The sequence below is a fragment of the Carcharodon carcharias genome, chromosome 7 (assembly GCF_017639515.1).
Source record: "Carcharodon carcharias isolate sCarCar2 chromosome 7, sCarCar2.pri, whole genome shotgun sequence".
Classification (NCBI taxonomy): domain Eukaryota; kingdom Metazoa; phylum Chordata; class Chondrichthyes; order Lamniformes; family Lamnidae; genus Carcharodon; species Carcharodon carcharias.
Genome location: NC_054473.1, coordinates 160130185 through 160191643, shown reverse-complemented (window position 1 = coordinate 160191643; position 61459 = coordinate 160130185). Strand labels below are relative to the sequence as shown.

Genomic DNA, 61459 nt, shown 5'->3' with positions numbered 1-61459 from the left:
CTTTACATTAAACTTCCCCCATGTCTACATCAAAGCCTTGACCTTGAATCCATTTAAGTCACACACACAACACATTCAGACACAGATACTAGTATTTTACAATAAATTCCAATAACATTGAGAACTATTATATCTTCCTGACAGCTGCAGCCTCTCTTGGAACACCTCCCACCTGACATTAGGCTGGCTTTCAGAAGAGGAATGTGCTTAAATAAAAATAAATGCATGCTCTGGAGTTAAAACTCCAGAATTCTTCACTTGGAAATCCCACCCCAGTAAATCTTGGGTTCTGTGTATTCCTATTATTCTCTCACACCTGTTAATGTGTTACTTTAAGGAATTCTTAAAGGTGAATTCACACAATAGCTGTGGCCTCAGGCGTGGTGGTTCTGCTTCATATTGATGTAAAAGCGGCTGAATTTGGAGCCAAGACGCAGAGATGATTGTTTGGCCCAGAACATCCGATCTCCAGATGGTCGGATCCTGGAGGTACCCCCTAAGATGTGCTGGGGGACCCTTAGAAGCCCTTTGCACTGACTATGCAGGAATGGCCCAGGAAGTTTGGACTTCCAGTGGGCAATTCCTCAGTGTCCGGAACCTTCCGAAACTCTTGAGTTAGGGCCAAAGACTTATGATTTCGGCTTACTTACTGGAATAGTTAGCCAGGAAAAGTTAGAAGGATTAAAACCAGTTCTAACTCCTGGGTAACTATACTACTGAGTCTCCACTGGACTCCTCGACAAAACCATCCTGACCTACCCTACCCCTCACCCACTTACCTACCACCCAACTCCCTCACACTGACCTTTCTCCCCGTAGAATTGAGACATTTAACCTTACAGCTATTGCCGTAAAAGGGACAGAGCTCGGATTGTCTCGAATCCCCTTCACTGCAAAGGGAGCACTCCAGGAGCAAGTACGCTCCACATTTCCCTGGTTCGGAAATCGGGGTGAGAAACGTGCAGCTCCGGTGCAAAGTAAATAAATAGGATGGGCGGCAGGGGGTGGCAACCCGACAGTGATGGCCACTTCACGGCAGCGTCGACTCTGTTTCCTTACCGCTCCTGGTGCGATCCCGATGGAGTTGGTAGCAGCAAGTCGTTCTTGTTTCTTAGCAGCATTCATAAACTAGGGGAAAACCTTTTGGTTGATGCAATCATTTTTAAAACCCTCACAGCTAAGGACATGAGCTGCCGGATTGTTAATAGATCCAGCATTAAAACTGATCCAGTGTTCGCCAGAAATAATAGCAAATTGCAAAGGGCACGTTCGGCAATTTGTAATTTTGATATTTTATTCTTCAGCTTCGGAATCTGAAATTTTCAAAAATGCCATTTCAGCTATTAAATAACAAACTTGTTAAACAATGCAGCATACGTAGTGAAAATACGTACGAGGCATGTTAGGTATATAGTGAGAAATGCGGCAATGTGGATATAAAGTTGGCGAATGAACAAAATAAAGAACATGTTATAAACACCTGCCAGCATCCGGGGAGAAAACAATTAATGCAATATCTCTTTTAAAAACGTATTCCTGTCACGTTATTGTTTTTGAAGAGGCAATAGTCCAGATGCCACCACCAAACACATCTTCCCTTCACCGCCCCCCCCCCCCCGCTTACCCCGGCGGCATTCTGCTGGGATTGTTCCCTCCGGGACACCCTGGTCCACTCCTCAACCCCCTCCCACGGTACCTTCCCATGCAACTACAGAAGGTGCAACACCTGTCCCTTTACGTCCCCTCTCCTCACCGTCCAAGGGCCCAAACACTCCTTTCAAGTGAAGCAGCATTTCACTTGCACTTCCTTCAATTTAGTCTATTGCATTCACTGTTCCCAATGCGGTTTCCTCTTCGTTGGAGAGACCAAAGACAGACTGGGTGACCGCTTTGCAGAACACTTTCGGTCTGTCTGCGAGCATGACCCAGACCTCCCTGTCACTTGCCATTTCAACACACCACCCCGCTCTCATGCCCACATGTCTGTCCTTGGCCTGCTGCAATGTTCCAGTGAAGCTCAACACAAACTGGAGGAACAGCACCTCATCTTCCGCCTAGGCACTCTACAGCCTTCCGGACTTAACATTGTGTTCAACAACTTCAGATCATGAACTCTCTCCTTCATCCCCACCCACTTTCTGATCCCCTTTTTTCTAATTATTTATATTTTTTATACATATTTTTCTTTTCCCACCTATTTCCATTATTTTTAAATGTATTTCCATCCATTGTTTCATCTCCACCTTTTAGCCTATTTCGATCCCTTCCCCCCACCCCACCCCACCCCCACTCCCACTAGGGCGATCTGTCACTTGCTCGTCCTGCTTTCTACCCTTAATGTCACCATTAGTACATTTCTTAGATAATATCACCACCTTCAACACCTCTTTGTCTATGACATCTTTTGGCTATCTCCATCTATCACTGGCCCTCTATCCAGCTCTACCTGTCGCACTCCCCTCAAACAGTTTATATTTCGCCTCATTTCTATTTTTCCTCAGTTCTGATGAAGAGTCATACAGACTCGAAATGTTAACCGTTAACTCCGTAGATGCTGTCAGACCTGCTGAGTTTTTCCAGCTATTTTTATTTTTGTTTCAGATTTCCAGCATCCATAGTATTTTGCTTTTATTATATTATTACAATAGTGCCCTCCTGTGGACAAAGTAAGAAGAATAAAATTATTAGCAATACCCATTGCTTTTTGTGGAATGGAACTGTGACAATACCAACGCCAAGATTTTTATTGTTTTATTAGTTGAACACCTGTTGCAGAGAGCTAAGACCATGTGTAATCTGCAGCTGAGGAAAAAAACCAAAGGACAGGGATGCAGGATGCACAGATAATTGAGTCTTCATTGTGAAAATAAAGTATTCTGTTATTTTTATAATTCTGTTTTTATCTCTAATGAAACCAGTCTAAATAAAATTGTCATGGAGAATTACATTTCCTGTGAGGGGTAGTGCTGCAGTGCCATTGGGGACGGGACACTTAAGCACCTTCCAGTATACATGTGGAAGTAGGAATTTATATTGAAAAAGTTAACAGGAAGTGCACACACAGGTAAGATTTTCCAATATTGATCCATTACAAAAATGAGAGAATAGGCTTTGGTGTTTAATATTATCCTATACATTCAAATTTAGGAGCATTACATCTATGCAAACTTTTTAAATTTCCCATTTTAAAAAAAAATTTGTGGATTTATTTCAAATTTATAAATTCCAACAAATGTTGTAGTTTGACTATATAACCGACATAAAAATAAAGTTTTGCACTAGCAACACCAAACATGTACAATAAGGTTCCCTGATTTTCCAAAAAATATCCAATTTTAATTAATGTAATTCACACAGCAAAGTGGGAATTTACTTGAACAATTGATTAAATTGTTATAGTGACTGAATCAAGAAGAGTTACATTGTACTTTTAAAAAATTCTTCCATGAATGTGGGCATCACTGGCTAGACCAGCATTTATTGCCCATTCCTAATTGTCCTTGAGAAAGTGGTGGTGAGCTGACCCCTTCAACCACTGCAGTCCTCATGGTGCAGGCACAACTACTGTGCTGTTAGGAAGGCAGTTCCAGGATTTTGACCCAGTGAAGGAATGGTGATATAATTCCAAGTCAGGATGATGTGTGGCTTGGAGGAGAACATGCAGGTGGCTGTGTTCCCATGTGTCTGCTGCCCTTGACCTTCTAGGTGGTAGAAGTCACAGGAAGCCTTGCTGTGTGTCAGTGGTGGAGCGAGTGAATATTTAAGGTAATGGATGTGGTACCAATCAAGAGGGCTGCTTTGTCCTGGATCTTGTTGAGTTTATTGTTGGAGCTGCACTCGTCCAAGCAAATGGATTCCAACACACTCCTGACTGGTGCCTTGTTGATGGTGAACAGGCTTTGGGGAGTCAGGTGGTGAGTTATTTGCCACAGAATTCCCAAACCCTGACCTGCTCATGTAGCCACAATATTTATATGGCTGGTCTAGTTCAGTTTCTGGTAAATGGTAACCTTGAGGATGCTCATCGTGGGGGATTCAGCAATGGTAATGCCATTGAACGTCAAGTGGAGACGGTCAGATTCTTGTTTGTTGGAGATGCTCATTGCCTGACAGTTGTGTGGCACATAAGTAACTTGCCAAAAATCAGACTATGCCTGAATGTTGTCCAGGCCTTGCTGCATATGGATACAATCTGCTTCAATATCTGAGGAGTTACAAATTGTGCAATCATCAGTGAACATACCTACTTCTGACCTTATGTTGGAGGGAAAGTTATTGATGAAGCAGCTGAAATGAAGGCAGGTGATGAGTGGCTCTAGCAGAACCCAAACTGAGCATCAGTGAGCAGGTTATCACTGAGTGCCATTTGATCACACTGTCGACGACCCCTTCCATTACTTTTCTGATAATTGAGAGTGTAGTGATATTTTAGTAATTGGAAATGTTGGATTTGAGGGAATTAAATAATAAATCTCTTTTCCAAAAATTGAGTACAACAGAGGTGAATTACAGGTGGCCACAGCTGTTCCTGTTTAAAACAGGCAGTTTAAAAAAAAGTTACCGTAGAGAACTTTGAAAATGCAAGTAGTATAGATTCGCATCGTGTTATTTGCAATTAAACCACAGGTTTCTACATCGCAATGTCAGTGGTTAAAATTTGCTTTTCGTATTTATTACTACAGGTATATTTTCTTTATCATGCTGCTGAGTTTTATTGGCATAAGTATCGTGCTCTTAAGTGATGTACATCAATCAGAATAAATAGAATCATGCAAGGAGGACCAGTGTTGATATTACCATTGAAGCTAATAATTAAAAAACACTGCTCCTTATGATTTGCTTCTGTTTTGACATTTCTGCTGCCCAAACTGTGCCCACTATTAGGATTTCAGTGGCTGGAACTGCAAAGGTTTAGGACCTCATCGTTAAATTCAATTTTTTCTATACTCTAAATACTGTATTTCAGGTTGCAACATTGCACACCATTTACTTTATTTTAAACTTTTAAAAAAAATTTACACATCTCGAAGATGTTACGACCTCCACAGAGACCAGTAATAGCTTAATGAGAAATTCAAATTTCCAGTTGTTAGTTGATAGGAGGACATGCTTATACTGTCTAATGACTAAACAAAAAGAACACTTAATTAAACACTATTTTCTTTTCATAGGCAACTTATACTTTAAAAGCAGAAGGGGGCAAATTCAATTTTAACGACAACTAAAAATCCAATGTCATTACATTACTCAGTTTAAGTAGATATCCAATTCTCCTGGAACCAATCCAAAGTGCTTCGCAGCTCTCAAGGGTTTGTTTCTGTTCTTTTCCTTTCCCAATACTATCTTCCACCATGAGTGTTTTTCTGGGGATTCTCCCTCAAGCTTCAGTTAGGCAAACCCTCCAGCCTCATTTTAACTCCTCTCAAACTTGGTCTTCAAAGTGAGCACAGGTTCCTACCTGCATTCCATGTGGTGAATGATAGGGGCAGCATTTTCTCAACTTAAAGCCAGGTCTGGCTGACTTTTTTTTTTAAAAAAAACACACTCCTCTCCTTTAGCTACAGACCACACCAGATCAAACTGCAACAGTCTATGATATTGTCACATTCACAGGAAAGCCTGTAACCTGATCAAAGTAGCCTCCTCTACCCTGCTCTCCGTGGCAATGGGAAACACATTAGCATTTCTACTCAGAGACAGATAATTAATTAGCCTTGTATCCAAGATGAAAGACAGTTGTGATCAAAGGAATAGGTTCCTGTACAACTGTTTACAGTTTGATATTAACACCACCTTTCTGGGTCTTAAGTGACTAAGGGTCTCCTCAGTGAGGACTTAGAAACAGCTGTAATTGTCAACAAATGTAAAAACATGGCACCTCCCTCTCAATAAAACAAACCAAGTCTCTCCAACAATGTCAGGTAGATGGCAGCACAGGTGATCATGTGATCCCTTTCATCTACCCTACCTTTAAAACTTCAGTCCCAAAATATAGTAATCTTATAAAACCAAAAGATATTATCCTAAAACAATCTTATAAACCCATTTAGTACAAAGATAAATTCAAGTGCTGAAATCTGACAATTCATACCAAATGTTTTTGCAACATTCTTCTTTACTTATGCATTCATGTTTACTTTTCTATCTAGTTATATCAGGCGGGCAGAGTACAGTTCTTTGGAACCCATATTCAGTTTGTGAGGGTGATCATTAACAAAACTAGACAGTGCTATAGCCTGGGATGTGTATTTTGGGACCAACTACATGAAATACAAAAGTCCTCTGATTTTGTATATTTCAACATTGGATATGAACAGGGGTGAGTGGAATTATGTGGAAGATGATATCCAAGAAACCAAATGATTTACACTAAATGTTAGATGCACAGTCATTACAGATTGGTGGCTGAAATAACTGTGATTCATTAGTGTCAATATTCATAATCTTTCCTAGCACACACACTGGCTTAAATGTGTCATAATAGGTTAATCAAAACTTAATAAGCTTGAGGCATGTTTTGTTTGTTGTGGTGTCTTACAACCAGTTTAAAATTGACTATGCTTTCAGAACATATTTGAGAGCTGTGGCAACACACTAAATCTAAATGAATGACACCAGCCATTTGATATTTGCCCAGACTTTTGCACTGGAACCAGCTGCAATTAGAAAGCCATTTTGGCACAATACTTCTATTGGAGAACTGGGACCTGTGCGAAAGGGCAAGCAATTGTTTCTGTTTGACTAGTCAGACTGAAAAATTGTCACTGAGCTGCTTAGAGTCTGAATGCAACAATCAGCAACCTGCTGTGCAGGAAATCAGCGCACGAGCAACATTCCCTTTACGATGCACACAGTACAACAAGCCAGCTACACTCAGCAAACAGAAGTTAAAGTGAATATTGCCAGGGAGGCTTATCACACCATTGAAAACATACTCGCATTGGAATGGATGAACCCAACTTTCTCTGGCAAGGTTAGTAGATATCTATCATGCAAGTACAGCAACTTCACACCATGCAATTTGTTTCATTGCTGAGCTTCTTGGCAAGATACCAGCAAAGTGCAGCTTCTGGAAGAGTAGGACAACTTGGTTGGCAACTTCCTGATCAAGTTTCACTGCATGAGTGGTCACTGAACGTTGCTGTCATTTACACTTTGCACCGATAACCTCAACATTATTTCTACTGCAAAATTCAGCTCAGTGGTCAGCTCAGTTGTGCATTCCAGAGACAAGACTATCTCCAATATAACATTGTATTCATTCAATTAAACATAGCTGCCTTGGTGGTATGTTTTACAGCTGTGTACTTTTATTAGAAGTAGATTATATTAGTAGTTTAATTTATTACCATCTCTTCAATATCCTAACTTTGAGTTATATTTTTCGAAAACGCCAGTAGTTATTTAACAGGTTAGGCCCAATAAATAAATAAAATTGGATCAGCACTCCCTAATTTTCCCATGTTTAATTTGAAAGAACAACCATTTAGAACCTGTTGAAAACCTACCTTTTTGTCTTAGTTTTTAGCCAACTCCTAAACACCAGGGAACAGATTTTTGCTACTGAGGCAGGTATCTCCAATCAGGAAATCTCTCAACTCTGCAGACCCACCTCGGTTTAAAGGGACCTGTTCAACCCTCTGCAGGGGTTGGGGTGGGATCGGGTCAAGCCCACTGACCGCAGACAACCACAGGGCAGGCGAGTGACAGGATGAGCTGGTTAGAAGGCCCATCTCGGCTCTATGGAACTTTGCCTCAGTTTTTGATGCTGTTTTTCAAAACCTTTAAATCTCAAGTGGTTAATTTCTTACAAAAAGAAACTTTTCTATTCAGACCCCACAAAGATTCTTTAATAGCCTCTTTAAACTGTCAAACTGTGAATGCTCAACCCCGAGATAATTGTAGGTTTTGAAACTCAGCCAAGCATTCATAATGACATAATAGCTTTTGGGGAAATGTCAAAGACCTCTATTGAATCTGTACGACCAGATGCTATTTTGTTCTTAGCCCATGGTATCAAGGTCAATTATACAATTTATATCACCTTTAATGTTAAAAAATATTTTCAGTGCTTCGCAGGAGCATCATAAAGCAAAATTAGTCACCGAGCCAAAAGGCAATATTTGGACAGATGGCCAAAAGCTTGACCAAAGAGGTAGATTTTAAGAAGTGTCAAAGGAAGAAATGAGGTAGCAAGCTAGCAAGGTTTAGAGAGGAATTCCAGAATGCAGGGCCCAGGCAGCTGAAGATACTGTCACTAGCGGTGAAGCAATTAAAATTAGGGAAGCTGAAAAGGCCAGAATTAGACAAGTGCAAATATCAGAGGGTTTTGGGGCTGTAAAGTAGAGAGATAGGGTGGGGGGAGTCTATGGAGGGATTTGAAAACAAGTATGAGAACTCTAATATCAAGTTGTTGCTTGACCAGGATCCAATGTAGGTCAGCGAGCACAATGGTGATGTGTTCAGAACTTGGTATGAATAAGAACATGGGAAGAGCTCTGGGTAACCTCGCGTTTATGGAGGATAGAATGTGGGAGGCCAGCCATGAGTCCACTGGAATAGTCCAGGTTTCAGCAGCAGATGAGCTGAGGCAGGGGTGAATTCAGACAATGTTATAGAGATGGAAATAGGTGGTCATAGACATGGTGCTTATATATGAGAAGCTCACCTTGCAGTCAACTAGGACACCGAGGTTGTGAACAGCCTGGTTTGGTGTCAGGTAGTGGCAGAGAGTGATGGGATCAGTAGTTAGGGAATGGAGTTTGGAGCAGGGACCAAAGACAATAATTTCATTCTTTCCAATATTATAGTATCTCAACTGCTCCCCTAGCTGAGCTAAGCCAGCACAACTCATGCATTAAACATTAAAGCTGTATAACTCTGAAAAACTCAGCCAGTCTAAAACAGGATTAATACCAAAACAATTGCAACAAGAATTCATTGAACATTTAGAATCAAATGAAAGAAGTTTCCCCATTGATTTGTAATATAAACATAACTTTATATTCCTAGTTCCACCAGAAGTTAGGCAAAATTAAATTGCTATGGCAGATATTGTTATGCTCATTTCCATAAGGAGCAAAGGTGATTATTTGCACGTTTTTTCTTCCTTCCGTGCCAGAAGATAAAAATTAGAGATCAGATTATCAAAGCAAAAAATGTACTAGTTTCAGAAATCTTCAAAATCAAAATTTATTGAACTTCAGCATACATACAAGGACAGCACACAGTGTATGGTCTTAAAAATTTGAAATTCCAGACTTTTTTAAAAAAGGAAACATGCAAAAGAAAAAACAACACTTTTGTGCCAATAAGTTCTGTAGAGTAGTTACAACTAAAAATGTTCGACATAAACAATTTACTGACAGGAAGTAGAATAATTTTTGCATACACACGAAGGACAATAAATGTTGGCCTTGCCAGCGATGCTCACAACCCATAAATAAGCCAATCAGCTGCTGTGAGAGACAGTTCATCAGCACCATATTAAAAACTGCCCTGATAAATACCCACAGATTCCCATTTTCAAAATTCCACAAATCATTCCTTCAGTGAAATATTTGCTGATTATCTCCATTCCAAAGAAAAAAGACGACATTAGTCCATGCTTCAAACTGATCTAACTACACTTGTAGTTAGCACCTTTTGAAGAAATTGGTTACAACGAGCAATTTGAACATAATCCAATTAAGTTTTCAAAATTCATAAGGAAATAAATACTAACGGAGCAGTGCAATGAAATCACGTAATGACTTCAAAGGTATTATGATCTGGCATGCACTGCATGAAAGGGCAATGGAAGCATATTTAACAGTAGTTCTCAAAAGAAAATTGGCTATATACTTGAGAATGGAAAATTTGCAGGGCTATGGGGAAAGAGTAAGGGGGTAAGACAAATTGTACAACTCCTTCAAAGAGGGCCTCCACTTATGCTGAATGGTTCAATGAATTCTGTAACTGGCATAGAAGCAAAATAATTTGTATAGTTATTCAGAGCATGATGTACTTGTGAAAGATTTGGTACAACTCATTTTATGACAAAAAAGAAAAAGCCTGCAATTCTGGGTACTAACTTCATACCAGCATAAGAAGTTTGATGTACAGTAAAGATAAATCAGTATTTAATAGATGTTTAAAAAGCAAATCCAATGATTAAATTGGTTCATCAACTTCCAACTACTGTGGTTGAGATTTAAGCCAAGTGGCATGGCAGAAATTTCACTTTTTCTTTTACACTGCAATTTTCTAAATGTGTTCGAATTAACTAGGTTTTCCACTTTGCTGAAACAGATTTACTGTTGTTATTATTTTAAGATTAATCAAATGGAGTCTGAGGTGAGGAACACAAGAGACACTGTCTCAATAAAATCATATTCAAAAAAGGAAATACTTATATACCTTGCTGAAAAAAGAGAGACATGTCTAAGCTTTTCATCTTGCACTTGCCAGGGCACTCTCAAGAATACAAGAGGAAGACAATAATTTGGGCTGTGAGGAGAGTGCTGATTGGTTGGCAATTGGCGCTGCCAAGGAAAATACACAAGTAATGGTGACTGACAATTAATTACCAAGCATTGTTTGAAATTTAAACCAGGCAGCCTGATTGATCAAGCCATTGCCCAGAGGAATGAGTCAGCGAATGGTCGTCACTTATTTTGTTTAACGGAAACAAGCATAATGTACACGTTCTATCTGCAAAGAACAGGGTCCTGTGTATTAAATATGTAGTTTCCAGTACACTCAAACGCGCCACACTGTGAGCCCGACTGATGATCTTAAATCGGTTGTCAGCGTAATTTTTAACACATTGAGGATTATTCAGCAAATGTTGGCCAATCGCAGATTCACATCTAATGTTGGATACTGTTTTTTTGAGGCTTGCAAGCACAGGCCGGTTGGGTACAGTCTATACCCTGTCCATTGCCAAGTGTTTAACACGAGCCGCCAGTCTTTAGGATGTACAGCCTACATACCTTCTAGGCCCAGTTTGCGCAAAAACGTCTGTCTTCGATGGAATGACACCTAACCATCTACCCCTCTCATATTTCCGATATGTGGATAGTACGTTTGCTATATTTAAATCCGCAGCTACATGTAACAATTTCCTTACATGTCTTTATGGGCTCCATCCTGTGCTCATATTCACCTATGAAATGGAGCAGTCAAATGAACTCCCCTTCCTTGACGTACTAGTTGAGAAATTTGCCAGGGGATTCTCTACCACGGTCTACTGCAAGCCTACCTTCACTAGTCAATATACGCGTTGGGATTCTTACACTTCTGCACTATAAGATTGGTCTTATCAGCAATCTTGTAAATAGGGCCCCGGGCCATTTGTTCACCATGCAATCTCGATGCTGAAATAGGACGCATCAAAGGCATCCTGCAGGAGGAATTGAAGGAAATTAATACTACTAAAAACAACAGTGCTGGAGAAATTAATGGGACTGAAAACCAATAATTCCCCAGAGCCTGATAATCTACATCCAAAGGAAGTGACCATGGAAATAGTGGATACGTTGGTTGTCATCTTCCAAAATTCTGTAGATTCTGGAACAGTCCTGGCAGATTGCAAATGTAACCCTACTATTTAAGAAAGGAGGGAGGGAGGGGGGAAAATGCTATTGGCCGACTAGGCCTATAAAGGATGCGATAACAGGACATTTAGAAAATATCAACGGGATTAGACAAAGTCAACATGGATTTATGAAAGGGAAATCATGTTTGACAAACCTACTGAAGTTTTTTTGAGGATGTAACTAGCAGAATAAATAAGGGAGACCCAGTGGATATAGTGTACATGGATTTTCAGAAAGCTTCTGATAAAGTCCCACACAAGAGGTTATCCACTTCAGTAAGAAAACAGAATGGCAGAGTATTATTTAAATGGTGATAGATTGAGAAATGTTGATGTACAAAGGGACCTGGGTGTCTTTGTACACCAATCACTGAAAGCAAGCATGCAGGTCCAGCAAGCAGTTAAGAAGGCAAATGGTATGTTGGCCTTCATTGCGAGAGGACTTGTATACAGAGTGTTGTGTACAGTTCTGGTCTCCTTGCCCAAGAAAAGATATACTTGCCATAGAGGGAGTACAGCAAAGGTTCACCAGACTCATTCCTGGGATGGCAGGATTGTCATATGAGGAGAGATTGGGCCCACTAGGCCTGTATTCACTGGAGTTTAGAGGAGTGAGAAGGGATTTCTTTGAAACATATATAATTCTGACAGGGATGGACAGACTGAATGCAGGGATGATATTTCCTCTGACTGAGGGGTCTAGAACAAGGGGTCACAGGCTCAGGATGCGGGGTTGACCATTTAGGACTGAGAAAAGGAGAAACATCTTCACTCAGAGGGTGGTGAACTCGTGGAATTCTCTAACATAGAAGGCTGTGGAGGCCAAGTCACTGAATATATTTAGGGAGGAAATAGATAGATTTCTAGAATCCAAAGGCTTCAAAGGGTATGAGGAGAGAGTGGGAAATAGAGTTGAGATAGAGGATCAGCCATGATCATACTGAATGGTGGAACAGGCTTGAAGGGCCAAATGACCTACTCCTGCTCCTATTTTCTATGTTTCTATGATAATGGCTACCCTGATCAGATCATTTCACGCTGTGTATCACAAGCTCACAAACTGACCGAAGGCCATCACTTGCAGCCCTGAAAAGTGCCCAGTCTACCTCAGGTTACCCTGGAAGGGCAAGGTATCTCCAAACTTTGTGAAACAGCTGGCTTCACCTGTTGCTCACTGCTACTGTGCAGTAGCAAAACGAGTGGTATTCGCCATTTAACAGGATGCTGCCGTCAAGCCAAAAAGATGTTCTCCCTATCACACAAATGAGTAGTGTGGTAGATGAATTTCAGTGCCAGTGTGATGCTAGATATGTAAGCCGTACGTCCCAAAGACTGACGGGTCATATCAAACAGTGTGTCCCAGCCACTGTTTGCAACGTGCCGGGTATGGACCATACCGAACCAACCCGTGTTGCAATGTAAACCAGGCAGCTTGACCCAGATTGGTCAAGGTACTTCCCTGAGGACTGAGTCAGTGAATGGTTGTCATTTGTTTTGTTTAGCTGAAACAGGTGCAATGTGTGTACATGTTCTTTCTATCTGCAAAGATCAGGGCCCTGTGTATTAATATATGTAGTTTCCAGAATGCAAATGTGCCACGCTACGAGCCCAACTGACAATCTTAAATTGACTGTCAGCATAATTCTTATCACAATGTTAATGCACAGGGCCCTGTTCTTTGCAGACGGAGAGAACGTGTACGTACACCTGTTTCAACTAAACAAAATAAGTGACAGCCATTCGGTGACTCATTCCTCAGGGCAATGGCTTGACTAATAAGCTGCTTGGTAGTTAACTGTCAGTCACTAATGGTGCATTCTCCATGGCAATGCCACTTGCCAACCAATCAGCACACTCTTCACATACAGTATAAATTGTTGTCCTCCCCTTACATTGGTATTCTTGAGTGTCCTGATGAGTGCAAGACGAAAAGTTTAGATATGTCTTTCTTTTCAGCAAGAGTCGAAGTTCCGTACTACCAAACAACTAAACGGTGTAGGTTAAACCATTTCAGTGGTGTAAGAAGAAAAGGTGGTACAGCAAGAGATGAGTAATCAAGCATTCAGAACTGGTTAGTCAATAAGCAATCATAAATAGATCAACATTGTTATTCGAGTTTCTTATTCTGAAATATTAATGTATTCAAAGATATAGAATCAATAGATGAAATTCTCTGCATGCAAAACATTTCAAATATTTAAGTTTTTCTAACTAATTTTAGCACCATATCTTACATTTGCATTAGACAGTGCAAGAGAAAGGAAAGCTATTTTTGAACTCGATTCAGTTCTTGTTCTTTACATTATAGTCTAGGCAGCCATAAAATACAAATCGTAGAATAGTACAGCATAAGAGACCATCATTTGGCCCATCAAGTCTGTGCGAGAACAATCCAGTTAATTCCATTCCCCATATCCCTACAATTCTATCTCCTTCAAGTATACACCAGATTCCTTTTTGAAGAACAGTGGTTACAGATTCAATTGTAGCCTACTAGGCAGTGCATTCCAAATCTTAACCACTCATTGCGCAAAAAAAGTTTTTCTCATGTTGCCTCTGGTTCTTGTTAATCATCTTCAATCTGTGCCTTCTGGTTCTCAATTCTTCTGCTAGAGAAAATAATTTCTCTTTATTTACTTTGTCTAAACCTTGATGATTTTAAGCAACTCTCTCGGCTGAGAACGCCAGCTTCTCCAGTTGATCTACGTAACTGAAATCCTTCATCCCTGAAACCCATCCTAGTAAATCTCTTCTTTACCTTCCCCAAAGCCTTCATGTCCTTCCTAAAGTGTGGTGCCCAGAATTGAAGGTGAACTAGTTTATCAGGCTAGCTTAACTTCCTGGTTTTTGTACTCTATGTCTCAATAAAGTGCAAGGTCCCATATGTTTCATTATTTGTTAATCTGTCCTGCCACCTTCAAAGATTTGTGCACGAACGCTCCTAGGTCTCATTTTTCCCACCAAAATGTATCACCTCGCATGTCTCTGCGTTGAATTGCATCTGCCTTGTGTCTGCTCATTCCACCAGCCTATGTCCTCTTGAAGTCTATTACTATCTTCCTCACTGTTTGCAAGACTTCCAAGTTTCGTGTCACCTGCAAATTTCAAAATTATACATATTAATGTAAAATGTTAATGTAAAATTAGTCAAAGCAAATGGTAAAGTATCATCTGATTTTCCACTTAAGTATAACAGAAACTAGCACTTGCTTTCTGGAGGATGGGATCACTGGGATTTTGGTCTATTTAGAACTTATATAGCACCTTCAATATCATGAAACATCCCAAGGTGCTTCACAGGAGCATTATACAACAGTGTATGACACTAAGCCACAAAATGAGATTAGGTCAGATGACCAAAAAGATAGATTTTGAGTGTGTCAAAGGAGAAAAATGAAGTTGGGCAACGGAGAAGTGCACGGAGGGTATTCCAGATATTAGGGCCTAGGAAACTGAAGGCATGGCCATCAATGGTGGAGCACTTAAAATTGGGGATGCACAAGAGGCCAGATTTAGGTTTGTGGGGCTGGAGATTACAGGTTTTTTTGAGGGGGGGTGGTGGCATTGGACCGAAGTCAAGGGAAGTATTTGAAAACAAGGATGAGAATTTTAATATCAAAATGTTGCTTGCACAGGAGCCAATGTTGGTCAATGAGTACAGTGGTGATAGGGGGGGAAAAAGCTTGCTGCGAGTTAAGGCATGGACAGCAGAGTTTTGGATGACCTCAAGTTTACGGAGGGTAGAATATTGGAGTCCAGCCTGGTGTATGTTGAATAGTTGAGTCTAGCAGAAACAAAGGCAAGAATGAGGGTTTCAGGCAGATGAGCTGAAATGGGGCCATGTTGGCCAAGGTGAAAATACACTGTCTTAGCAATGACACGAATTGGAGGTCGGAAGCTCATCTCATCTCTCGATCAAATGGGATACCAGGGCTGTGAACAGACTGGTTTAATCCCAGACTATTGCCAAAGCGAGAGATGGAGTCAGTAGTGAGGGAGGAGAGTTTAGAATGGGACTGAAAACTATGGCTTCAGTCTTCCCAATATTTAATTGGAGGACATTTCTGCTCATCCAGTACTGGATGTCGGATAAGCAGTCTGATAATTTAGCAGTGGAGGAGTCTTCTCTAAAGTTAAAAGCCACATTCTATCTTAGCTCACTTTTCTCACCAGCAATAAATACTAAAATTCAGATTTTACAAAACATAGTGAGGGAAGGATTAAACCAATTAGAAAGTCCACTTCATTGGTAAGCAGGTATCATTTGCCTCAATGTTCACCCTTTTTTTTGCAGAAGGCAGTTCACTACACAGGGTTACAATCGCACTGAGTTAACACTGGGCTCAACCAAAATACTGTTGCATAATCTGGTCCTTTCCCAGCCTCCAAAGGCGCATTAACAAGGGTCAGTCTTCCCTACTAAGATTTCCCTTTTCTAGTCAGAAACATGGCAGTCAACTGCTATTAGTTCAGACTAGCAGAGGTCAGCTTTCTTAGTGCAAGCCAGAGAAAGGCCTACCTGTCTTTATTTTAAGATTTCCAGCAGTATGTTATCTTTTGACCTAGGATATTCCTGATCTATACAGCTCAGTACACCACCACAGTATGTACCTACCCATTGTCCACTGCAAACATTTGACAACAATTTTTAAATTTTAAAAAGCTAACAAAGTTAATTCTTATATTGGAGTTACCAGTGGCTTACAAATTTATGAAACTATTTCCACTTACAAATTTATGAAACTATTTCCCTAAAGAGGTGGGCAACTTTCATCTCAAGGGCTAAGATGCAACATTTAGGAAATCAAAGGAATCTTCCAGTGATCAAAATTCTGTTTTGGATCCTAATAAATGCAAACTAAAACATGAAAATCCCATCCTTACAGATAAACTTCCAGCATATCCTTATGCTAAGATACAGAAACAATTTTTACATTTAAATAGTTACATTTAAAAAGTACAAATTCATTAACAAGTCTATTCAAGATTTTCTGCAGACCAGCATCACTAAATAAAAAATGGTCCATTGTTAACAGGATGAAACAGTTGCAAAGGCCTGTGACCATTACATCACATTTATTTTTGTCCATTGAAATTGTATTTCATTGAGATAAATGTAAATGCATCAAGACAAACTGCCATCTCATCAGTCTGGTATGGATATGGATTTAGGGCCTTGGCGTTCAATAGGTCACATAAATCAGAGAGAGGTAATCACTGGAGAGTCTCCCAGCTACATGAACTGTCACTATCAACAGTGTTGGAGATCAGTGTCGCTATGTTGATAATTTTTAAAAAAATTGTAGAATGCTAATAAAATTTTAAATAGAACTCCACTCAAAGCACTCTATAGACAGTACCTTCAAGTACATGGGCTTTGATGACAAAATTATATGGCTGTATTCTTTTGCATGACATATTTTAATATTCATTTTTTAACTCTATTAATAGGACTGCCTTCTTAATGCATCGATCCAACCAAGGAATGTCCTCGGTCAACTTTGATCAGCATCCGTTTCCCTAAATTGTCTAAGTTAAATTAACATTACGTGCATTAAAAGCCAGGTTAATACCACAATTGTAGAACTTAACTTTGAGAATCGCTCCTTAGAGATTATATGCACAATTATTTTACGAGAGTGCAAAATACGTCTGGAATACATCTGAAATGAAAAAGTCACTGAAGCTCCCTTTAAACTTAAGTCCAAAAGAGCAAAGTTTTTCAAAGTTTTTTGGTGCATTATCTGGAGAAACTTTGTTAAAACATACACATATATACGAGAGATATACTTTTTAAAACATTTTTGTCCACAGATAGAGGATACTGGACCAATCTAGGGACAGTGCAGAGCATTTAGCTAGGTAAAGTAATTTCATTTTTGTTCATGTAGTTAGTTGGAGGTGGTGGGTGAAAGGTAGTAGTATGCAGGGGCAGAATTGGACTGTTATTGGAACATTTGTCCACATATTGTGACAGCATTGTTATACATTATACTACTGAATAAACTATAATGAAACAACCATTCTCAATAAAAGAAAAACTTGTATCCTTGAAGGCCATTGTAACTTTTTGAAGACGTAATCCTTGGATTGAGAGACTGATTGTAATTTTACACTTATCTACACAGAAGCCAACTTCCATCTACTTATTATCCTGATTGGCACAAGCAACTTTCATCTTGAATCAACGTTCCTCAACTAAGTAGTATATTTTGGTAAAAGAAAAGTATGGCCCAAAAAGTAGCAATGCCAGAGTAGTGAAATAAGTTCAAAATAAAGATTTAAGTTATTGTCTATGGAGGAAGTAATTTCCTTAACTGTAACATGCACTTCCTGGCCATGACAACAAGAAAGGTTATTTATTTAGAAGCACAATTTCTAAAACTGTATTCAAACTAACAACATAACATACTGCACAGTAAACTTTTTGGGTACAGGTACGAAGACAATTATAAGTTAGATGGAAAAGACATTCCACTCTTCTCTCATAGTAGTAGTAATTCAGGAAACTATAAAGGATGTGGGTATTAATGAGGCAAATCATCTGTCATTTCATAATAATAACCAAAAATATTGGAAGGTGAAACCAATATATTGGATTTTAAAGTAAACATTTCTTTAGCACTACAAAAACAATTTTACTCTATGGATCAAATTAAGTCCAGTACTTGGAAAAAAAAATCAGCATTTATAAGAAGTGTTCAAGGATAAAGTGATAACATATGCAAATTCATCTAATTTACTGATGGAGTATATCATCGCTGAATTACTTTTAAATCAAGAGACTGACCTGCTACTGCCTTTAATTAGCATCAAGATGCCAAAATACTTTCAAGTCACAATTCTTTAGGCTATGAAACAAGATTCATGCATAGGATCAAGAAACTTGTGAAAAAAAAATTCATGTGAGTATGCATATGATTAAAATATTGTAAAGATACAATCCAATCAAGCTGGTGATTCCAACTATAGTATATGTTGCTACCATGATTATAGTTTGGTAATCAAGGATTTCAATGTTACTACCAACACTTACCACAACTCTACCGATATTTTGATTTGTCAATAAATTACAGTAATTCATTACACCAGACTAATATAAAATCTTTTGTTCCTTTTGAATCTCCCACTGTTCCAAATGAATATGCATAACAAAATGTTACCTATTGGCTAAGATCATGTCCATCAAGCTCATCTTAAGACTGAAATCTCATTTGCCTTCTGTGATCTTACTGTGAAATATCCCTGTCAAAGTCTTTGAGTAATGTAGTAAAGGAAGAAATCAGCATGAGATCTGTAGCATGTAATACTTGTTTAAAGTGCAGTCAAATAATTTAACATAATTCCAGTCAGTAGAATTACACAAAGTACCAGAGATCAACTGAGGTTTGAACATAAGACATAGGAGCAGGAATAGGCCATTCAGCCCTCCAAGCCTGCTCTGCCATTCAATAAGATCATGGCTGATCTGGTTGTGGTCTAAACTCCACTTTTCAATCTGCCCTCCATAAGATTTGAGATCACTAGCTCATCAAAAGTATGACTTTTACAGTTTCATACGAGTTCCTGCAGATTATGTGAATTCACAGCTATAGCAATTATATTACTTTGTATCTTTTACTCTGCACTATTACCATATTTCCGATGCAAATCATAGAATCATATCTCATGATATTTCTGGCTTTTGTTGTCTCCTGGAGCTTGAACCAAAAGAATGAATTCTAGATGGAACTCAAGGACTGTTTTCACTTCAGAGCAAAAATAAAGTCAAATTTTTCATAACCATATGCTCATTTTACAGATTGGGACAAGCCACATGAAGCTGGAATGAGTTCATCTCTGGTGTCGATTTCTGCGAAATATGAACCGACAGACTTGGGTTTAACTTTTGTAAACGTCTTTTTATCCGTTTTGCTTCTCTCTCTCGTATGAGTCTTGCCTGTCGTTTTTCTGGCGTCTCATTAGCCCTTTTCAATCTCATAGCTTCCCGGTCACGTTGTAACCTTCGTGCCCTCTGGTCTTCCGATTCCTGCATTCTCTGAAGACGTTTGGCCTCACGGTCTCTCAGCCTCCGCATCTCCCTTTCATCAGCTGATTCATTGGCACGTTTAAGTCTTTTTGCAGTCCGTTCACGCTCTAGTCTTTGCAAACGAACATGAAGGGGCTCATTCTGTCTACGGACCATCCATTTATGGACTGAAGTCTCTTGGGCCTCAATAAGATTTCTGTAAGCTATACATGTTTCGCAGACAAACAGCATCCCTGCAGCTACCACTGTATTCCAGAACGGTCCTGCTTCTTCAGATACGGAGGTTCTCTCAGTGTTATCATTGATATCAGATTTTCCATCTGGCAACGTCACGCTGTAAATTCAACATTTTAAGCAAAAATCAGGTCGAATATAGTGACTCTCATATTTAATGAGAAAGTACCCACACTTTGAAACAGTAAATCTAAAAATAAGTCCTTATATAGCTTACATAATTGTCTATGTCCTGAAATAGAATTTTAAAAGTGTACTGATTAATTTTTCACTTCAGTTCTCTTAATATTCTGTACTAAATAGATCAGACTCAAGATCAGGAAGTAATAAAGATAGGTTTAAAAAACTTCAGAACTTCTAAAATAATTTGCATTTATATAACATCTTTAATGAAATCCCTAAGTTCTCTACATCTGCCATTAGCTAGACTTGCTCCTGGACTCTTCCGCTCAAAAAAACCTTTGCCCATAAAGTTGCAAAAAGTGAAAACAGATAACGGCATATGAGGGAAACAAGGCATATGGAACCCGAATGAACAGGGCACCCCCTTAACTAATGAGATTTAGGGATTTGGGAAATGAATAGACGGAGAGGGAATTAATAAGGTGAATTCAATGCCAAATCAGGTGCACAAGAGAAATTAAAGCTAGTACAGATTGAGTGTTGCTGAAAAAAAAAGACATGTCGAAGCTTTTCATCTTGCACTCATTAGGACACTTCACAAGAGTATCAATAAGAGGAAAGCTGGCTGGTTGCCAAATGGACACTGATTGGTAGAGGTGTTGCCATGGAGAATGCACCCAGTGATGATGACTGACAGTTAACTGCCAAGCATTGTTGAAATTTAAACTAGGAAGCTTGGCCCAGATTGTCCTCAGGGAAATGCCTTGGCTAGAGTCAGTGAATGATTGTCATTTGTTTTGTTTAGTTGAAACAGGTGCAATGTGTGTACATGTACTTTTTGCCTGCAAAGAACAGGTCCCTTGTGTTTTAATATTGTGCTAACAATTATGCTGATAACCAATTTAAGATTGTCAGCTAGGCTCACCGTGTGGCACAATTGTGTGTACTGGAAGCTACATATTTTGTTTGCAGACAGAAAGAACACATGCACACATTGCTCCTGTTTCAGCTAAACAAAATAAGTGACAGCTATTTGCTGACTCATTCCTCTGGTCATGGCATTGCCCCATCAAGGTCAAGCTGCCTGGTTTACATTTCAACAATGCTTGGTAGTTAACAGTCAGTCACCATCACTGGTGCATTCTCCATGGCAATGCCTCTACCAGAGCCAACCTGGCAGTCAATCAGTACTCTCTTCTCATAGTATTAATGCAGTTTTCCCCTTGTATTGATATTCTTGAAGTGTCCTGATTAGTGCAAGACAAAAAGCTTCAACGTGTCTTTTTACAGCAATACTCAAGAAATTAAAAGGGAAGAAAAAAAATTGGATTGACAGGAGGTAAAAAAAAAGGAAAATATTAAAATTTGCCTTTTCTTTTAAAAAAAACTTGTGAAAAATTCACACTTAATTGTTAACTTTCTGGGAAGCGTTATTAATGACAGTCGGTCATTAATAAGCATCACATATTTAAAAAAGATACTTATGCTGATCATTACTAGATTTTTTACATGGAGTTTAATTGGCAATTAATGTGTTAATGCAGCAATTTCATGAAGATCACACGGAGGTTAAGCATTAAATGCTGTCTGAGAAACTAATAGTGGAACAGCACAAATTGACCAGCAACCAGTGGCAATTCACAGGGTATGTTTTCCTCACTGCAACTTGCTGGTGATTTGCACATTAATAATAACATGCATCATTCAGACACGATTATTTTTCAGCAAAATCTAGCTCATTGTGAAACTGTAGTGTCCCTATCATAGTTTAGTTGATGACTGTGGCTATCCCAACATACACAAAACTATATTACAGGATAATACATCACGTTCATGATATTGTTTGATAAATGTAAATATTATTTGTAAGACTCTGTATCCCCAAAGCGTCAAATTGAAAAGACGAATTTCCCTTGAGGGCATATGGCATGCTTGTCTTTATTAGCCAAGGCATAGTATATAAGAGCAGGGAGGTTATGCTGGAACTGTAAAAAACGTTGGTTAGGCCACAGCTAGAGTATTGCATGCAGTTCTGGAATCCCATTATAAGAAGGATGTGATTGCACTAGAGAAAGTGCAGAGGAGATTTACCAGAGCTGGAGTTTTATAGTTATAAGGAGAGATTGGATAGACTGAGGTTATTTTCTCTGGAGCAGAGGAGATTGAAGGGGGACATGATTGAGGTGTATAAAGTTATGAGGGGCATAGATAGGGTAGACAGGAAGGAACTTTTCCCCTTGGCAGAGGGATTAATAACCAGGGGGCATGGATTTAAGGTAAGGGACAGGAAGTTTAGAGGGGATCTGAGGAAGAATTTTTTCACCCAGAGGATGGTGGGAATCTGGAACTCAAAGCCTGAAAGGGTGGTAGAGACAGAAACCCTCATAACATTTAAGTAGTAGTTGGATGTGCACTTGTGATGCCATGGCATATAAGGCTATGGGCCTAGTGCTGGAAAATGGGATTAGAATAGTTAGGTACTTGTTTGACTGGCACAGACTCAATGGGCCTTTTTCTGTGCTGTAGACCTCTATGACTCTTTGACTATACATTTTCTCTAATCTTTATACTCTACAACAGTGGCTATTTGAAAAGTATTTCATAGGTTGTAAAGAGCTTTGGAACAGTCTGGCGTTGTGAAAGGCAGTATTTCCCTCTTGCCAAGCACGACTTTAAAATTTTGACATTTAAAATCTCCAAAATTCAAAAACTTTAAAGGATTGAGAATGTAATAATTAACTTTACAGTGTTGATGAGGTTGATTAGCAGTCATTAACATTTAATGTTGTTAAAAGGTTTGTTACGCTTGTAAAGATAATACGTAAATGTTCTGTGTCAAGTTTAATGGGCCACTCTAGCATGTCCCTAAAAATTGGGGAGACCAAAAGTGAGATGCTGTTCTCATGAAGTTTATAACAACATGGACAGCAACTTTTGGGATATTCACATTTAATTGTGCATCAGCTCCTTGCCTGAAGTTGCTGTACTATTTATTCACAAATAATGTTGAGCGCTAGTAACCTCATCATTTTTAATACAGCAGATTCTGACCTAATATACATGCCTCAGTTCCCAAAGAAACTAATATGCATACAAGTGACCAACCATTATTTCATTGAGAGACATGAACTATATAGTTTTTGCTCCATTTTTACATTGACTAGCATTAAGTGTAGGTTACTGACCTCTGCGTGTGGTCCCTTGCTGTGAGTGACTGCCCACACACGGCACAGTGATATGGTTTCTCGCTGGAATGGATCAACATGTGCTTATCCAGTGAACTTCTACAGCTTAATGTACTCCCACAAATGCTACAAATGAGCCCCTTGGTACCTCCAATGTCTGCATGGTGCTAGAATTACAATTATTAAAATGTGAGTTCACAAATACAGCCTTGTGTCAACCATTAGCAATCATGTTACACATTTTAAATCTTTCAGAGCAATTTATATGTAGAACTAAGGAAGTAATATTTGCAACAAAAGTAGAAAATTCTGGAAACAAAAACCTAGCAAGTTAGTTAGCTAGCAACAGTGGGGAGAACAGATGAGATAGAAATTAAAGTTCAGACTCTTAATCAAACTGGGAAAAATTACAGAACATTATAAACAAGGAAAAAAACAAAGGGAAAGGGGAAGAAACACACACACACGGCAGAATTTTATGCTGGCGGGCTATTACGGTCCCGAAGTCAACTTTTGAATTGTTTGCTACATTTTACGGCCCCGCCCCCACTGGGACAGGGCCATAAAATTCCACCCATAGGTTAAATTTGCATCGTTACAATTATCTATTCAAGTCAATCAATTTCAACTAAAATTAATTAGGATCCAGATTTTGATATATGTATTGCAGCACATTGACCCGCACAAAAAAAGTTACCTTTTTGGTTCTAGCTATTCCTTATTTTTAAAATATTGCTACTCATCCTGATGCTAAAGGGCAAATGAGAGCTTCCCTAGAATATTTCAAATTGATACATCTTCAGGAACAAAAATTGTAAGCCTATCATTAGAAAATGCTTCTTTGGTTTATAAAGATGCATCCAATAACTTTGTAATTCCATCCCTAGACATAAATGACACTATATTTCTTACAATTTTACTGAAGTTCAAAATTTAAGTGAATCCCCACAATGAGCTTAATTGTTATGTGGTCATTTTAAATAAACTTGCATTTATATAGTGCATTTAACATAGTTAAACATCCTAAAGCGCTTTACTGGACTAATTATCAAACAGTATTTGACATCGAGCCACTCAAGGAGATATTAGGACAGGTAATCAAAAGCAAAAGGCCAAAGAGGTAGATTTTAAGGAGTGCCTTAAGGAGGAGAGCACGCAAGGCAAGGTTTAGGGACAGAATTCCTGAGCTCAGGACCTAACCATTTGAAGCATGGCTGCCGATAGTGGAACAATGAAAATGGGGATTCACAAGAGACCAGAACAAGACACGTGTTAGAGACTTTGGAAGGTTGTGGGGCTGGAGGAGGTTACAACAAATAGGGAGGGGCAAGGTCATGGTGATTTGAAAACAAGGGTGAGAGTTTTAAACAAACAGGAAGCCAACGTAGGTGAGTGTGCACATGGATTATGGGTGAATGGGATTTAGTGCAAACTACGGTAGAAACAGAGTTTTGGACGTGATTAAGTTTATGGAGGGTGTAAGGTTAAAGACAGCCAAGAGTATTTGGAATAGTTGAGTTTAAAGCAGGGAATTCCAAAACTGTGACGCACATACCCCTGAGGTATAGGAGATGTCATCATTGCAGAGTTCCTCAGGGTAGTGTCCTAAGCCCAACCATCTTCAGCTACTTTATCAATGACCTTCCTTCCATAATAGGGTCAGAAGCACAAATGTTTGCTGATAATTGCACGAAGTTCAGCACCATTTGCGACTCTTCAGATACTGAAGCAGTCGGTGCCCATATACAGCAAGACCTGCACAACATTCAAGCTTGGGCTGATAAGTGGCAAGTAACATTCGCGCCACACAATTGCCAGGCCATGACCATCTCCAACAAGAGAAAACCCATCCCCCCATGACATTCAAAGACATTACCATTGCTGAATTCCCCACTATCATCATCCTGGGGGTTACCATTTACCAGAAACGGAACTGTTATGTTTGTACTTATTATTTTCAGGTTTGTAGAAAGAAACACATTAGGATGTGTTCCCAGTGGATATTTTCTCTGCCTGTTTTGCTTTTCCCCAAATGCAAGGGTGTTTTCTGGCCTGGGATAGAGTGGTAGGTTTGTTCGGGGGGGGGGGGGGGGGTCGTCAGATCTCTGTGCCATTCTGTCATCAGCAATACCTCAGCTCACTGTGTTTCCTAGTGCAGGCTAGAAGTCTCTTCTTCTTCCAAACTACTTGGGAGCCAACAGGATCACTTAGAGCAATGCACCACCAGGGGTAGGAGACTATCATCTGCACTTACCTGGCCTTTCAGTTGGAAAAGTGAGATAAGCTGCTGGTTGTTCCCAGAAAGGGCAAGACTCCCTAGGACTTGCAAGGTCTGGTTGAGAAGGGATCAGCTGCTTGAGACTACAGTGCTAAATCACTGACCTATGTCACCAGACTAGCTCCTTCAGGGAAGCAGCAGTGCATGGTTTGCCCCCGCAAGGATTCTCTCCACTGAGAGGAACCTGGTTCATATAGAATCCTGCTGCTGCTGATGGGCACAAAAGGAGTCAGGAGGAGCCTGCGGTTGGACAGTTCCTGGTATGGTATGAAAGGTGAGAGATTCTGCTGAAATTTTTCCCACAACGTAAGCAGGAAATTCAGAGTTTTAATAGGTTTTTTTTTTAAAAATGTAACTATCACAGAATCAGAAAATCTATACATCATTTAACACTCCATTAATGAAATACATCATTTACGGTTCATGTAAATGTCCATGATTGTATAGATAAAGGGGTATTGTCTTGATGAAAAATGTTCAGTTGATTTGTTTGCAGATACATAATAGCAAATTCAAATAAAAGCTGGCAATCACATAGCACTTTAACATAAAAAAAGATGTCCCAAGGAATTCACAATGAAAGTTGGCAGGGAAAGGAATGAGAGCCATGAAGGAAGATTGGTAAGGGATGATCAAAAAGATGGATTTTGAGAAGACTTTTAAAGGTGGACATGTAGGGGATGTTAGGGAAAGAGTAGAGCCAATGTGTGGAAAACAATATACAACTTAATCACCTAGCAATTCAAACATTAAGTGCCTGAGGCTAAACCTAAGTTGGAGCAGGGGATAATTATTTCCTCGGAGAATAGTGGAACTGGGTGCTTCTGACTGGGGCATAGGTTACCTGGTTCAAGTGGTAGTTACCTGGTATCAATTCTCAGGGCCAGGGTGATCTCCTGGACTAGTTTTAATCACCAGGGGAGTCACGTTAAGAAGGCAGTTAATGGTGTCAGAGTAATTTCTCAGATTTCTTTCCCCTCAAGCGAATATTTATAAAACAATAATTTGGCCTCAATTGGAATAGTGTGTCTGATTCTGGGCACCACACCTTAGAAAGGATGTGTAGGCTTTGGAGAGGCTGCAGAAAAGATTTATGGGAATGCCAGGGATGACGGATTTCAGTTATGTGGATAGATTGGAGAAGCTGGGGCTGTTCTCCTTGGAGAAGAGAAGGTTGAGAGGAGACTTGATAGAGGTGTTCAAAATCATAAGGAGTCTGGACAGAGTAGATATGGAGAAACTGTTCCCAGTGGTGGAAGGATTGTGAACCAGAGAACCAGACAATTTAAGGTAATTGGCAAAAAAACAAGAGGCGGCAAGAGGAATAACTTTTTTTTTACAAAACGAGTGGTTAGAATCTGGAACGTTATAACACAGTGGATGATAAATGCTCAGCTGTTCAAATCCCAACTGCCACAACTATTTTGCAATTTGTATTTATTTCGAAATTGAATTCTTGAATTCAGTAGTAATAAGATCGAGTCTTATAGGTTTCTTACAAAACTAAATTAAACCTTTATTAATAAAATTAATTTAAGCCCACATGTATGTTTACAAATTACTATGATAACTCCTAGCTCCTCTAGTTAATCTAACTCCCAGTTACACCTCCATTAAAGCAACAGTAAAACAGATTTTAAAAAGACCCAGGCAAAGTAACACATTAACATGAAGTAAGTTTTCTTCACTTCGGTTTCTGTAGACTGCAACTTGAGGCTTAAAGGCTGGAGGCTTTTTACACTTGTTAGATCTCAGAATGCCTTCCCTTGCACACAGCCTTCTCTCCTTTATACATATTTTCCCCTTTGAATGTAAATTCCCATTGTTTCACTATGTCTTTGGGCTTTGCCTTTCTAATAATAAAAATCTATCATAGTACCAATTTTACCAGTAAACTTTGAGAAGAATAAACACTTTATCAACTTCTTCTGGCTAGGTGAAACATTTCACCCCCTCTTTTGAATTCAAGCTACTGTGGTTTATTTAAAAATGCAAATGTTCCCTTTACACCTCAAATTCTAAAACTTCACTCATGTCTACCTATTTAGCATTTCAAACCTAGCTTCTCTTCTTACATCAAAGCCTTCAGACCAGTTGTCTCTAATTCAATTAAGTTCCAAACACATACATAGACACAGACTACACTATTACTCTACAATACATTCCAAATAACATTATGAAAATTATTATATCTTCCTGACAAATGCACTGCCTGACAGTGTGGTGGAGGCAGATTCAATCATGGCTTTTAAAAGAGAATTGGACGAGCACCTAAAGAGAAAAGAAATTAGCAGGGCTACAGGGAACAGGCTGGGGAGTGGGACTAGCTAAACTGCTCTTGCAGAGAACCAGCATGGGCTCAGTGGGCCGAATGGCCTCCTTCTGATTGTAATCAATGCTCAAACAAAAAACCTTATGTGTAACATGAATGGCAAGTAATACAATTATACATTAAGTTGCATATATGTATTATAATTTATATATTTTGTACACAACTTGGCCATTAAAGCGGTTAAAATATTGAACTGGTACGTTAGCAGGGATGCATTGGCAGCTGGAGATCTGGAAGAGTATATGTAATAAGTAGGCTTTGGGAACCTTTGGTCCAGAGATAACAAAAGGCATAGATGAAGGTTCCAACTGCAGATGAGCCGATACAAGGGTGAAGATGGGAGATGTTATGGAGGTTGAAGCAAGCAGTTTTGGTGATGGAGAGGATATGGATTCAGTACATAAGCTCAGGGTCAAGTAGAATGTCATGGTTGCAAACAGTTTAGTTCAGCCTGAGATTTGGACAGGGAGATGAATGGAATCAATAGTTTATAGTATAGACTCCATCTATCTAATTTAAAAAAAAGACTGTTAATGACAAGTAGGTAAATGGTATGGCCCTAAAGGATCAATGGTTCCAGGTTTCATTTCTGCCTTACGCTAAATTAACAAAAATGTGCCAGCTTGGCGGTGAGAGCATTGCAATTAGGTTTCAACCTTCCAGAGAGGAAAGAAAAACACACACAAAGTTATTGGTCTGGATCATCGTCCAACTACCTCTCGTGGAAGTATACAGGAATAGGATTCAGCTAAAATAGAACAGCTCTGCTCAAAAAGCTTACTGATATCTGCTTTTCAGGCTAATAAGAACGACCACTTAATTCAGTTAACTAAAGACCGCCATTGCCCATGGAAGCATATGTAACCATGAACCGATTATGTCACAAGAGAGATATGTGTTAAAACGTAAAATAAAAAGCCACTAAACCACGAAGGTCCTGGTCCTTGGATTTCTTTTGCATGCCTTGCATTTATTTCCGAAGTAAAATAAAGGCCCTAACTTTCTCTTTTAGACATTGTAGATTACATAGCGATTTACCTCAATGTCCACAGACTGTGAAAAATTGGTCATCTCTGGTCCCTTCATGTTATTTTCAGTTTTATCTTTATTTATGGCTGTCACCAACCTACTGGTAGGTAAAAGATGATCCTCAGAATCTTTAAGGAGTATGTTGTCTTCTGAATATTGTGTTGATCCATCACAATTCTCTTTAAAAAAAAAAGTGCACAGAGAAATCAGAAACTGATACAATACTCAGAAAATATTTTAGCAAGATATTGGAAAAATGTTTCCTAATTACATTATTGATATTCTTTGGAAAATGTCAAAATCCAACAGAAGAATGAAAATATGAAAGTGTAGAATTAATTTCTTCCCATTCCCTTGAAGGCACATGATTCCTAGTGATGTCTCCAAATCTGTTGTCTGGTATTCAGAGATCCTAGAGAACATACATGCGCACACAAACTCCAGCAGGGACCATGAGATAAAAACTAGGAGCAAGAAACTATTTACTTTCCTCTCTAATGGCACCAAGGCTGATTCTAACACCACAACTGCTGCTGTTAGATAATTTCCACAGACCAGCAATCAAAGTTTAGTTAGCGTAGTGGTATAGTCACTGGACTAGTAATCTAGAGACCCAGGAGTAATTGTCTAGGGGCCCAGGTTCAAATCCTGCCACAGCAGATGGTGGAATTTGAATTCAATAAAAAAACCATTGTTGTAAAAACCCACCTAGTTCACTAATGTCCTTTAGGGAACGAAATCTGCCGGCCTTATCTGGTCTGGCCTACATGTGACTTCAGACCCACAACAATGTGGTTGACTCTTAAATGCCCTCAATTGGCCAAGCAAGCCACTCAGTTGCATCAAAATAGGAATGAAGCTGGACATGCCATCCAGCATTGACCTAGGTATCAGAAACGACAAACTCCACCCTGTCGACCCTACAGCTAGTGCCAAAATTGGGACAATGGTCTCACAGACTAGTGAAGCAACATTCTGAGTCATCCTTACGGAATCATATCTTACAGATAACGTCCAAGACACCATCACCATGCCTGGGTATGTCCTGTCCCATTGGTAGGACAAACCCAGCAGAGGTGGCAGCACAGTGGTATACAGTCTGGAGGGAGTTACCCTGGGAGTCCTCAACATCGACTCCAGACCCCATGAGGTCTCATGGCATCAGGTCAAACATGGGCAAGGAAACCTCCTGCTGATTACCATGTACCGCCCTCTCTCAGCTGATGAAACAGTGCTCCTCCATGTTGAACACCACTTGGAGGAAGCATTGAGGGTGGCAAGGGCGCAGAATGTACTCTGGGTGGAGGACTTCAATATCCATCACCAAGAGTGGTTCGGTAGCACCACTACTGACTGAGCTGGCCGAGTCCTAAAGGGCATGGCTGCTAGACTGTGTCTGTGGCAGGTGGTGAGGGAAGCCACAAAAGGGAAAAACATACCTGACCTCATCCTCACCAACCTGCCTGCCGCAAGTGCATCTGAAAATGACAGTATCGGTAGGAGTGACCCCTGCACAGTCCTTGTGGAGACGAAGTCCAGCCTTCACATTGAGGATACCCTCCATTGTGTTGGATGGCACTATCACCGTGCTAAGCGGGATAGATTTTGAACAGATCTAGCAACTCAAGACCGGGCATCCATGAGGCACTGTGGGCCATCAGCAGCAGAATTGTACTCAAACACAATCTGTAACCTCATGGCTTGGCCTATCCACCACTCTACCATTATCAAGTCAGGGGATCAACCCTGGTTCAATGAAGAGTGCAAGTGGGTAAGCTTAAAAATGAGGTGTCAACTTGGAGCTATAACAGAACTACTTGCATGCCAAACAGATAGTGATAGACAGAGCTAAGCGATCCCACAACCAACAGATCAGATTTAAGCTCTGCAGTCCTGCCACATCCAGTCGTGAATGGTGGTGGACAATTAAACAACTCACTGAAGGAAGAGGCTCCACAAATATCCCCATCCTCAATGACAGGAGAGCCCAACACATAAGTGCAAAAGATAAGGCTGAAGCATTTGCTACAATCTTCAGCCAGAAGTGCCGAGTGGATGATCCATCTCAGCTTCTTCCGTCAGTCTCCAGCATCACAAATGCCAGTCTTCAGCCAATTTGATTCACTTCATGTGATATCAAGAAACGGCTGAAGGCATTGCATACTGCAAAGGCCATGGGCCCTGACAATATTCCAGCAATAGTACTGAAGACTTGTGCTCCAGAACTTGCCTCACCCCTAGCCAAGCTGTTCCAGTATAGCTACAACACTGGCATCTACCTGGCTATGTGGAAAATTGCCCCCAAGTATGTGCTGTACACAAAAAGGACAACAAATCCAACCCGGCCAATTACCTTCCCATCAGTCTACTCTCGATCATCAGTAAAGTATTGGAAGGGGTCATCAACAATGTTATCAAGCAGCACTTGCTTAGCAATAACCTGCTCACTGATGCCCAGTTTGGGTTCCGCCAGGGCCACTCAGCTCCTGACCTCATTACAGCCTTGGCTCAACATGAACAAAGGAGCTGAACTCCTGAGGTGAGAGTGACTGCCTTTGACATCAAGGCAGCATTTGACCAAGTGTGGCATCAGGGAGTCCTAGCAAAACTGGAGTCAATGGGAATCGGGGGAAAACTCTCCACTGGTTGGAGTCATACCTAGCACAAAGAAAGATGGTTGTGGCTGTTGGAGGTCAGTCACCTCAGCTCCAGGACATCACTGCAGGAGTTCCTCAGGATAGTGTCCTCAGCCCAACTATCTTCAGCTGCTTCAATGACCTTCCTTCCAACATAAGATCAAAAGTGGGGGTGTTCGCTGATGATTGCACAATGTTCAGCACCATTCGCGACTCTTCAGATACTGAAGCAGTCCACTTGATCGGCACCACAAACATCCACTCCCTCCACCACTGATGCACAGTAGTAGCAGTGTACACCATCTACAAGATGCACTGCAGGAATTCACCAAGGCTTCTTAGACAGCACCCACCAAACCCACGACCACTGCCATCTAGAAGGACAAGGGCAGCAAATAGATGGGAACACCACTACCTGGAAGTTCCCCTCCAAGTCACATACCATCATGACTTGGAAATGTATTGCCATTCCTTCACCATTACTGGATCAAAACCTGGAACTCCCTTCCTAACAGCACTGTTGATGTACTTACACCACATGGACTGCAGTGGTTCAAGAAGGCAGCTCAGCACCACCTTCTCAAAGGGCAACTAGGGATGGACAATAAACGCTGGCCCAGCCAGCGAAGCCCACATCCCATGAATGAATTTAAAAAAGGATCAGTTTCGCATTGCTATCAGTTATTATGAAGTGTTTTCATGATTTAAGTTCTACATGCTGTACAAACATTCTCTTACCTCCACTCCCTTCACTGGCCCTCTGAATTAACAGAGCAACTTATTTCAGCACCTCAGGTGATATGCTATGACTCCAGCGAATGTCTTCTGGATCTATCCTCCCTCTACAACCGAAACTGGACATTAATCGATGGGCGCTCTAAGCTGACTGATTGCAGCCTTAAAGTTGACTTGATTGTACCATAGGGACTTGAGACATCAATTTTAGACTATTTCAGCTTCTCGCTGTCCCCATTTAGATAAGACTTGTCACGATCATAATCTCATCATGCCTACATAACTTGAATTCTCTTTGCGTCCAATAACATGTCAATTTTGGATGCTGCTCCTGACCAGAGGTTACTGCCATCTCCCTTCCTCCCCGGCTCTTTCTTCCCCTTGCTTGCATCACCAGGCTATACTACTATTCATTTGACCCCCTCTCCAAGTACTTTGTGCTCCCTCCCCACAATCCCTATCCCACTGATATTCTTCAGCCTTCTTACTCTCCTGTCATTGTTGCAAGCTCGAATAATCCCTCGAATGAACCTTGGCTGTCCCCTGTTCTTTTCTTAGCATTCCCTAAAGGGCCAGTTTGGGCCCTTTGCTGCTCATTTCAGCAATGATCCTAATTGCCCCATCCTTCACTCTCTCTGACTATTCCACTAAATGCACATATTGGGCTGATGTCATTAACCTCATACCCATTCTGCTCACCCCACTACTTTTAACTCTGCCAGAAGATCACTCTCCGTATTTCCTGTCCGAACTCCCATTAATCTGCTTTTGGGGAAGAAGACTTCCCCCAGGTTGCTTACAACTATGCTTTCAAACTCCCAGCTGCCTAAACTTGGGCTCTTCCCATCCACCCTGATACCTCCATTGCTATTACTTTGCTCCCATATTCATTCTGTGAAATCCAAAGGGCATATCTGGTGCCATCCACTACAGATCTGCCTGGACTATATCAAGCTGAAACAAACTTTTTTTCTTCTCCTCTTAAAATAACCACAAAATATACTAGGATCATCCTGGAGAAGGGAATAGGAGTTGGCCATTCAGCCCCTCAAGCTTGGTCTACCATTCAATTAAATCATGTGGGATTTGCAAATCAACTCCGTTGATCCACTTTTGCCCCATATCCTTTAATATCTTTGGATAAGAAGTCAACCTCAGATTTAAAATTTACAATTGATATAGCATCAATTGTTGTTTGCAGAACAAAGATCCAAACTTCTATCACCCTTTGAGAGTAAAGTTTTACCCAGCTACACTCCTAAGACTCATCAGTCAGCAGAAACAGTTTCTCTCTACCTACCCCATCTGTTCCCTTAATATTTCTTTCAATATCTTGAAAGCTTCGATCAAACCATCCCATAACTGTCAAAATTCCAGAGAATACAATTGTAGTTTATGTAAGCTCTCCCCTGTAATTTAATCCTTGGAGTCAAGGTATTTTTCTGATAAACTGATTCTGCACTCCCTCCAGGGCCAACATACCAGTGGTGCCTGGACCTGGTCACAGATAAGGTCTAAATCAGGGCCTTGTGTAGAAATATCTTAATGCTGACAACTGAAACATGGGCTAAATAGAATAGGAATGCAAAATACCCCACTTGGTGTAAACGTAAGCTCAAACGAGGTCAGGTAAGGAAGGTGAAGAAATTTCCATTTATTTAGTGCATTCCACATCCTCAGGACATCTCAAAGTGCTTCACAGAAAATTGCTTTTAAAATATAATCACTATTGTATAGAAAACACAGCATTTGATTTGTGATCAGGAAGATCCCATGAAGAACAGAGATAAGTATCTGTTTCTTTAGTGGTGTTCATTGAGGAATAATGTAGAACACAACTGAGACAAGGGCACTACCACTGAGGTAACTTAGCTACAAAATTTTGCATTATTCTGCTGTGTCAGTCCTCAGCACAGGTGTCAGTGAAGCATCTGTGGAAGATATTCCAATCTAGATGGGTGTTCAGAAGAAAATACCAAGTAATTTAGGGCCTATGCTAGGAAGCTCATTCAGCATACCAATCCTGTATAAATATCCAAACCACCTTAAAAGACTGCAGACCAACAGTGACCTACATACCAATTGATGGACAAGGACAGCTAACCAAGCAGGATCCTTCACTTGGAAAAAAAACTGCACATGCAGACTAAATACAAACTATTTCAATCCTTAAATTCACATTCAGGCAAACTATGTCAAGCTACCTTAAATGCAACAATATACAGACACACCGTAATCAAAATGTACAGTGATTTCCATAAAATGTGAATGTGTCTATAAACTCATATTCAATAAAAATTGTGGGGCGAAAGAAAAAACAATTTTGTTTAAGATGACCACAAATTTTACACAATGATAGGGGTATGGTTACATTATCCAGAGGACTGGGCTAATGAGATATGATTTTAAATCATGGCAGCTGGGTAAATTTAAAATCAGTTAATTAAATCAATCTGGAATTTAAAAAAAAAACTAGTATTAGTAATGGTGACAACGTAAGTATTAGTGTTGCAAAAATCCAACCAGTTTATTATGTCCCTCAGGGATGGAAACCTGCAGTCCTTGCCCAGTCTGGCCTACATAGGATTCCAGTCCCAAAGTAATGCGGCTGATTCCTACTTTTCCTCTGGAATAGCCTAGCAAGCCACTCAACTGTATCAAATCGCTATGAAAAAGTAACAAACTGCAGTGGTTCAAAAAAAGGGGCTCACATCCCCACGAGCACATTAAAACACAAAATATAAATTAAAAAAATTTGAAAATGTGTGTAGCTCAGTCAAGCAAACACTACTCCAGGACCATATTTTTTTTTGCCGAAAAGAGTTTTTATATTGACGTATTATTCCAATAGAAGGAACTAAGGTATGCTTTATAGGATCAAAGCACCCTGGAACAAAGAAGCTCAAAACGTTTAAAATTTACAATATTTTAAGTCATGGGATCAAAATTTCAATACAGCAGTCCATCACTTCATAACTATGATCTAAAGCTAAGGTAGTTAATAACAGATGTTATTTCTACCCTTGAGTATAGCAGATATAGCAAGTCAATTCCCAATGTTACAATTCTAAGGAGGGGGTTATTAGACATAAAAAAAATTAAAAACTCAAGCAGTTTGCTATTGCCATCTGAAATAATAAATGGACTTGCAGCCTTTTCACTTAGCCTTAAAAAAAACTTCAGAGACTAATCGCTAGTTCTTGCAGTGTGCACCAATTCATTGGATTTCTTCAAACAGGAGCTGGACCTGGTTCTGCCTGGATCACCTCCTACAAAAAGATAGAATTACCAGGCAACCGCTTGGACCAGTTTGAATTGCCGGGGGGGGGTGTGTGTGTGTGTGTGTGTGTGTGTCGGGGGAGGGGGGGGAGTTGAAGGGGAATTTCCCAGATATTTTCCCCCAAATTGACTTCAATTTAGTTTTTTTTGTCTCTCTTCAGGCGAACACATGGTTTCAAGGTAGCGTGAAGAATTCATTTGGCATATTGTGATGCCTTATATATCACAATTGTGTGGAGCAAGCTGGATGGAACTCTGAAACCTATAAGGAAAAATTATATTGGAAACACCATGGTGTATGAAGGTACATATATTGAAAATGTGAAAACACATTTATTTCAATGTTAATGTGAAAAATCATTGAAAAACATCAAAATGTACATGTCAAATTAGTCAGTCAATGTTTGTTCTCAGCCTGTAGAAAATACCCTGATATGACTACTGGTAGGGTTCACCTGGGACTCATTGGCCCATTATTCCTACATTTTAAAATAAACTTACCACTTATGTTAACAAAGTCCTCTTCTTGGTTTCCATGGTCACTAATGGACTCTGTCATATCAACTTCAGCTTTATCTGTGTGCACACATTCCTCCATCCCTAAAGAATGCTGCACCACTGTACAAACACAGAACACTTCTCAATTTATGGCATCTTCTGAAGAACTGAAAATGTCAACTGTTGCATTTTTGATGGCGTATTCTAAACTGTTGAGTTAAATAATTAGGCAATATTCCTCTTAAGTATAAAAGTCAAAAACTCCAAACAATCATCACAAAATGGCTGCTCTGTACCAATCCTTCATTTTCACTGCACCACCTGTGGTAGAAAACAGAAAAAGAATCTATGGAAAGCACATGCTTTTTTGTTTTCTGTCAAACCAAAGTATGAATATTCTAAGTCACACTTTGACAAAGAAAAATATTTCAGTTGCAAAAGTTATACAAGAGACGCAAACGGTCAAACTATAAAAAAAATGGCTCACCAGGCAAAAGCTTTCACTTTGTTTGAATCATTGTCAAGTTAATACCATGCACTGTGAAACTTTGGTAACCAATACTCAGAGCTGTCAACACTAGGCAAATGCTTGGTGTAAGATTTTTAATCACAGACAACGCACCCAAGGCCTTAATTCTCCACAGTTGATAAAATGCATCCATCACTTCAGCTGCAAAGAAATGGAGAAGCGGCACCAAGATGATAATCTTCAACCACATGTTTTTCCTCCTCCTCACCCAATGAATGAGTTTTGATTTGTTAGTATTTTCTCTTGCTTTCACTGAATCAAAGGAAACATTTTCTTAGCACTTACTGCTAACAGATGTTGAGAAATTGTTTTACTTCCATAGTACCCTTACTGGCTTGTCAGAAAAAAAGCCATGTATACACATAGGAAATGGTTGGGAGCATATACTGTCCTGCCTGACAATCACACATAAAGCTTCTGAACATAGACTTATTTAGACTCCTGCTGAAAATTGCTCAAAATCATGTTTTGATTACTGCTCGAGTAAATGGTTCAGGTAAGCATATCACTTTGTACAGTGGTACAGATGCAAAAAATGAGGAAAACTGCAGGTCAAACCTCCAGCAAGTGTACAGATAAGGCACTTTTATATTAGAAGGGGTGTGGTACTTCAGCTGTGAATGCCACTGTCCAATATAAAAGAATCTGACCACCATGATGGCAACATTGGAAACCAACATTTTTGTGGGTCCCATGAGCTTCTGGCAGGTAATGTTCCTCCTCCACATACATTCTAAACATACAGCAACTTCAAGTGCAAGTATTGTTACACACACCAACGCATGCTCCACAATTAGTACGTTTGCAGTTATGGAAATTGCCTTTTTGTGCATATCCAATTTCCCTTTACTAACTGGTCTCAAAACGAGAACAAGATCAGAAGGTAAACAGGAGGAAAGCTCAAAGAAGCTTTGAGTTCCTGCTCAACTGCTTTCTTTCAAAAGATTCTAACTAATTTTAACAGAACCTTTCTTGGGCATTAATGATGGCATGACAAATGCCCTCAGCACCCTCTGGCTAACAAGGCGTGGGAAGAAAATGATCAAATTAGTCAGTTTTCATCTTAGTAGAAATATGCATGCAGATCTCAGGCAAGGACAGGATTATCCTCAGCTGGGACAGGCCTCCCCTCCTCTGGGTTAAACAGACCACCCAGTCCTAAAGGAAAAGGGATAAAAGGAAAAGTGGGATGAAAATAAATCATACGAACCTACAAAATAGGAGTAGGCCACTCGGCCCCTCAAGCCATTTAAGACCATGGTTGATCTGAATGTAACCTCAACTCCACATTCCCACTACCTCCAATAACCTTTCACCCCCTTGCTTATCAAGAATTTATCTAGCTCCACCTTACAAATATTCAAAGACTCTGCTTCCACCACCTTTTGAGGAAGACTCACTACCCTCAAAAAAAAATTCTCCTCATCCCTGTAATCAAAGCACTGTTCTCAGAATGCAGAAACATCCTGAAAAACGGATTAAAGGCAGTTTAAACCTTTTCTTTAAAATTCAAAGTACAATCCTGCCAGCCTAAGTTTTGTCTAACACTAAACTCTAATTTCCAATTGCAGCAACAGCAGAACATCAACTATATCTAAAATGGCAGCATATATTTAAGTCTGATTATTGGTTATTATTCTCTGCCTTGTGGAGCAGGGTGTAATGTTACCCAGCTGATGCCAGATATTCAACACTACAATATTAAGTACTGTACTACATGTACAAAATAAAGTTTGTTCTCAAAGTTGACCTACAAAATCTCAGTTTTCTGCATACGTAAGAATTTACACCAATAAAAGCAAAACAGATGTATAGGGAGGGAGTATGACACTAGAGCTCTTTAATGGAATTTCTCACTTGAAGATACTGACTTCAAAATAAAATTGTGCTTTTCTAAAGATGCAAGCATTTGCTTAAATTATGGAAGTTTTAAACAAAACATTTTATTTGGAATTGGTCATTGTAATTACCAGCACATATTGCTACAATCATCCTTAATCCCTCAGAAGGACTATAAATCATTCCTATCCCTACCTAGGCAAGATTTGCGCCTGTCTAGTGATCTCGGAGGTATTATAAGTCAGTTTGGATGTTGCCATATCTGTCTTGTAGTATAGGTGAAGAATCACACCCATTGAGACCAGAACAGAAATGTTTTATTCCGTCATCAGAAAACATAATCAAATAAGTTGAAGTAGGTCTATTTAGTAGCAATGCCTGTCTATACGCACTCCATTTACTTTAGTGACAGTAAATGTTCATTTCTACTTAAAAATAAGTTCTTCAGCTTTTCTTCCATTAAATTTTCATCTTCGTTTTCTCTGCTATATCTATCTCCATTACTGTTCATCCAAATTCCTCTTTTCTCATTATCAGTTTCATCACTTCTTCCATTGTCTCTGTAGAATTTGTGCTGCATCTTTTTCTCTACATCCCCAGCTCCTCCATCCTACAAGAATGCTGCTATTGAGATATTTATACCAGCTGCTGCCCCCTTTACATTGACTATTTTAACCAAATTACATGTTCACAATCTGAAATCATTGTTATTGTACATAGTTTAAGACAATTTGTTGCTTTTCTCCCTTGTTTCTCCTGAAGGTGGTGACACCCAGCTGATGTACAGTTTGATAAGCACATTTTAGTACCTCATCTAAAATTATGTGGAAGCTTCACCTAAATGTGGGGTCTTCTTGCTCTGAATGGCTCCACTTATTGCTAGAAAAACTTACTGAGCTATCAAAGATAGTCTTCTCATTCTGTCACCCTTCATTAAAAAATCAGTAAACATCCAATGGCTAACAGTTTTAGCTCTTGTGACAAGCTTGTAACAATGACACCTTCCCCATACTCAAATCTGTACAAGAGCCTTAACCTAGATTTATTTCTTTTGGCTACCAGGCAAAAAATTCTTCAAGTCTTTTAGTTTAACGAATTTGCTTGCAATTCAAACTATACAGTCTTGTTTTCTGTGCGCACAAGTCTCTCAGATTCAGTACCAGTCTTTTTTAAATACCACTTTCCCCCAGAAAGGTTGATAAGATAAAAATCCATTCTGTGCATCCAGCATTTTTAAATAAGTCAAGAAAGGATTCTTCACTGCCTTCCCAGGAGGCACAAATTTAAATAATGAGAGAGCCCATTTCAATTGCAAAATATATACAGGTCAGGAAAGTAATCATACCATGAAATTCTGTACCACTGGGTTTTCACTCCAAATCTAATGAGAATTATTTCAAGGTAGAGACACAATCATTCAGGCACAGGGCGACACTGATCAGTCATCAAGACAATTACTTGTTAAAACTCGGATCTATTAGCGCAGAAGGGGCTCCAAAAACCTTTGATACAAAAGAAAATACTTCAAAGTGCTCCAAAGAAATAGCCATTAACCCAGTTGCGTTAAAAACAAAATCCCCACCAATATTCAAGTCTGCTGACATCAGAACTTCAGATCCTGGTAATTCTTAACCAAATTTCTTGTATTAATCAGAGTTTCAAATCAACACATTGTCCAGATACATTTTAAAGAAATCAACCTCCATCACCATGAAGGGCCCAGATGAAAATGAAGCCCAGATATTCTGCATAACTAGATTTAGCGCAACACAGATCATGTCTCCCAAAAGAAAAAAATCTTCTTTAAGGAAAATTTTACCTCAGTTCTTAATGCCCATTGTGATGCAGATAATTTAAACTTTAACTTCAGATAGTATCCAAGTTAAGATTTTATGTATGGCTTTGACACAGATGTTACATAATGATAGTGCCCATTAAAATCTAGTTATAAATTTAACAACTTTTATTTTTATAACGTCTTTAACATAATGAAACATCCCAAGGCGCTGCACAGGAGCATTATAAAAAATGGTAATAACACCAAGCCACATAAGATATTAGGTCAAATGACCAAAAGCTTGATCAAAGAGATGGGTTTTGAAGAGAATCTTAAAAAAGGAAAGAGAGTTAGGGAAGCAGAGAAGTGTAGGGAAGGTATTTGAGAGCTTGGGGTCTGGGCAACTGAGCTAAAGTTAAAGTTCCCATCCCCTGTTTTACCTCAATACTTTTGGAGTCACTTAACAGTATTATAATCCATTTAAAGTATCTGAAATTTCAGGACAATACAAATGCACTGTCACAAGTGTATAGTATTAAACAAAAAATACATTCAAAATCCTAGGGAAATTTTCAAAATGTAATTTTATGCTACTGCCTTAGATTAAAATTCACACGTGTATTTAGTTACTATTGAATGGCTTTGATGTGTTCATTTCAGTAAATTATGGCATTATCTTAATCCCACTTGGTCCTAACTTGATATTAATTGCTTTATATGGGCTGGAGGTGCTATTACTACTACTCTCTCTGTATTACGTGATGGGAAATAAACCATAAACTAGGATATCATTAATTTGAGCTAAATGGCACTGAAGTCCTCCAGCTCATGGCTGAAATGCAGACATTAGAAAAAATAAAACAGTCCACAAACTTTTTTCATGAATCTATTACAAGTTGGTGTGGCTAAATGGAAAACTGACATAAGCAGTTACAGGACAGAAATAGGAACATAGAAGTAGGAACAAGAATAGGTCATTTGGTCCTTTGAGCCCGTTCCACCTTTCAACTAGATCATGGTTGATCTTCTACCTCAATGCCATTTTCCCACACACTCCTCATATTCCTTGATATCTTTAATATTTGGAAATCTATTGATCTCTGTCTTGAATATACTCAATGGCTGAACCTCCACAGGCAGCTCAGGTAAAGAATTCCAAGGATTTACCGACCTCTGAGTGAAGAAATTCCTCCTAAGTAGCATACCACTTATTCTGAGACCGTGTCCCCTGATTCTAGACTCCTCAGCCAGGAGAAACATCCTTCCTGCATCTACCCTGTCAAGCCTTGTATGCTTCAATGATATCCCCTCTCCCTCTTCTAAACTCTAGAAAATACAGGCCCAATATCCTCAATCTCTACTCAGGGGGCAATCCTCCCATCCCAGGAAAGAGTCTGATGAACATTTGTTGCTCTATACAATTGCAGCAAGATATATTCAAATCCTCTTACAATAAAGGCCAACATCCTACTTCCCTTACTTGCTGCACTTGCATGTTAACTTTCACTGACTTATGAACAAGGGCACCCAGGTCCCTTTAGACATCAACACTTCCCAATCTCTCACCATTTAAAAAATACTATTCATTTCTGTTTTCCTGCTAAGTGGTTAACTACACATTCCCCCACATTATATCCTATCAGGCATGTTTATGCCCACTCACTTAGCCTGGCTAAACCTCAAAACCTCTGCATCCTCCTCACACCTAGATTCCCACTTAGCTTTCTCTCATCAGCAGACTTGAAAACACTATATTGGTCCCCTTATCCAAATCATTGATATAGATTGTGAACAGCTGGAGCCCAAACACTGATCCTTGTGGCTCCCCACTGGTCACATCTGCTAACCTGAAAATGACCCATTTATTCTTACTGTTTTATGTCCATTAACCAATTCTTTATCCATGCTAGTATATTACCCCCAATCTCATGTGATCTAATTTTGCTTGCTAACCTCCTGTGTGGGATTTTATCAAAAGCCTTCTGAAAATTCAAATACACCACAGCCACTGGTTCTCCTTCATCTATTGTTATGATCCTGGACCAGACCACCAAGTTTTTATTGAGATAAAAACAAAAAAACTGCGGATGCTGGAAATCCAAAACAAAAACAGAATTACCTGGAAAAACTCAGCAGGTCTGGCAGCATCGGCGGAGAAGAAAAGAGTTGACGTTTCGAGTCCTCATGACCCTTCGACAGTTCTGTCGAAGGGTCATGAGGACTCGAAACGTCAACTCTTTTCTTCTCCGCCGATGCTGCCAGACCTGCTGAGTTTTTCCAGGTAATTCTGTTTTTGTTTTAAGTTTTTATTGATTTGGTTAGGGACCAGTAACTTTTTCTATAAAGTAAAAAAGTTTGAGATTCAAGACACTTGATAAGAGGATAAAGCCACACAATTCCACAGGTTTTGAACAAAAAAAAACTTTACGATACAAGACCTGAAAGATAAAGCAATTTACATCTATCATATAATCTAACTTTCAGGGTTAATGAGATACATGTGAATTAACAGGCAAACTGTGATTGAACACCATACTGCACAGGAAATCGCAAGTGCAACCAAAACAGAATCCACAGATTTTTTTTAACAACCCACCTAGACATCAGTGAATACTGAGAGTCAACCAATCTCATTGAAACTCCATCTCTAACGAGGGACTCCAATCTTCACCTTCGAAGATCTTGCTTTGCAATTCTCTCCAAAAGTCACTCCAACTAGGACGGCCTCAACTAAGGCCCACTTCACAGGGTTTCAAACTCACCTCCCGAGATTTCGTTCCCCTGGATTCCTATGCTAACTCAAATGTAACTTCAGCTCTTCGGTCACACCAAACAGAATACTACTACTGCAAAGGGGTACCTTCATCTCAAAGGTCCGCTGCACGAAGTACCAACCTGCTGCTGCCTTCTTAAATCATCGGGGCTTCTCCTGAACCTCACAACTTAAGTCTGCTTTTTCTGCTTGAAGCCTCTTTATCTGCTTCTCTCTTTCTTAACTGGGACCTCTCCCGTCCCCTCTGCCCATTCCCCATCTGGGATGCTTCTCTGCTATGGTGCTCCACTCCCAGTCATATGACTCAGTTTTCATGCCTTTTCTTTTTACGCAGGTGCATCGTTGTCAGAATGGCCAAGCCCATTAACTGCCAAACTGTGCTGCACCACCTGCTTCAAGCCCGTGCAAACGCGAAACTCCCAAGGCCTACCAGGACTTAGAATTCCGTCTCCGCTCTTGACACCAAGGTAAGTTTGGATCTCATAACATCATTCTGCTAACATCCTCAAAAAAAACTCCCAACAACTTTGTCAAACATACTTCCCTTTCATAAATTCAAGCTGACTCTGCCCAACCCAACCATTATTTTCTAAGTGAGCAGTTAACACATCCTTTAGTTTCTAGATTTTCCCTATTATTGATGTCTGGCTAGCAGATTTATAGTACCCCATTTTCCTTTCTTAAACAGTGGAGTTACGTTTGCTATCTTCCAAGCTGGAGGAACCATTCCAGAATCTATAGAACTTTGGAAAATGACTACCAATGCATCCAGTATCTCTGCAACCATCTTTCAACATCTGGGGTGTAGATTAACAGGTCCAGGGGTTTATCAACTTTCAGTCCCTTTAATTTTTTTAAAAACTAAGACCAATTTCTTTCAGTTCCTCATTCGCACTTGTCCCTTGGTTCTCTAGTATGCATGGGGAGGTTATTTGTATCTTCCTCTGAACACTGAAAATGTATTTGCTTAGTTTCTATGCCTTTTCCTTATTCCTCATTATAAATTCTCTTGGTCTCTGCCTGGAGTGGGCCCACATTTGTCTTTGCTAATCTTATCCATTTTACATTCCTATAGAAGCTCTTACAGTCAGTGTTTATGTTTCTCATTAGTTTACTTTCATATTCTATTTTCTCTTTATTAGTTTCTTGGTCCTCTTTTGCTGAATTCTAAAAGCTCCCAAACCTCAGGCTTGCTAATTTTTGGCAACTTTATTGCCCTCTTCCTTTGCTCCAATACAATCACAGAATCACAGAGCAGTAGAGGTTTTTCGGCCCATCGAGTTTGCACATACACGTGAGAAACACATGACCTACCAACCTAATCCCATTTACCAGCACTTGGCCTGTAGCCTTGAATGTTATGACGTGCCAAGTGCTCACCCAGGTATTTTTTAAAGGATGTGAGGCAACCCGCCTCCACCACCCTTCCGGGCAGTGCATTCCCGACCGTCACCACCCTATGGGTAAAATAGTTTTTCCTCACATCCCCCCTAAACCTCTTGCCCCTCACCTTGAACTTATGACCCCTTGTGACTGATCCTTCAACCAAGGGGAACAGCTGCTCCCTATCCACCCTGTCAATGCCCCTCATAATCTTGTACACCTCGATCAGGTCGCCCCTCAGTCTTCTCTGCTCCAACGAAAACAACTCAAGTCTATCCAACCTCTCTTCGTAACTTAAATGTTTCATCCCAGGCAACAACCTGGTGAATCTCCTCTGCACCCCCTCCAGTACAATCTTTCACTTCTCTTGTTAACCATGGTTGGATCACCTTTCCTTCTGGGTTTTTGTGCCTCAAAAGGAACGTACATTTGTTGTAAACCATGTATTGATTCTTTAAATGCTAGCCATTGCCTATCTACCATCACACCTTTTAACGTAGTTTCTCAATCTACCACAGCCAATTTTCCCCTCATACCTTCAAGGTTTATTTTGTTTAGATTCAAGACCCCTGTTTCAGATTGAACTACATCACTTTCATACCTAATCATGGCTACTCTTCCCTAGATGGCTCCTTTATAATGAGATTAATTAACCCTTTCTCATTGCATAATATTAGATCTAAAATATCCAGTTGGCTAGTTGGTCCCTCAACATACTGTTCTAGAAAACCATCTCGGATACATTCCAGGTATTTGTCCTCCACAACATTAGTACTAATTAGGCTTACCCATTCTATATGCAGATTGAAGTCCCCCTTGATTACTATATTACTCTTGTTACATGCACCTCTAATTTCCTGAAAAGCCATGCCCTACATTACCACTAATGTTTGGCAGCCTATAAGCAACTCCTACCAATGTTGGCTGCCCCTTGCTGTTTCCTAGCACAACCCAAACTCATTCTACGTCTTGATCTTCCGATCTAAAATCTTCTCTCACTAATGTACTGATCTCATCCTTTATTAACAGCACTACCCCACCTCCTTTTTGCCTAACATTCCTAATTGTCTAATGCCCTTGAACATTCAGTTCCCACCCTTGGTCAGACTGCAGCCATGTCTCCATAATGGAAATTAGATCATACCTATTTACTTCCATTCGTGCCATCAATTCACCTACTTTGTTGCAAATGCTGTGTGCATTCAAATAGAGAATTAAAGCCTTTTTATTTTAACTATTTTTGCAACTTCTAGTCTTTTCTGCTAGCGCACTCTTATGTTTGTACGCTCTGAACTTTCCAACCACATTCAGCTATAAATTCCCTTATTGCTGCCTGGCTCTCTTGCCCTTCCCTTTAATTTTACCATATCTTCCCACTATTTAGTTAAAGATCTCTCCATGTCAAGAGGACATAATGTCTATAATGTTATCGGAAATTATTTTAAAATAGAGTTCTAGTGGTGTCTGTGCATGTGTGTGTCTTAATTGGATTAAATCAAGCTGGTCTAGAGGCTTTGATGTATACAGAGAGAAGCAGGCCTGAAATGGTTATTAGGTAAACACAGGGAAGTTACAAGGTGAAGTGTAAAGGGGGAAATTAGCATTTTTAAATAAACCATTCAAAAGAATGGTGAAATATTACAGCTAGCCAGAAGTCAAACAATTTGTTTACTTTTTCCAAAGCTTACTAATAAAATTGGCAGTATGAAAGGGCTTTATTGTTAGAAGAGGTAAAGTTCAAAAAACCTAGTGATACAATGAGAATTTGCATTCAAAGAGGAAAATATGTATAAAGGAAGAGAAGGCTATTGGTAAAAGAGAAGGGATTCTAAGATCTAAAGTCCAGCCAGTAAGCCTCAAGCCGCTGTCTGCTAGGGCCCAGAGCTGAAATAAACTCATTTTGAAGGTGACTGTCCAGAGTGTGCTTTGCCAGGGGTCAGTTTAAATCTGTGTTTTACTGTTGCCTTAACAGAGCTGTAATTAGGAGTCAGATTAATTAGGAGATTTTTGTAGTTATGATTGTTATGACCGATGCAGTTGGTAAAGCGGAGTTATTTTAAAAATCCCAGAGGGAAACTTTAAACAACTGTCATAACCAATAATTTAAATGTTATGTTTGAGATGCGACACTAAATTTAGGAATCAGACCACTAGTTTGAGGTTTTACATTAAACTAAATGAAACATTTTATTAATTTACACAGATTAAAAATATATGCGTATGGCTACAAATTACTATCATAATTTTTAACAAATACATAAACCAATCTCCATTAAGGCAACAGCAATCCATTGACTTAACCAAACACCAGGCAAAGCATTTACCATACCAATTCAAAATGGGATTCTTCTCACTGTGGAGCCAGTTGGAGGCTTGCAGCTGCCTTTTGATCTTACATTGCCTTTGCCAGCATACCTGGAAACTACTGAAATTTTACCTACCAGCCACATTGAATGTTAATTTTCCTTGTATCAACTACCTCTTGGAACATCACCTTTTAACAATGAAAGCCCTTTCATAATACCCATTTTATTAGTAATGAAACATATTGCTTGGTAGCTGCTAGAAAGGTGTCAATTTTCACCTCACTTCTTCAATGCTCTATTCAAAAAAATGCAAATGCACGCTATCTCTTCTTACATATCAAAACTAGTGCATATCAAAGCACCCAGACTAGCTGGCTTTAATCCAATTAAGTCGTACCCACAGACTAAAACTCTATTTTAAAATAAAAATATTTTCCAAAATATTATATAGATTAATAGCTTCATGACATTATAGCAGTAATAGACATATGTATGTGCTTATAATCTTTGTATTAATAAACGTTTAATTTAATAAAAACCCCATGAGACTTGGTGGTCTTATTACTACTGAATTCAAAGCATGCATCTCGAAACATACAAATTATAAAAATTGTTTATGACAGTTGTTTCAAGTTTCCCTCTGGGATTTGAACAACTCAGCATTTACCACCAGTTGTGTCATAATACTCCACCAACCTTGTTACAAGCCTCGCCAGAACACTGGTTCCAGCATGGTTCAGGTGAAGACTGTCCCGAACGATATAGCTCCCACTTTCCCCTGTACAGGCACCAGTGCCCAATGAATTGAAACCCGTTTCTCTCAGTAATCTTTGAGCTACACATTTAACTCTAACCTTATTTACCCTACTCCAATTTGCATGTGGCTCAGGTAACAATCCCGAGATTATTACCTTTGAGGTCTTGCTTTTTAATTTAGCCCCTAGCTGCTCATACTCTCTAAGCAGAGCCACTTTCCAAGTCCTACCTACATCGTTGGTGCCTACATGGGCCACCACAACTGGGTCCTCGCCCTCACTCTGCATGTTCCTCTCCAGTCCAGAGCAGATATCTTGAATCCTGGCACCAGGCAGGCAACACAGCCTTCTGGACACTTGTTCTCGGCTGTAGAGAATAGTGTCCATCTCCCTGACCATACTGTCCCCTATTACCACTACATTTCTATTAACTCCCCCACTTGAATGGCTTCCTGTATCATGGTCAGGTCACTCATCCAGCCTGCAGTACCCGCTTTCGTTCATACAGGCTGCAAGAACCTCAAACTTGTTGGACAATTGCAAGGGCTGAGGCTCCCCCACTTTTATCTTCTTGATTCCCATACTTTCATCACTCGCAGTAACACCCTTCTGTCCCTGACATGGACCAAATCAGATGATCCTACCTAAGGGGTGCAAGCACCTCCTGGAACAAAGCACCCAGGTAACATTCCCCTCCTTGACATTACACACTGTCCACTGAGCCTCCAGCGGAATGATTCCGAGCCGAAGCTCATCAAGTCTCAGTGTCTTGCTGCAGGTGTGTTTGCCTTGGATTACACAGGTGCAGCAAGAGCTCCCATATTCTGCAGCCACCACACATCACCTGTCCTTCCTTCTTTATGCTGTTTAATTAAAATTTAATCAGTAAAATAATTAACGCTTCTAGTCCTTCATGTGCTTATATTCTTATTATTTCAACAAGTATTCTAGGACCCTGATTGAAATTCCCTAGATAAAATATATAGGGCTCACCAGACAAATAATCTTTACCATTAATAAACTTTACTAATATAACATCACAATTGCTAAAATTACCTGAGTTTTGAAAGATAAGTCAGAAAAATACACACCAACCAATCAACTACCTGTTATCCTGCTATGTCACACTCTGACTTCTCTCAGAATGGAGTCGGTTCACTCTAGAGCCACGAACTGAATAGCTCTTTCAGGTGCTGTTTTCTGTCTCCGGGTCCTCCTCTCTCCTGCTCTGTCAGGTGTTGCTATCCGTCTCTGGGTCCTCCTCTTTCCCACCCTTTCACAATGCACAAATACACATGCACAAACAGAAAAAAATCTTTGAAAAGTACTACCTATTTCAGCATCTAGGATCAAGGTTTAAGAAGGTATGTGTAACTAGAAATTCAAGTTCTGTAAAAATGTCAGAATTTATTCTTTAAAATGTAGAAATAGTTTCCCTACATGAGCATGAGGTAAGAATGACCATTTTGTATTTTCTTACCTCTTTTAACCATCCTTTTCCAAAGTCAACCACCCATGCTGCAATGTGGCTCCCAGGACATTGTCTCTTCCTTATCTCACCTGAAAAGCCATTCTTTGAGGGCCTTAACAGCGAGTTATAATTGCTTATTCAATCATGGAGGATCAGCCAAAATCTGTTCTCACTCAGCATGCATGCAGGTCCACCAAAAATTGCTAGATAACTATATACAGCAGACACCAGGGTTAGGTTTCTCTTCTCTGGATTAAGAATACAGTTGTAACTACTTAGTGGTTACCCCTATTGTGAGTGGCTGCCTAAATACTGATATTGACTGCCGAGTTAGTGACTCATTTCTACATTATCCAGTGAATTTCTCCACTGAACCGTAGGGAGGTGAAGAGAAGGGATGTTGTGTTAACCTCACATACTATTTCAATTGTCAAAAAGGTTAGACAGAGACACATTAATTTTAAAATTGATCTTCTTTGAAGATTTTATTTGCATAAAAGTTAACATTGTGATATATACCATAAACAAAACACTATCCTATCCTCTTTGTCTAAAAGCAGACTGAAGTCATTTTTCCATTCTGACTCACCCAGTTATTTTTGTCCTAAATATTTCAGCTGACACTAAAAGCTTATAATTTTAACTGTAATGTTCAGAAAGCACGTCCGAACTAGAAGAGCTTGGTTTAAAAAAGGGAGCCAGGCCCATATTTTAAAAATCACATTCCTTTGATTTTACATAAACAGTTGGTTATTAATCAAAACTTGTATTTATACAGCACTAACACAGAAACACCCCAAAACAGAGCAAAATTAGGTCCTGTTAGTAAGTAAAATAACACCACAAAAATCCAGCTTAACTTAGCTAACATCATTCACCCCAGAGTTGGAAAGCTGTGAATTCAAGACCCGCGCTAGGACTGATTGGAGGGAGTACTACATTATTGGAGTCTTTCAGGTAAGATATAAACCGTGGTCCTGCTTGCTGTTCTAGATGTCAAGATCACATGGCACTATTCAAAGCAGAGCAAGGAACTATCCTCATAACTGAACTAGCATCCCTTCCACAGTAAGAAAAAGGTCAACTAGTCATTAATTTCAGTGTAGTTTGTGGGATCTTGCTTTGCGCAAAAATGACTTCCATTTGCCAATATAACTAAAGTCACTGCACTTCATGTCACTTTGTGATATGCTTTGAGACATTTTTTCCGAGACACTATTTTCTAAGTGCAAGCCTTTTTCTGTCGGCCTTTACAAAAGCGCAAATGGTCAGATAACTTTAAGCAGATGTGTTTCTAACATACATCAATATTTCCTCAAAAATTTGTATTTTCCCTGCTTAGAAAGCACAAGACTATTTCAAACAGTTCCCCGAACAACAGACAATTACAGATACCAACCCATGGCATAAATAATAGAATATCATAGTACAGTGTGCTACTCAAATCTCTCAATTTTCAGCTTCATTAAAAGCACTTATCTGGGGTCACCAGATAGAGTAAAGAATCAATTGATCAATTTCAAACAATTACCTGGCAGCATCTCGTTTGAGCACACTATTACCTTAGCAGACAGCAGGAACTGAGCAGTGCAGGGTTTACACAAAATACGTACAACATAAAATGAAATTTAGAGCATTCCAATTTTGCAATGCCAATTTCAGTTTACTGCAAATATGACTGGACTACAGTGTGACAGATAAACGAACAGCTAATACTATCATTCACAATTAGAAAGTTGCAAGTAAGCATTATTTGCATTAAATAAAGCCACACTGTCCCCGATCAATTAAATGAGCTTCAGTAGAAGTTAAACAACATTTGGCATTTACTTAGCATATAAACTTAATGAAAAAAAAGAGTATCTTAATCACGGAGAGTAAAAGTTTCAAAAAGAGCTCCAAGCTTATATCTTCAGGTACCCATAACAACTGAAATATTTTGGTTGCCAGGCTGAAACTTAACTATCAAATCAGATATATTTCTTAAAAAGTTAACATTTTAAAAAGATGTTGCCATTTTGAGCGTACATTTTTAACACATCATACCTGATCAAAAATTGCAACTCCTGATAAGCGAATAGTATTCCCTTGCTTCATCTCTGGTTTAAATATACAATATTCACTCTACAAGGCACACCTTAAGTCATGGAATGTGGGTTCAATCCCAGTAATGAATTGGAGTTCATAAACTAGATTGACACTTCAGTGCAAACCAAGGTAGTGCTGTATTGTCAGTGGTGTTATCTTTCAGATACTCCACTCTGTAATTTCCGGGTACTTTGGCACCAATCAGTTTCTCTCACCTAAACAAGTGAACAGTTAATTATCATAGCCGCAACCATGTAGTGAGAAACAGTTTGTTGAATTAAAGCTATTGTGATCATTTCTGCCACTTAGATTGTTGCAGAATGGCACTGTTGGGCTGAGTGTAGAGAGATAATAACATGGGACACATTTAAAAGAGGCAACAGCATCTTCTGGGCATTTTAATACAGTTTCTACCCAAATTCTACATTTCCACCAAATCGATCAAAGCAGAGCCCACATTTATGACGGTTTAATGTATTGCAGGTGTTATTTATGCTTAATTCTCACACAGCTAGATACTGCAAATAAAAAAAAACCTACAGTAATACAAGGGTAATAAGCACTGTGAAAATGCCTCTCAGGCTGACTTTTTACATTGCTTTTGATGACAAGCTGGGGTCAAGTGGAGCACTCATCTTAGAGTCTACTCCCCCCACAGACTGTGATACAATAAGTTAAGAACTGTTGTTATCCTCATATTTTGCTTTTTTGCCAATATATTTTTCCTACTTATATCTTCTAGTAATTTACTGCCCAATAAAAACTAACAAATTAGGTTGAAGTTTCTATAGAAATCAACAAGCAAAATGAGTGCATAGCTATCCATTGATTTGCAATCTTCCAATGTGCTTGACGCGGCACATTCTAATAATTTTTTTCAGCACATTTTGACTTAAATTTGCCAATGGAGGATTGCGAAGCAATACAGTATACTTATGACACTCATCACAATATCTCTTTTGTACAAGGAACAAAGAAAAGTACAGCACAGGAACAGGCCCTTCGGCCCTCCAAGCCTGCGCCGATCATATAGCCCGTCAACTAAAACATTTTGCACTTCCAGGGTCCGTATCCCTCTATTCCCATCCTATTCATGTATTTGTCAAGCTGCCTCTTAAACACCATTATCGTACCTGCTTCCACCACCTCCTCTGGCAGTGAATTCCAGACACTCACTACCCTCTGCGTAAAAAACTTGCTCCGCACATCTCCTCTATAGTTTTCTCCTCTCACCTTAAATCTATGTCCCCTAGTAATTGACTTTTCCACCCAGGGAAAAAGCTTCTGACTATCTTTTCTCGTGTGTCACCATGTCCTGGGTAGCATCTACCTCCTTGGAAAAGATGAATGCAAAGTATTCATTTAATACCTCAGCCATGGCCCTTTCGTCCATGTGCAAATTCCCTTTTAGATCCCTACTTGGTCCTACTCCTCCTTTTCCACCCTTTTACTATTTATATGCCTATAGAAGACTTTGGGATTCCCCTTTATGTTGGCTGCCAATCTTTTCTCATAATTGCTCTTCACTTCTCTAATATGCTTTTTCACCTCCCCTCTGAACATTCACTTTTTCTTCTATATCTTAGTTTCAATCTCCTTTCTCATCCAGGGAGCTCTGGATTCATTTTCCTACCTTTCCCTTTCAATGGTAAATACCTTGACTGTGCCTGAACCAATTCTTTTTTGAAGGTAGCCCATTGTTCAGCTACAGTTTTTCCTGCCAATCTTTCGTTCCAGTCTATCTGGCCCAGCTCCGTTCTTGCCCCATCGAAGTCAGCTCTTGTCCAGTTAATTATTCTTACTCTGGATTGCCCATCATCATCCTAAAATACAATGATCACTATCTCCTAAATGTTCTCCCACTGACACTTGATCTACTTGGCCCACCTCATTTCCAAGAACCAGGTCCAACAGTGCATCTTTTGTTATTGGATTGGACACACACTGCTGTAGAAAATTCTCCTGAACACAATCTTGGAACTTTCGTCCCTCTCCGCCCTTTACACTACCACTGTCCCAGGCTACATTCAGGTAATTAAACCCATTACAGCTACTCTATAATGCTTGCTTCTCTCTGTAACTTCCCTGCAAATTTCTTCTTCTACTCCTTCTCACTAGTTGGCAGCCTAAAGACCACACTGAGCAATGTAATTGCCCCCTTTTTGTTCCTTACCTCTAGCCAAATTGATTCTGTCCTTGACCCTCCGGGACATCCTCTTTCTCCAGCACTGCAATGCTCTCCTTAACTAATACCGCTTGGATGAGGGAAGTGAATGTACTATCACCAAGTTTGTGGATGACACAAAAATAGGTGTGAAGGCAAGCAGCGAGGATGACTCAAGGAGTCCACAGAGGGACGTAGACAAGCCAAGTGAGTGGGCAAAAACCCGGCAAATGGAATACAATGTGGGAAAGCGCGAGGATATGCACCTTGGCAGGAAGAACAGAGGAGCTGAACACTACCCAAATGGAGAAAGACTGAAGGCTGCAGCACAGAGAGATTTGGGGGTCCTCAGGCATGAATCCCAAAAAGCTAACATACAAGTTCAGGTAATATGGAAGGCAAATAGAATTTTGGCCTTTATTTCAAAGGGAATAGTATATAAAAATAGGGAAGTCTTGCCAAAACTATACAAGGCACTAACTAGACCACACCTAGGATACTGTAAACAGTTTTGGTCCCCTTATCCAAGGAAAGATGGAGGCAGTCCAGAGAAGGTTCACTAGGCTGATCACGGGTGTGGAGGAATTTTCTTAAAAGGAGGTTTAGTAGGCCGGTAGCTGATGTCTTCGCCGGTGAAGAGGTAGGGAGGAAATTTGGGGCAAAACAAAGTTGTATGTACAAAACTAGTTGTTGCTGTAGCGCTAGGAAATTGGTTCCATTAATCAGACATGTTACAAAGCATCAGGAGCTTCAGCATATTATAGAACTGCTTCTTCTAAAAGTTCTGTAACTACTTTTATGAATTAACTTACCAATAGTTAGTGGCGTCCTCAAAGTAAACTTGCTGGACTACCTAAAACTTGTGACTGGGAATATCTGTTTCTTTCCTAGGTCTTCCAATTGCATCGCAAGGATCTGGCCTTTGAGAATTCAGAAAGTTATTCTAGGGTTGCCATCTGCTGCACAGGACCTACACATCAAGAGCTGTTGGCACTAGCATGGGCTCCTATAACATAAAATTAGCTTTAAAGAATGCTGAAGTAGAAAGATCTTTTCAGTACAACCTCAGCCTGAGGCTTAGGAATGCTGATCTCATCATTTCTATCTATCCTATTGTTTCTCCACAGTCATGATTATTATCCTGTTTTACCTTCATTTTCTTTTCTTGCAATGCAGTCTTAGGCCACACAAAAGTATGTAGGCTTTCATAAATTACAATTGTCGATACAAGGAACACTGAAAATATCATTCCAACATACCTCACAGGAGAAAATGCAGAAGAAATGGGGATAATCGAAAGCTTTTATGAACAGATATTTTAGAAGGCTTTTACAGGGTGTTAGAGGAGTGAGAGGTTAGGGAAAGGAGTTGCAAAGTAGATCTGCGACAACTGAAAACTGCTGAGGAAAATGAAGTGAAGATATACGCAGGAGGCCAGTGTCTCAGAACAAGAGGTTGCAGGTGATACACTGTTGGGCAAGGTTGCAGAGACACTGTACTTGGTTATTTAGAAAAGTTGGCCCATTAGAGTAACCAGGAGCCAATGTAGATTAGCAAAGATGAGCTCAGGAACAATGGGTAAATGGGGCAAGACAGGAAGGTGACAACAGATGTAGACTAAAGTTAAGAAAGGGTGGCAATCAGGATGCAAGTTATGTGATGCAGGGAGAGTCTAGAGAAGATGAAGATATGGAAAAATGTTTTGGTGGCAAATAGGGGTAATGTGGGGTAAAGGCAGGTCATTAGCAGAGGTGAATGCAAGTAGTCTTAACACAAAACCAACTGGCCAATTACAGCCTAATTTCCAAATTGTTTTCCTGACTATGGCCCCTACTTTCAGCTTCATGAAAGCAAATGAATAAGATGCTTTGATACATGCTTCTAAACTATACGCAAGACTATTGAATTTTTTTTCCCCCTTCAACACATTAGTTGATGGTACGAGGCCTAGGGGACACAGATTTAAGGTTTTGGGCAAGAGATGCAGGGGTATGTGTGGAAAAACTTTACACAATGAATGGTAATAACCTGGAACACACTGCCTACAAGGGCGCTGGAAGTAGAAACAATAAATGCCCAATGAAATTGGATAGGTGCTTGAGGTTAATAAACTTGCAGGGTTATATGGAACTAATTGGATTGCTCAGAGAGCCAGCATAGACTCGATGGGCTGAATGATCATTTTCTGTGTCATAGTAACTAGGACTTTAGAAGGAAATAAACCTCTGATCCCATATTAGATGAACCTAGTTCACACTGAAACTCTGCCATCTGTTAAATCATGTGGACATTACCAAATTCTGACCACATTGCTCAACATAAATGGAGTTCTCACTATACTGTTTTATCCATGCAAATAAGGTTTATAAATTTCCAATACTGACTAAACAATGGTTCTGATATTATAATCTTAAACACACTAGTCTTCATAATATAGTTCACCCACTGAGTTTTCCAGTTTGTTTATTTCTTGTTACTGTCACTATTACAGCCAAGTTCGCACTGCATGTGCATATCACATATCACACAACAGCAAAAGCTGTTACACAAAATACACTTAGAGTTAACCTACAATCAGGATTTGCTGACAATTAATTTTTGAGATCTGTGCTTTGCTTAGTGATAACCGCTACACAACACTACTTTGGACTAAAATCAAACATATTTAAACTTCAATACCAAGAGAGGAATTGATTAATTTTACAGGCTCTCAAACACTTCAGCTTTAAATAAACAAAACAAATAAATCTGTCTAACCTTACTCTCATTTCCTTCATTCTGATTCTTTGCACCTTCTGTTTTTTGCTCTATTTTCTTCTTCTCCCAGTTTGGCCTCTATCACTCCTTATCTATCTGGTCATCTGATAATGTCCCTTTAGCATCTCCATTTGCAAGGGAAAAGAATGTAGCACAAAATTAATTTTGATTGATACACAATGCAGCAGTATTGTACACAATTCTGTGGAAAGTCTACAATTTAGAGAAAGTAGCATGTTCAAACCTCACTAATGTTTGGGTGCTCCTGCTGTGTATAATTTTGATGCATATTTCCAAAATTGCTAAAATAGGGTTGCAGTATGTTTAACTGTGTTTTTTTCAAATCAGAAATGTCATTCCCAACATTTATCTGCTGCTGACAGCTCTGATTAAGAAAAGCTCAGAAACACAAATTTTACATTAGTCACTGAAGTGTCATCCCATACCCTGCACATTTCCCACCTCAGTTCGGTCCCGGTTCTGAATGCCTTATTTCCTTTTACCTCCTCCCTCACCGCCCGTCTTTACTTTTAAACCCACAGGCCATTCGCCTACCATTTGCCTCTTGCATTTCGCTACCTCTAACACAAGGAATTTTGCTGCTCCCCTCGCTTTGTACCACTGCCGTCGCAAATACCGCTCTCCCACTTTGGCTGCGCCCCCCGCTAAAATGAGTCGATGCGGAGGGGGTGGGGGGTGTTAGAAAGGGCCAGGCCCCGCTTCCCGGCACCAAGAGAAAGGCAGAAGCCCCAGTATCCCCGCCCGGACATACTCACACTGTACTCGGTAAGGAGTAGCCTGTTTCCGCCTCGACATCACCCGCACCCTCCGGTCCATCCTCCCACTCCGGCTGTAAGATGGCGCGGCCACGTGACAACCAACCCCGCGCGCGCTCCCGGTCTCCTAGTGACGTGTTCACTAGGCAACGCTCCTTAGCAACCTCCCCGCATCCTGGCGTTGCATCATTAGACAACCCTGAGGGTGGAGGGAGCGACCGTTCGAACGCCCGCCCATCGGTCCTCTGGTGCACATGAGCGCAAAAGATGTAAAGGATAACGCGGGTGTCACGACCCAAAGTGGCACAATGCATTAAACCCAAGAAGTGGTGAGGTCCGTTTGAAGGGGTAATTTTACACCACTATAAATTTGCATCAGCAGCATTATAGTTCTAGTCCTGTGTAACCCCATATTTTATGGTATATTTTCAATGCTATGACAAAATAGTTTTTTCGTATACACACAGGTGACCATTGAATATATTAGTATTCACGCTTTGCAGAATGACGACATGGAACCCAACTAGTCCATTTTAGTCCCTCCTCTATCCCCACCCCCTTTCCATTTCTTCCCCCTCCCTTTTGTTTTTTTTCCAATAATTTATATAGATTTTTCTTTTCCCACCTATTTCCATTATTTTTAAATCTGTACCTCTTATGCCCTGTTAGTCTCATTTCACCCCAACCCCACTGGAGCTGGACCTTGTGTGTCCTGCCATCCATTCTTAATTAGCACATTCTCTTAGATAACATCACCACCTTCAACACCTCTTTGTTCTTTTGTCTGTGACATCTTTTGATTATCTGCTCCTATCACTGCTTACTTGTCCCTACAACCTATTTGCAGGGTCAGCCCTAGGTCAGTTGGTAATACTCTCCCCTCTGAGTCAGACGGTTGTGGGTTCAATTCCCACTCCAGCATCTGAGCATACCAATCTAGGCTGACACTCCAGTGCAGGACTGATGGAGTGCTACATTGTCAGAGGTACTGTCCTTGGAATGAGATGTTAAACTGAGGTACCATTTGCCCTCTCAGGTGGATTTAAAAGATCCCATGACATTATTTTTGAAGAAGAGCAGTAGAGTTATCGCTGGTGTCTTGGCCAATATTTACACCCTAATCAACATCTGGTCATTAGCATATTGTGGTTTGTGGGGGCTTGCTCTGCACAAATTGGCCACTGTGTTTCCTACAATGCTAGTGACTACACTTCAAAAGCATCTCATTGGCTATAAAGCACTTTGGGATATCCGGTGGTCATGGAAGGCACTATATAAATGCAAGTCTTCCATTTTTTTTCCTTTTTTTAGATTTCCCATGGCATGGCCAATGGAAAGCCAGGACAAAGTGAATTTTCCTGAATGTATCAGTGATAGTGATGTAGAGTTGGGAGGTCTTGTAGTGCTATGCCTCTGATTCAGAAGTTCCAGACTCAAGTCCCAATCTAGGATTTGAGACCATGGAAAGTGCATTCATAATGTGGCCAGAAGGTTTTGTTATCAACCCGTAAATCCTTCCAATACACGTATGGCAGTTGGTAAGAGCAGGAGAGTCTCCTGCTCAGCCATGCTTAATGTGGAGTGGTGCCTCTCATGCTGTAGCCTCTGGTGACAGGCTAGCGACCTGTTCCAGAAAAAACTAGTAATGGAAACACATGTAAACATGTGCTTCTTCTGCCTTTTGCATCTCTAGGTGGAGGAAGAGAATCAAGAAGATGTAGAGTTAAGAATGGAGGTCTGTAGTAGCTGGAGTTTGACACTCTATAGTGGTAGAAGTCTGAAGCTGCAGACATGATTGTGAAAGTAGTTCTATAATAGGAAAATCCTATTGAGACACCACCTAGAAACATGACAGCAAAGTGATGCCCAAATAAGAAGTGTGTGACATATAAAACAAATTAGTAATCTTCCAGGGAGGCAGAATTCAGCTCACACATCAAAGCACTTATGCAGAGAACTTTCTACTGCATTGCCAGTCAGTGCAGTTTCTGCATTCCAGCTAGTACAACTTGCATTTACATGGTAGCAGTAAAATGCACTTCACTGGAGCATTTTCAAACAAAATTTGATACCAAGCCACATAAAGAAAGATTAGGGCAGATGACCAAAAGCTTAGTCAAAGTAGTAGGTTTTAGGAGTATCTTAAAAGGGAGAGGTTTATTGAGGAAGGTACCAGTCTTAAGTTGGTAATTGCAGTGTAACTGTAGTACAGGTGTTATTTTTTGGTTGTCATGTGTTGAACTAACTCAATATTTATCTGAACGATGAAAGTGGAAGGTACCTTCATTCATCTTATCATCCTTTTCACAGTATTCAGGATCATAGCATTCAACATTGTATTATAAAACAGATTATGCCATAAAGTCTTCACAAAAGTATGAAAAAATGGTCAATCTTAATCCATTGTTTAAGAATCCTGTGAAATCCCGACATTGGGTGGCCTTGCTAATTAACTAAAACTAACTTAAGTATTATGGCAGACTATACATTTGTTTAATTTTATTGTTATTCTGAATTATATACAGAACTATATTTTTAATCCCGTTTGAATACACCCTGGTTAAAAGAGGCTGAGAGGTGACTTGATGGGGAATTGTGTTTAGGGCCTTCATTGACTAAATGATAAAAAGGTAAACTTCATCATTTATTTACGGACTCGAAATGTTGACTCTTTCTTCCTTTCCACAGATGCTGTCAGACCTGCTGAGTTTTTTCAGAAATTTTTGTTTTTGTTTCAGATTTCCTGCATCCGCAGTATTTTGCTTTTATCTTAGAATAGTTAGGTACTTGTTTGACTGGCGCAGACTCGATGGGCTGAATGGCCTTTGTCTGTGCTGTAGACCTCTATGACTCTATAACAAACATCACGGTGCACGAGCTGTTAAACAATCTAGCAGAGTGCACAAACAGGCAGCCAGCTGCATAAGAATTAAAAAATAAGTACATTAGCAAAACTAGCCATGAGGCACAAAGTCTTTAGTAAGCCTACCAGTGAAATGAGTCATATTAGTTTTAAATGCTCAGCAAAGAGCCACACACAAAGAGCTGAAAGGCTGCCTTTTGTGTCATAAATTTCTGTGGTTCTCTGGTTCTATACATATTAGCTTACTTTCAACAATAGTCATATCTTGTAACCTCTAAACTATTGACAGGTTCAGGGAAATTCCTACATCTCTGGCTAAATCATTTTTGTTTAACAGCTCGTGCACCGTGATGTTTGTTATAAATCTCCGGGCTTAGAGATTTATCTACTTTTAAGCCTGCCAGACCACTTAGAACCTCCTCCCTTTCCATGCTAATTTCTTCAATTATATCACAGTCCTTCTGCCTGATTTTCATACCCACGTTGTCCCTCTCACTTGTGAACACCGACACAAAGTATTCATTTAGAACCCTACCTACGTCTTCCGGCTCCACACACAAATTACCATTATGGTCCTTAATGGGCCCTACTCTTTCCTTAGTTATCCTCTTGGTCTTAATGTACTTGTAAAATAACTTTGGATTTTCCTTTATTTTACCTACCAATGTTTTTTCATGCCCCCTTTTTGCTCTCCTAATTTCCTTTTTAAGTTCCCCCTACACATTCTATGCTCCTCTAGGGCTTTCACTGTTTTGAGCCCTCGGTATGTGCCATAATCATCCCTTTTTCTCTTTATCCAATCCTGTATATCCCTCGACATCAAGGGTTCCCTGGATTTGTTGGTCCCACCCTTTGTCTTTACTGGAATATGTTGGCCCTGTACTCCCCCTATTTCCTTCTTGAATGAGTCCCACTGCTCTGACGCAGATTTACCTAAAAGTAGCTGCTCCCTGTCCACTCTGGCCAAATCATAACTGATCGTATTAAAATCAGCCTTCCCCCAATTTAGAACTCTGGTTTCTGGCCCATCCTTGTCCTTTTCCATAACAACCTTGAATCTAATAGAGTTATGATCACTATCTGCAAAATGCTCCCACTTGCCCGGTTTCATTACCTAAAATTAAGTCGAGGACTGCCCTCTCTCTTGTAGGACCTTCTATATGCTGGCTTAAAAAGCTTTACTGGATGCATTTTAAGAATTCCGCTCCCTCTAAACCTATCACACTATAACTAACCCAGTTAATGTTGGGGAAGTTGAAATCCCCCACTATTACTACCCTATTATTTTTACACTTCTCTGAAATGTACCTACATATCTGTTCTATAGTACACTCTCAGCAATGTGATTGCTCCATTTTTGTTTTTAAACTCTGTCCATATGGCTTCATTTGAGGAGTCTTCTAAGATGTCATCCCTCCTTATTGCTGTAATTGATTCCCTGATCAATACTGCAATACCCCCTCCTCTTTTACCTACTTCCCTGTCTCGCCTGAAGAACCTATATTCTGGAATATTGAACGGCCAATCCTGCCCCTCTCTCAACCATGTCTCTGTGACAGCAATGACACCATACTTCCATGTGTTAATTTGTGCCCTCAACTCATCTGCCTAATTCGTCAGACTCCTTGCATTAAAATAAATACCATCCAACCTTGCCAAGCTACCTTGCGCCTTAACTGGCGTATAATTTCTATGCCTTCCAGACTCATTTGCTCTCCCTTCTAATTTTGGCTGTGCATCTCCCCCTGCTGAACCTCCTCTCGGGATCCCACCCCCCTGCCAAGTTAGTTTAAACCCTCTCCAACAGCAATAGCAAACCTCCCTGCAAGGATGTTGGTCTCATTCCAGTTCAGGTGCGACCTGTCCGCCTTATACAGGTCCCATTGCCCCCAGAAATGGTCTCAATGCCCCAGAAATCTAATGCCCTCCCTCCTGCACTATCTCTCCAGCCATGCATTCATCTGGACTAACCTATTTCTATACTCACTAGCGCGTGGCACCAGAAGTAATTCAGAGATTACTACCTTTGAGGTCCTGTTTTT

General features: G+C 39.9%; 1 protein-coding gene across 4 annotated transcripts; it reads right to left on the bottom strand.

Annotated features, from left to right (window-relative positions):
* Positions 1-13469: 13469 nt before the first annotated feature.
* Positions 13470-56622, bottom strand: LOC121280583 (zinc finger protein 821). 4 transcript variants are annotated; one of them, XR_005943643.1, is made up of 7 exons: positions 56555-56622; positions 55779-55903; positions 35940-36056; positions 28798-28967; positions 23150-23316; positions 19213-19941; positions 13471-14673 (listed from the first exon to the last, which is right to left on the bottom strand). XR_005943643.1 is itself a non-coding variant. In XM_041192741.1 (5 exons), the coding sequence occupies exons 1-5, from the start codon at positions 56613-56615 to the stop codon at positions 19374-19376; spliced, it is 1083 nt and encodes a 360-aa protein (XP_041048675.1). In that variant the 3' UTR covers positions 18876-19373. The 4 variants fall into 4 exon arrangements, 1 of the variants encoding a protein (XP_041048675.1); XR_005943642.1 differs by having other exon boundaries at positions 55784-55903; XR_005943641.1 differs by lacking the exon at positions 55779-55903 and having other exon boundaries at positions 13470-14673; positions 56555-56615.
* Between the last annotated feature and the right edge of the window lie 4837 nt (positions 56623-61459).

Excerpts from the sequence above, each read along its gene's own strand:
- LOC121280583 (XM_041192741.1), bottom strand. The coding sequence starts at position 56,615 with ATGGACCGGAGGGTGCGGGTGATGTCGAGGCGGAAACAGGCTACTCCT. Across the intron at positions 36,057-56,554 it reads TACTCCTTACCGAGTACAGT|TGGTGCAGCATTCTTTAGGG; the intron begins GTGAGTATGTCC and ends GTGTTTGTACAG. Across the intron at positions 28,968-35,939 it reads GGACTTTGTTAACATAAGTG|AGAATTGTGATGGATCAACA; the intron begins GTAAGTTTATTT and ends TTTTTTTTAAAG.